General features: G+C 38.7%; 1 protein-coding gene across 1 annotated transcript; it reads left to right on the top strand.

The window, feature by feature from the left end:
- Nucleotides 1–39,471: 39,471 nt before the first annotated feature.
- On the top strand, nt 39,472–63,872 carry LOC124274472 (fucolectin-like). The gene is made up of 4 exons (XM_046709833.1): nt 39,472–39,705; nt 60,662–60,743; nt 62,865–63,086; nt 63,387–63,872. Exons 1-4 carry the CDS (start codon nt 39,472–39,474, stop codon nt 63,629–63,631), a joined length of 783 nt encoding a protein of 260 aa, XP_046565789.1. The 3' UTR covers nt 63,632–63,872.
- Nucleotides 63,873–72,089: the final 8,217 nt, after the last annotated feature.

Genomic DNA, 72,089 nt, shown 5'->3' with positions numbered 1-72,089 from the left:
AACTTGTGGCTAACCAATTATAAGGCGGAGAAGAAAGAAACGGGAAGGGAGCTATATGTTCTAGCTCAATGCCAGCAGCAGAAAGGAAAGGGTTTCACTCTTATACCAAGAGACGGAACAAGAGAAGGCTTCTTGTTATACATATCTTCATAGAGTGGATTAAAGACACAGGTAATGTGCAGGGTTTGACTCATTGGAATAAAGTTTGTAATATACTGTAAAGTTAATTTTATACGGCGTTGTGTAAGAGATGGCTCATCAGCCCTCGACGTAGAGACTGTCAACAGGAGAAGTTCAGAAAGGACCCAAGACAAAGTCTCAGACCTTGGTGGTGGATAGAATCTAATAGTTTTAAGTTGCTTTTACAGGCTCCACCATATACGATGGAGCCATAATCAAGCTTCGAGCGGACAAGTGATCTATACAGGTGTAGGAGGGTAGTTTGGTCCCCTCCCACTTTGAATTAGAAACGACTTTCAATAAATCGAGTGCCTTCAGGCATTTAGTTTTTAGGGATTTGATATGCGGAAGGAAAGTCAAATGGGAGTCGAAAAGTAGACCCAAGAACTTGGCCTCCTTGACAACTTTAATGGGAATACCATTTAAAATAATTCTGGGTCCTTATGGGGCTTATATTTCCTACAAAAGTGTATGCAATTAGTTTTTGATTTAGAAAATTTAAAGCCATTTTCAAGACACCATTTATTTATTTTATTTCAAAACACAACTGCAGTTGTCGTTCAATAGTGTGCATATTTTACCGCGACAAGAGATATTAAAATCATCCACAAATAATGATCCATCAATTGAATCATTTAAAACTTTTTGATAAACTATTTATCTTTATATACTAAAACAAGGTGACAGACAAAAAATACTGCCTTGCGGGACACCCTGATCCTGATTGCTTAATGGTCAGACAGGGTTGAACCCACTCGGACTTGAAATTGCCTGTCTTTTAAAACTGTGATATAAAAAGAGGCAAACGACCTCTCAAACCAAAAATCATGTAAATCCTTCCAAAATGCCATGCTTCCAGGTCGTATCATAAGCTTTCTCAAGATCAAAGAAAATTGATACAGCATGTTGTTTATTTACTACTATAGCATTTTTAACAAACGATTCTAGTCGTACCAGATGATCAATGGTACTACGGTTTTTCCTGAAACCACATTGAATATTGGTTATAAGGTTATTGGTTTCAAGATACCATGTTAATCTATTGTTTACCATTCGTTCCATGGTTTTACAGATACAACTCGTTAAAGAGATTGGTCTGTAATTTGAGGGATCAGTATGATCCCGGCCAGGAACTTTGGTAAAGGGACTACAATGGCATTACGCCACGAAGTTGGGAAATTCCCCTGAAGTCCATATCATATCAAATATATTTAGCAGCGTTTTCCAAACATGGTTCGAACCAAATGCTTCCAGGAGCTGATAGTGGATATCATCAGCCCCTGTTGCTGTATCATGATGAGCTTGCTGAAGGGCAGTATGGAGCTCATGTAACGAAAATAACTCGTTATAGTCTTCACCATTGTTTGAGTTAAAATTTAATCTTTTCTTCTCTCCTGTTGTTTCTGAGAAACTTTTTTGAAACTCAGGGACATAATTGATGAAGATAGATGCTTGGCGAGAGTTTCACCAAGTTTATTAGCAATGTCAGTTTTATTAGTTATTAAATTGTCACCATCCTTCAGATGGTGAACAGTAGATTTAGAACCTTTGCCCTTTATTCTTTGTATCATGTTCCACACCTTGACATAGGCGTGCGTGAATTTATTTTAGATACATAAGTTCGCCAAGACTGACGTTTATTTTGTTTAAAAGCACGTCTAGCTTTGGCATTTAAAATTTTTACTTTGTCGAGATTATTATGTGTACGGTAGGATGTCGGCGAAAATACTTTCCGCTTTTCCTACACTTTCTGGCCTGTTTACATTCATTTATTGAACCATGGCTTACGAATGTGTGGAATTGCAGAGGATTTGGGTATAGTGTGGCTCAGCAATGTCATTGAGTAAATCGGAAAACAGCTGTATAGGATCTTCGCTGTTTGCAAAAACATCATGTTTTAAGTGATCATCACATAGTGTCTTATATAATGACCAATCAGCCCTGGCAAAAGTTCCTCCTCGATAAAGGTGGATCATCACCAGGGTTGATTGTTTTAAGAAATGGTAGGGAAGTGATCACTTCCACACAAGTCATCATGAACCATCCAATCGAATTCATTATACAAGGTTGAATCGGTGAGTGACAGATCCAGGGAAGAATATGTTCCCGTAGCTGGATGTAAATATGTGGCTGAATCATCATTGAATATACAGAGATTGCCATCCGATATACGAATTCCTCGGAGATTTTACCTTTATTGTTGGTGCGGACACTTTCCCAAAGCGGATTGTGTCCATTCAGATCGCCCATGATGATACATGGCTTTGGAAGCTGATCATACAGATTCTGAAGAAGATCTGACAGACGGACATCAGCAGATGGAGAGGGATATATAAGCTGCACAGAGTCAATGCAATGTGCAGGGTCAGTCGAACAGCTACAGTCTGAAGATTGGTATGAAGCGGGGACAGGGCTGTGTATGATACCCTGCCGTACTAAGATAGGAAGCACCTCCAGTTGCTTTATCTCCGGAGGAAGAAATGATAATCGCTGAACTGTCTTAAAAGTAAAAGTTGTTTGTAGGTTTAAGATATGTCTCCTGGAGACATATAGCTGACGGATGAAAATCTTGTATCAGCAATTGTATCTCATGAAAGTTATTTTGTAAGCCTCCTGCAATTCCATTTGCATTAAAGTAAAACAAATGAGTCATGGCGGCTCAATTGGTGATCTTACTTTGTGATTGTGAAGAGGATAGGTTGCTCCGCCTGTCCTGTGACGACAGAGTAACTTCCATATCGAGAGAGGTCCAAATGAGTTCGCAAGGGGAGGTACCTCAGGAGGTGAAGGGACAACAGGTAGTATATCCCTATTAATCTTTTTCCCATTCTTCTTTTGGTTTAACCACGGCTGGTTGCAAAGCTGATGGTTGTGAAGATGCCTTGGAATCAATTTGATCTGTCTGAGAACCAGACGTAGTTTGCGTGACTGGGACAGTAGGTTCAATGGCTGAAGCGGAGCGAATAGGTTTGCTGACTTGACCCAAGTCAAAGTCAGTTTGACACGCAGTAGAGGACACTGCCACAGAGCGAGTAACTGCAGCAGCGTAGGTCAGGTTTGTTGGAGTAGAAGTTTGACTTGTCAACAGTTTTTAGCATCGAGGTATGAAATGTTGTTTTGACATTTCCAGTTTCATTATCTGTGATTCCCGTTGCCACACGGGACAGGACCTGGATGATGAAGCTGAATGAGCGCCACTACAATTAGCACACTTGTAATCTTTCTCACAGTCGGAACCCTCATGGCGATCCACCACAACGATGGCATACAGTAGAGTTTCGACAAGATTGTGATCCATGGCCGAAATGTTGACATTTATAACAACGGAGTGGATTTGGAACATATACATCCACTCCGATGTTACAATAACCTGCTTTAATAGATTGAGGAAGGGAGGAACGAGCAAACGTAAGGAGGTAGGTGCTGGTTTTCGTAATAATGCCCTCTTTTTTAGAAGCGTGAAACGTTTCACTGCAGAAACCCCTGATCTTCAAGTTCTGATGCAATGTCATCCTCTGACATATCAGAGAGACAACAGGCTCTATCACGGATAATACCACGACGAAAGAGTTCAAAGTTCTGTGCGCAGACACAGCAACCTCAATATTGGCAAATGTCTTGATTGACAACAGATTGAGAGATTGCTGTCTCCGTGCATAACTCTACAGAAGTGAGCCACTACGGAGACGAGTAACATTTTTAACTTCTCCGCAAATGCCGGAGATAGCTTTTGAAATCGCGAAGGGGTTCAACTTGATTGGAAGAAAGTCTGCAGCTTCAATTACTAAAAATCGAGCCCAGGAGTCACTGTTGGAAGACATATTTCTAGTAGACAGATCTAAATCCTCTAAACGCCTCTTCTTTTCGTTTCTAGATGAACCAGATAGTGGAAGTGCCATGATGATAGGAAAAGATTCAGCCACCCGTCTAGGGTGGAAGTAAGGGCCGAAGTGGTGTGGTTGGGCAAAGGAACACTGTTCCTGGATAGACCTGTTTTTAAACGATTGTTTTAGGTGGCCCTTCATGCCTCTGTGATCGTTTTAAACATCTCTCGACAACAGATCAACGAGACATTATGTAAAGTCAACAATTTACTGCTGTTTAAAATTCAGGGGTGATTTTGGTACACAGTTGAATGAACCGTTACGATCTGGTGAAAAAGTGATTTTTAACAAAGCATGGATCCAGTGATCACACGGGGATGCACGTGCATCTCGACGTGCGCCATTATGATCTGTCGTAGTCAGATCATTATTATTATATTATTATTTTGCCCAGTTTGGTTTGAGAATTCGTCTTGCATATCACATGATCATTGGTAATAGAGTGATGCGTTTCTATGGATTTCAGTAATATTGTCCTCCTGAGAAGGTGCGAAAATAAATTATATGGACTGTTGCACGATTAAATGTGAAGATTAAGTTGTTTAGTTGTCACAACTATCACACTGAAGAAAGTTTTCTAAACTATAAATTTGTAAACAAGACAAGTTTGTATGAACATGAAAATAGCAGGGCTTCCGTTTCAAGAACACAGCGATAGAAACCTAACTTGTACATAAGGCTATGGGTTTTCTTAGAGTTGCGGTTTGATCGCCATTTCGAATTTCCTCATCGTTCTATAATATCAATGGCAGGCATATCAAACAACTGAACCAATTGCAGTGATGAAGATACACTGTTTCAATGTGGACAGAAGAGAGTTCTATGAGTGTAAGTATTTCCTTAAGGATCTGTCTTTGGATTCTACCAGCGTGTGACGATCACCCTAATAGATCTATTCGATTTATGGATTCTGCTGCTGTTTTTTTTTTTACCCTTTAATTGGGTGATGGTTTGCAACAATGATATCCAAATTGACTAAAAGTACCGCAAATCGATTTAAGCAGTTAAGGTAATGCTACATCATGTATCGATGGCTGGAGAGACTACTTCGAGCAACTCACTCCAGTTTTGTCAACAACGTGTTGACATGAGAGCACTTTTACACCTTAATGACAATTAGAATGTAAATGTACAGGTCGAAACTATTCTACTCCGTTAAATTGATTTCTTTATTGTTCCAGCACTTAACGGGAAAGTGTTCGTTGTGGATGAGGAATGGTTGACAAACATACTATATACATTATTGACAACTACCATGATTCTCAACGTGTCTGTCACTGCACAGGCCATTTAATTTGTGTTATGAAGCCCATTTCTGGTGTTCGCTAATCTGATATTGCTCGAATATCTTTCAAGGAGTTGTTTCAAAACGATCAATTTAAAAACGAGCTGTAAGATAAATGGTACCCGACAGACACGAGTGCAGTTACACACCATAACATAACACCATTTAGGGTCGAATAGATTCAAATTTCATATTTTCTAATTGTAGTGGCACAATAATACACAACACGACGTTTATGAATGAATGACGTCACTTGGCTCCCTAGTCCCTCATCATCCACAAGGTGACCCTCCACCCAAACGTTGGTTAAAGAAAATGTATTAAACGTTCTAAAACGACGAAGGGGGAACCAGCTGCAAACTTTATGCAGATGAATTGCACGAGGATCATGCATCAAATTGCTGAAAGGCATGTGCAAATATCGTTCATGGGAACAGCTGCGTTGTGGTGTAAAGTTTTGTTAATAATTCTCCATTTTTCACTGATTTTCGTCATTTACTGAACTCATGACAATTATTTTTCAACGTTACGAAATTGTTTTACAATACATCCGTTCACGTGTAAACAGTACTTTTAAACAGTGTTTGATATTTTGCAAAATTTAGTTTAGAACAGTTGCCTGAAGTAAGTGGCTATATTTACACTATCGAGTCTAAACTTTTGATGAAGAGTATAGATGATTTTCCTTCTTCTTCTTTGCCACAGCCTACTTGTTTTCCCTGAGCCCACTTCATGGTGTTACGGGGTCGCGAGGATAAGTTTAATCCAGAATGTTGTCCGTCATATTCTGATCACGGGCTGGGAAATCGATCAGAGACATGTTTGATACCAGTTTTCTCACATGGGTTTCTCACCCACGGGTGTGTAAGAATATACAATTCAGTCCGATTCAATCTTATTTTTAGCAGAACATTTCAAATCCTACGGCTTAAAACACTTAGTTACCCTTAACGACTGCACAATACTGAAATGTGAATTTCAATAAGGAACATGCAGATTAGTGAAACCACCTTGGAGAACACAAGATGCAAGGGAATGACCAATAACAGTGGTAGCAAGGGAAAGAGATCTGACAGGCATCTAGTCGTGAATGACCTTCTTAATGTTAAGAAACACTCAGCACTTTTCATTGTTCTATTTCCATTCCATGCCGACTGGCAGACGGATAGACCAACAAGTGGGACGCAGACATTGTCATTTGAGACAACTGGTCCCTTCGTGAAAACACGATATACCAAGCCTGTCGGCGATCGCGATTTGTGTATGTGGGAATCAAATACATTTGCTGTCATATACTCCTGAGCATGGTGCAGTCAACAAATACATATATGCCTGACCTTCATTATGGAAAACACCTCGTTGGATCAACCTTTAAGATCATTGAGAAATCCAATTTATTTTCCTGTGCGGCTGAACGTGTTTCCTATGGAATATGCAAATCTGAATTTCATTTACAGTTCAATTGATAGTTGGAACAAGGTACTATTACGATTAAAATACTTTTCACTCATGACAGTATCAATATATAAACTCAACTGTTAAATGTTATGCAGTAACGAATCATTGGCAGTTTGTCGGCGTTTCCATTTATTACGTTTTGTCACTTAATAATGATCATATACTGCGGCGTACTTTTTCGGATCCACACAGAAAAGCAGCAATTGTGATCAGTATTAAGCACTTCATTACACAGACTAAGACAAACGGAACTGGATGATTTTAAATAAATTCAGTGATTGAGCAAATGGTTCACTCCACAATAGAACGATTCATAATTCCTTGTTCATATTTTTACGGCTTTGTCTGTGTTATAATATATTTTGATTTTGTTAAACGTTGCAGACAACTCTTGGTCCATGTCATGAGAGCCCATGCGGATACACACAGAGATGCAACATCGAGAGACATGGCATTGTGCATTGTGGTACGTACGGTATAAGAGCAACGGACTTATTCACATGAGTGAGTGAGTTAGTTAAAATTTGACGTCGCATTGTTTCAGCTATATAGCGACGAGACCAGGTTTACACGTATACACAAATCTATAATCACACAAAGTTACAATCAAAAACAAGTTTTCATGTACACAATTCAACATCACAATATTTCTATTTACAATTTAGTACACGGGCTGTAACAATATCATTTACAATTCAATAATGGGCTTTAACAATACGATTTACAATCTACAATACGGGCCGTAAGCCCAAATTTACAATTACTGTGCATACATACGTTCATTGTTTATGGTACAGATCAATTTGTTTCAAATAAGTAATTATAAGATGACGGCTTACACGAGTAAACAGATCTTTCAGGTTTACTGCTTGATAATGTGAGTCCCTTGCAATTGCAAAGACCACGCAGTCAAGCAAAACACACTTGACGGTGAGGCTTTCATCACAAGAGATACACACAGGAGGTTCGTCCATATATGTTTTAGCAGATATTCGTGGGTAAACCGACTGTGGCCAATACGACATCGTCGTAAAATGACTTAATGTATTTTCAAAGTAAAAATATAGTTACCTCAGAAAGTACATATATGGTGTTGTTGAAAAACGCATCGTAGATTTACAGACACGAAGTATACATTAGATAGCTACTTTTAGATTCAGAATTCAACTTTATCTTCCTTGAAAACTGTGATAGTTTTGGTACTTACGATGCACTAATATCAACTGACATCAAAATTAATACAGTGTAACTTCTTTTGATAAAATCTTCAGATTTATAACATTAACAACGAAGGGTCACTCGAACAATGACCTCTGTTTTTAATGCTGTGTTTATATGTTCAATTTCACTAACATTTATATCTAACTAAAAGAATTTATTAATTACAATAATCGGTCAAGTAGAGAATTAATTACTTTATAAACATGCATTTCAACAACTATGTGTATGTATACTAATATTATTAATAACGTATGAAAGAAAACACATTAGAATTATAACTTCAATAATAAACAACCAGTTCGAAATTTTCAATGACTATGTTTTCTTCATGTTAGGTTATAGAGCACCATTCGTATCTTCCTTGATTGTTTTGCGTTTCTTGAAGGCTGGTTTCCAAACTGGTTTCCAACTGTATGGTTGTCAAGAAGTGAAAGTTTGGTCCCTGCTATAGTCATTATTATGTAACCTTTGATGTGTCGAATCGGATTTTTCGAAGTTTGTTCCTGTCCAAAACATGTACTTCTTTGATCTAGGACGCCAAAGACCCATAAGACGCCAGTTACAATAAGTCACGTGTAATTCCACACATTTGGAAGATACCATGTTACTGCCACGTCTTTATCTGAAGATTGCAAACCAAGGAATGTACAAAGGATATCAATTTACGTTTGATAGTCTTTTGTGTTATTGTTTTTGTAGAATGATTGGTAAATTTTGGACTACATCAAAACAATAAATAACATCAGGGTTTCTAGATGTATACAATAGAAGTCACTCTGTAGTACCTACTTATCCTGTTTTAACCTTAAAATTTGTACGACCTAATGTATGGATTCTTTTAAAAACGGAGACAGTTGCTATACTTATAGAAGCAGTGTCGATGTGTATTTTCTGAAAAAAATATCTTCGACATGTTAAAAATTACAATAAATGAGAATCAAGAACATTATTCAGATACTTTTTGGGTGAAATATCGCCGACGTCACTTTTAAATGTCTCACTCGCTCATTCTTTTAAATTATTGCTTTTGAACTTGACTTGCAAATGTTTTAATATCTCCGACCTGAAAGGATAGGTTTATATACCTATACCAAGGACATCCGTAAAGAACTTGAATCGTCTGACAAACCAATTCTTATTGTTGGACACTTGAACAGTGATCCATGAAGTAGAACAATAACTATCGTTCACTAAATACAACTATAAGTACGTGACGTGGAAGAATTTGAGACTATTTTATAGTCAGTGATGTATTCCAGAAAGCATTCTGTTTCTGAAATCATGAAATATTCACAATTTTCGTCTGACACACTGAACTGACATTATTCGAATATTCAAGAAAACTGCCATCCCATCTTTAAATGTGAAAGGAACACCTCAATGACAACCTCTACAGATCAGATTCTGAGAATTATTCAGTGATCTGTTTGTCAGATATATGAGAAACACTCATCTGATACAGCATTCTTGTCATTTGTGACCCTCAAACCTAGCTACGTAGTTAGAAAGAATGCTCGAACAAGCACTCCTCGAAACGACAGGGGTAAAGATGTAACCAAATTTTTAATGGTGTCTTTTCTATGATAGTATAGTGCTTTGTAAGGAAACCAGCACAAACATTCAGATTCATTCAGACACTGATATACATCTCCAATAATTTATAGATGTTTTTCATTTGTCATCCAGGTCGGGGTTTCTTGTTCGTTAAGGTCGGGGTCAGGGTTTTTGTGCGCTCTGTTTACCTTTTGTCTTGTTTGTTAAAAAACATTTCGGAAATAAATTCGTTTTTAAGCATTAAAGAAGTAATTTCAAGACAAAAAAGAATTATGAGCAACAAGATTCAAAAATGTATTTTTTCACACAAGAGCATTATTAATCAAGAACCACCCACTTTTTATATGATAACTAAAACCCTTCATGTTGTTGCGTATGCTTTGCAAGCCAAATCCTGCGTATTGGAATAGTTACTGTAACATGTTCGCTGATTAAAATAAAAACGAAACCGAAACTGAAATTTGGTAACACTTTACATGCAATCTGAGTGGAATACACAAAAACGTGAATATGAACAAAGCCACGACTGAGCCACCGATCTGTTTGTCTCACAGTTCACATATGATGAATGTTGTGATTGTATGCTTTTCAAATAGCGACCACATCAGTACATGGTGTAGCCACCCTTCGCAGAGATACCATCTGCCAGGCTTTGCAAGCGTCGAATTGTCAGTATCAGTCCTAATTGCATGCGTCAAATTAATGCAAATTTTGAACAGAGGGGTGTTACGACGTAAATTGTAATTAAAACGCAAATTGTAGTAAAAATTGACGTAAATTGTAATACGCAAATTGTAATAAAAACTGACATAAATTGTAATAATTTCGTTGCAGTAAAATGTAATAAATATTTACGTAAATTGTAATAACAGTTTTAATCACTCGTAAATACGCGGGTGTTTGTTTTTCGTTGCATTTCATACATCAAATAAGCTTGTTAGGGCGATAACTCAAGAAAGAAATGATGGATTTTGTTCAAATTTGGTACCAAGGTATATTGGCGAGATTCACCGACACAAGTGAAATAGAGTGACCTTGAGATAATTTTCAATGTCACAGCAAAAATCTGAGGGTTTTGCCAATATAAAGATTGTTAGCGCGATAACCCAAGAAAGAATTGACAAATCTTAGCCAAATGACGAAAATGATATTCGTCCTGATATATAATCGATATAAACTGTCCTCTGTATCATGTCTTTTCGCAAATATCTTTTGAGGTTTCGATATGTATAAATATAAAGTGGGGGTGGGTTTCTAATGGGTATATCAAATCAAATCAAATCAAATTAGACATTTGTATAGCGCTACATATCCAGAGTCCTGCTCATGTGCGCTTAGTCGAATGCTCGTTTGAAGAGGATGGTTTTGAGACAAGATCGGAGACTGTTGATATTTTCCGATTTTCTGACATTTTCAGGTAATCAATTCCAGAGTACAGCACCCGTTCTGATAAATTATCTGTCTCCGTATGTTTTGGTTCGGACAAATAGAATAGCCTAGCTGACTAGCAATAAAATGCATCACAAATTAAACTTCAGGAAACAAAATAAGCAAAAACATTTTTTTGTATGTTTGAGATTGGTAGAGGTCGGCTAGAATCAAACTTAGATATTCAACTGCACAAAAAGGCAATTTGAAACTACAATCGCTTGTTCAAATGACTCCCCCTTCGGTTTACTGAAAGAACTCGAGAAAGAAATGATGGATTTTGTTCAAATTTGGTACCAAGGTTTATTGACGAGATTTACAGACACCACTTGAATTTAGTGACCTTGAGGTCATTTAAAGGTCACGGCGAAGGTGTAACAGTTTTGCACATGCCAAGCTTGGTAGCCGCGAACTCAGGAAAGAATTAATAGATTTTGATCCAATTTTATATCAAGGTGTATTGGCGGGAATCCCCCTACACCAATTGAAACAAAATATGCAAAAATCATGTTGTATGTTGGTAAAAGTCAAACTTAGATATTAAACTGCACAAAAAAAGCAATTTTAAACTATAATCGCTTGTTTAAGTGACTCCCCCGTCATGTTTACTGAAAGGGCTTGTTTTGGAGACACTACCGACCCCCTTTCAGTTGACGTCATCATAAGGATATAACTCATCCTAAAGTTTTCACTTATTCATACATGGTGTCAAGGGTTCAAACTAAATACTAAATGGTCACACAAGTGTCAGCTGTCAATATGTTGTATATTTGGACATAATGTTTTTGAAAATTTAAATGAGGGTGTCCTAAAAAAACAGTCCCCGTCTAAATGTAAATCAAGCAATCCAAATCTTTGAATGTTGATGATGACGGGAAGTCATCCCAATACTATGCTGAAAATATTTTATATGATGTTATCTGAGGGTATACCATTATCCAAGAGATAGCGCAATAGTGCAGTGGTAAGGCGTCTGCCTATCACGCTAAAGGCCCGGTTTCGAGGAAGCACCGAGGTTCGGTTCCCGAGATGGGCACATTTGCGTAGTATCCTTGGACAAGATACTTAGATCTACAATGTCTCAGTTCACCCAGCTGTAAAATGGGTACCCGTGAGTATGTGCTGGCAATGTGAGTGTTTAGTTCATTGCGCCTAACAGGCAGCATGGCTGTAAAGTCCCCAGGGAGTTGAAAAAGTATCGAAACTACGATAGTGTCCTATGATCGGGGAAAGTAACGTACGTAGCGCCGTGAGCAGGCAATGTGCCTGGATGTGAGCGCCATATAAGCGGACTATTACTATTACTAGATACCAAATGGGAGATCGTTTTCCATTTTCTGCAAATTTGCAAGAAACATAATACCCCAATGTTGTGATGACTAATATCTCGTTAACCACATTACCCACATGAAATTTTGGATATGACTTTGCTAATGATTCCTTCAAAATAAAATGGAAGCTTTTTTTCAAACATTGGACATCGAGAATATAGTTAGTTTGACTACTTTTTCAACGCCCCTCGTAACATACTTAAAAGAAAAGAGAACGTCTAAAGAAAAAAGCATTTCGATCTCTGAATACTTCTGAGCTATTTAAATACAAAAAGCAAAGGAATAAAGTAAATAATCTAAAAAGAATAGCCAAGGGAAACTTTTAATCTATTTTTGATAACTATTTATCACCTCAGTCTACCCATTCAGGTGGTTACTACTTCATCGGGACCCATTCCCCTTCTTGTCACTGATGATTCTGGGATACCTTCAGTTTTTACAGATGTGGATAACGCTGACACATTAAATGAATATTTTGTATCTGTTTCAAATGTTAATGATGGCGGCAAGACTTTGCCACCTGTTAGCCATTGCTGTGGTAACAGTATAACAAATGTCATTGTAACCGAAAAGGAGGTATCTGATAAGACCTTACCAGCAAACAAATCTAGTGGACCTGATGGCATTAACATGAGAGTGTTAAAACGAATTTGTACATCTATAGCTGAACCTCTTTGTTTGTTGTATAACATATCACTGAGTGACTGTATTTCCTACATTGTGGAAAACGAGTAATGTTACTCCTATTTTGGAAGAAGGAGATGCATCCCTCCCAACTAATTACAGACCTATTAGTTTATTACCTGTCCTTTGGAAAATCCTTGAAGGAATAATGGTAAAGCATGTGCACGACCATTTCCATGAACATAACATTTTAAGTAAATTCCAGTCAGGTTTTACTGCTAGTCATTCTACTAAATCTCAACATAGTCATTAATCATAATATATGCTCAGTCCTAGATAATCACCACCTTTACTGTATGCTGTTTTGTGATATTTCAAAAGCTTTTTACAGGGCATGGCATAAAGGTTTATTGCACAAATTAGAAAATGATGGTGTTCGTGGAAACGTACTTAGTTGGTTAACTAACTATCTATCTGGGCCCGGTTGTTCAATACTCGGTAATCTTAAACGCCGATTAACTCCTAACGGCCGGTTAAATCCTTAACTGGCCGATGGGTAACCGAACGTTAAATATGAGTTGTTCAAACCTTGTTTAGTCATGCCGTTAGCTAACGTCGCCGTCAAAGTTTAACAGTGTGGTTAACGTCACTGGTTAGCTTCCATATATCCCATAGTTCCGTTTTCTGTTTACTTTCGGTTTACCAAAAATGGAAACGCAAAATGTCGCCTGCACCCCAAGGAAAAAGAGAAGTCGAAATTTCTCTGCTGACGAAGAGAATGTAATCCAGTCGATGGTTGAGGCCAACTCTATAGTTATCATAGGCATGCGAATGTCGTAGCGTTACGAACTTTTGTATTGGAACACAAGGTTCCAGCCGTTTGCATAATTTATATTTCAAAGACATATGATCCCAGCTCTGTTTAGGACTTACTTCAATTCCAGCAACAGAAAAGACATTTTAAAGAAAAACTATAGCACAGCTATAGATAAAATATGATGAATCCATGAAAATAATATTAATATTAGAAGCATGTTGTCCGTGGATAGAAAATGTATAAAAGTACACACAGTTACGCTTAGACGGCTACAGTCTTAATGAATCTTTGAATTCCCACAAGACCTATCGCTCACTTTTCACTCCTTAAATTGTCACGACTGTATGGCCAAGTCGTTAAGATGCTATCAATATCATTTATTAATTATTTGCCAAGTCTGTCAAAAATTGTAGAATACACATTGCCAAATCTTTTAACATCAAACAATATAGATGTTGTGTAATTGATACCATAGCTTTTATCTGAAATATGCATTCAATACCAATAGAAACTTAATATGTTACTAGCACCACGTGCAAGTAATCAAACTGTAATCGTACTATAGGCCCCAGGGCCAACACTGCTGAATAAAATCGATCTATTATCCAACCTTACTTTTGAAAGGAATCTCATGAATAATACTGTGCAATATCGTCATTATCTGAACGCCTTCACAGACGCATATTCTGGAAAGATGTCTTAAAAACCTGAAGCTGCGTCTAATTTATAGATGAATATAATTTCCTCGATACTCGTTAATCAGATGAACCTTCATTTAGTTCAATTCACAAGTGACTGCAGAAAATGCATAATTCTTGTTAATGACTTCACGGTCGGAAAACATATTATATTTCATAAGTGCATTATAGAACTCTGTAGCAGATAAACATAATTTCCTCGAGACTCATTAATCAGGTGAACCTCCATTTAATGCATAGATATTTCTTTTCAATGTCTTCAAGGACGGAAAACATGTATTATATTTCATAAGTGTATTATATATAGAACGCTGCAACGATTCGGCAGAGAAATACTATTGTGCCATAGTATTCCTTATATGAACCTATCAGTGTATAACATTAGCATTCAGATATTGTTATAAAATAAGTTAAAAATTCCAAATATTATCGTGTAATATGACAAGAGATAGTGTTGTGTTCGCTGTGACAAGAAGGTTTCGATATTCAAATATAACATTTAATCAAAGTGACTACGAAGTAGGCCTGCATATCACTCACAACAGAAATATACTAGGCACATAAAGAAACTGTGCATACAAAAATTTAAAATCTAATTTTATCAAACCTGTGTAGACACATAAGGATTTAAACTCAGAGATTAGTGACATGTATCCAACATGCATTCACGTGCCACGTTCCGTGACGTCAGTGGGTTCGTCCTTGAGACGTGCAATACGTTGTTGCACGTGCATTCCGGGAAAGTGAAACAGAGCAAATGAATGCCACACAATACTGTCACTTTGGAAAGCTCGACCCCTGCCATTGCCATCGTTCAAAAAATTAAACGGCTATTGAAACGCATAGCATGCCAAGGCTCACGTCTGTACAACGTCATGAGGCCATTAGGATGGTCCGTGGGGGAATGTCTCAACGACAAGTGGCTGCACATTTCCACTGCCACCGGAACACCATTTCTGCACTGGTGAGACCCTACCAGAACACAAATGACGTCATCGATCGGCCACGTTCTGGACGTCCACGTGTAACAACGCCAAGACAGGACAGATGGATAAGGGTGACCCATCTTCGCCACAGGTTTCAGACTGCAGTGATGACTGCCCGAACCATCCCAGGACTTCGCCGTATCCACCCAAACACAGTTCGACAACGTTTACGTGATCACGGGATCAGACCACGACGTCCCGCCATACGGCCTATCCTGACACAACGTCATCGACAAGCTCGCCGAATGTGGTGCCGAAATCTTGTCCGCAGACCTTTGTTTTGGTGGAGAAATGTTGTTTTTACAGATGAGTCCAGGTTTAACATTTCCCATAGTGATGGACGTCAACGTGCCTATAGACGCGTGGGAGAACGTTAAGCACAGGCCTGTGTCTTGGAGAGGAATCGCTTTGGTGGTGGTTCCGTGATGATTTGGGGTGGAATTACAGCACGCCAAAGAACTCCTTTGGTGATTGTTCAGGGCAACGTAACTGGTGTGGGCTACAGGGATCAGATTCTTCGACCTGTGGCAATTCCCTTTCTGCAACGTCATGGCCCTGGGTTAACATTCCAACAGGACAATGCCCGCCCTCATACGGCAAGGGTTGCTATGGATTTCTTGCAACACCACAACGTTGACTTACTGCCTTGGCCTGCAAATTCACCGGATCTCTCCCCGATAGATCATGTTTGGGACGAGATGGATCGACGTCTACGCCGTCTTCCTCATCAGCCTGCAGATAACGTCCTTGAACTTGCAGCAGAAATTGAGAGAATCTGGCGTGACATCCCACAAGCCTTCCTTGCACGTTTGATAGGTTCTATGCGTCGTCGATGCACTGCTGTTCTCAATGCCGATGGTGGACATACCCGTTATTGAGCTTGTGACATGGTCGTTTCACCCCTGTCCCGCTTGTGGACTCGTGACGTCATTGTGATTGACTTTTCAATTGAAATTCTCCCAACTTGTTATGGTCTCATGAACCCTCCATTAAAGTTTATATGTACCTTTGACATTGTTATCGTACTTATCAACTGGGATAATATTTTGACAATGCACAGTTTCTTTATGTGGCTAGTATAGATACATAATAATGTTATGTTTATTTTCCTACACATCACATGCGAGAGCAATGTTTATGCTAACTAAGTTTTCATCAATTAATACAGCATTTTTAAAAAATGATTTGCTTCAATTAAAACATTCGAAGAATGAAAAAGAAATTACGCCTATTGCTGAAATGATTAGTAAAAATATAATTAAAATCCATCTATGGGAAGGGATGCCAGACGGACATATCAAAACAAAATCGGATAATTACTTGGAGTATAGACTTTCCAAAATAGCATATTAATTAACAATGATATCAGTTTTTAATAAAATCACTAATTATTCTGAAACGTTGCCGAGAAGCCTGGAATCGTGTTCAGATGTTTTCATAAATACACTCACACGAACGCCCTAGTGCACTTTGCGCCCTTTTGGATGGTGTTTACAAAATCACGTTTATAAAAAAAAGTAGTGAGGTTGTGCTTTTTGTTATAGATTTCTAAAATATATGGACACTATTGGGACGTTGGTAACTGTCATCAGACATTATTTGACGACATTTCTCATGGTTTGAATATAGCCGACTTTATAGAAGATAAATATCAGTTTACAACACAACTGCCTAAATCTTGGTATTTTCGGAACCAGAGAAGGGATATGCCGATATTTAGGTCGTTAACCTAGCATATTATGGTCACGAATATAATTTTCTATTTATTACCAAAGTCTTTAATTGCGGAAATTACGCGATAATCTACTTTCCAACAAAGGCAGGCTCCCCGTCATCGTTGTATTTAGAAGGCGGCTTCTTAGAAGCAATGTGACGTCATAACATTGTTCATTATGTCATGTCACCATGACAAAGTGATATTTTACCCGGTGCATATCGCATGAAAACAAATTATCCCCGATATGTTTGCCCTCGTAGCTATAGGTTATAAGCATTGCTATGATCATTCTTTGAGGTTAAAGCCACCCGTTGAATTCTTTGTTGTATTTTGAGCGGTGAAACTAAATAAATGATTTTTTAGTCTGCCCATAACAATTAAGCTGTCCTTACAGAAAGAAGTTTTGACTTTGCTTTGATAACGAGCACATCTGATCAATTCCTTGAAGCAAATGATGCAATTCAATATCATTTCTACATTTTATTTTAAATGCATCAATCAAATACAACAAATGAGTAGACAGATTGACTGCTGTGTGGCAAGGAATAACCAGCGATTTATGATATCCTTAGCAAATGTAACTGAAAATTTCCTCTCATAAAAATACAATAATGTGTAGTAATATGATGAAGGAAATAATACGAACAAGGTTAAACTATGACAACGGAATATATGAATGTATGATCGAAACAAATCATAATAAATCACATATGAATAAAACATTAAATTAACTTCAAATATGTCATTGCGTCAACATTGAAAATAATTCGAAAATGAAGAAAAAGAAACGTACTTTTCAAAGCGTAAACAAAAAATATCCTGTTATTTTGGGATATGCTATGAAGAACTTCAAAATGTAATAGAAATAACATTAAATTATTGAAAGCTATTGCTCGTAAAATATGTCCTTGCGTAAACATCGAAAATAACTCCATAATGAAAAACAATTAACTTTAATTTTCGAAACATACACAAATAATCTCTGGCTTTTTTAAGACCTGTCACGAATAATTTCACAGCTGGTAGAATTAACATGAAATTATAGATACCATTTGCTAGCAAAAATTATTAATGAAAAAGCGTTTGTCACAAACATAGTTATTACCCCCGCCACATGTCAATATCTGAATGTCGCAATTATCCTCTGTCTGACCCTGAAAATTATGTAAACGTTACCGAAACTGTCATCTGATGCCTTGATACAAAATGCGAACAAATTCCATCCATTAGGTTTGGAGATATCGCAAGAATACTCGCTGTGACCTTGAAAATATTCCGAAGGTCCCTGAATTCGACTGGCGTTAGACGATACTCCCAACGCATGTTGGTACTACCTTTAAGCAAAACATATTAACTCTGTCTTGTATTTTCGTACTAAAAATTTAGACATGTGCAAAACACTTTTCACTGTGAACTTAAAATGAGCACAAGTTTGGTGTTGGGGAATCCCGCCAATACACCTTGATATAAAATTGGATCAAAATCTATTCATACTTTCCTGAGTTCGCGGCTACCAAGCTTGGCATGTGCAAAACTGTTACACCCTCGCTGTGACCTTTAAAATGACCTCAAGGTCACTAAATTCAAGTGGTGTCGGTAAATCTCCAATCTCCAGTCAATAAACCTTGGTACCAAATTTGAACAAAATCCATCATTTCTTTCTCGAGTTCTTTCAGTAAACAGAATGGGGAGTCATTTGAACAAGCGATTGTAGTTTTGAAACAACTAACATTTGAATACACTCTCTCAACTATACTTAGAGACGAAGGTGTCCTCCTGAGAGGGTACGTAAGTCCCAACTTACCAACTTTTTTAAAAAACGTAGTATTTTTGTGATTGTAATTTTGGCTAAGTTATCCTACAATTGCCAGCGGCTGAAGGGATGATGTAAATCCAGCTAGGGTCCATGCAGGTAGCAAAGGTATTGTGAGTCCCCATGGTCCCTAGTATGGTGATCAGCCTTCAGTTGCTGGTGATCTATAGCCTGTTTTTATATTGTATTGTCCAAATAGTGCTCTTAGTTTTAACTTTCCACGCTAGTTTTAATTCTCATTGTGATATTCTAGTTGTTTTACTGTCCTTCGTCGACAGGTTTTTGTAAGATTCATATATTCCATTTCAATGTCAAATATGTTCTCGTCACGATATGGCTGCTATATTGCCGATGTGACGTTAAATAATAACTCACTCACTCAGAGACGAAGGTTGTTGTGACGTGGATATCTTTCAAATTGAAGAAGAATTTATTTCAAGTTTCAGTCCACAGGCCCATAGAACATACATATTACACAAAAAATACAATGAATAATGTATAACACAAAGAAATATAATCAAACATGTTTTAGCAACTCTCGTAGTTTAAAAGCATGAAAAAGATATTTTGACAGTTGGGTAATCGTATGTTAACATTTAGAAGACATTAGATGTACAAACTTTTTCTTTGGTGGATTAGTGTAAAAATATTTATCGATAAAATTAAGTCTTAAAGCTGAATAAGAATTACAGATAAGAAGAAAATGATATTCGTTTTCAATAACATTAAATCCTGCTGTTTGACACTGGGCATAATCTTTTGTCTTCTGTGTTCTGATGACGTCCAGTTTCGATTATTAGTTTATAACAGCTGCAGCGAAAACGTGTTAGTGTTTCTCTATATACCTTGGTATCTATCAGTTGTAGGTATGGTTCGGTGTCTAGTACAGATTTGAAAGTGGCATAGTTTGCTTTCTGGGATATATTTTCATTCCATTCTTGTTGACCACAGTCCATGATACGATTTTTAAATTGAGAAATGAATATTTGCGGATTTTCAGCATCCTGAAATATCCAGGCGTAGCCAAATCCATATCTAAAGAGAATATTCTTTACATAGTTTGCCCAAGATATACGACCAGCTTCATCTAATCCATACAACATTAAATATGTTTGCTTAGGTAAGCGCTCATTGTTCATCGAAATTAATTTTGTCCAATATTTAATACATTTAGTCATATAATAAATAAACAATCGTGGTCTTCCAGTTTCCCCAAGAACAGCGTCGTTACTTGCATTTATAGGTAGGTTAAGGATCCGTTTGTAATATTTAGTCTGTATCTTCTCGATTGTTTCATTATATTGGAAACCCCAGACTTCAGAGCCATATGTCAATATAGGTAAAGCCATGGATTCAAACATCTTGATAGCAGTATTAATTTGTAGACATCCATATAAGTAGTGTATCTTATATATGTTGAGGCATACCTTTTCCGCTTGTTAGTGCCAACGTTGATGTTGCTTTTGTCCACGACAATTTAGGAGTGAACAATAGTCCCAGATATTATAGCATGAAACTGTGTGTATTTTCTCTTCTCTGTAAATCCAAAGTTCATAATGTCGTAAACGTCCACCATTCCTGAAAACGTTTTTTTTATTTGTTCATGTTTATACTTATTACTAACTTCACTGATACAGTTAATTTGTTCTTGAAGTCTTCCAGTTCTATCAGGCACCCATGAAGGGCCACCACCTCGTGGTGGGTGCTGGGTCACGCTAAGCGCCCTTCAACCCCCCGTTGTGGACCCGGGGGGATATTTGGTCCACCAACCCGTTTGCCGTGGGTTGCGCCCCTGTGTCGGTGGAGGACGGGAGGCTGGTGGTTGAGGGCACTGGTTCCAGGAACAGTGTCCCTTTGCCCAACACACCACTTTGCCCCTTACTTCACCTAGACGGGTGGTAGAACTGGCCCGGTTCTATCAATCGGCTGGTCACGCCAAGCCCTGTGCAATAATTATATGTAATTGCACAAAATCTGATTTGGAATTTTTGAAATTTTGGTCTAGGCACCCTTCGTTTATTTACACTAATCGACTTTGTATTATGTTTATCATGAACTTTGCCTAGAGTCTTAATGCCCAGAAGGCGGTGGCTCATGGGTCAATCTGGTGGGATTTATCTTTTCTAGATATTTACTGCTTGAGTATACCCTCCTAGTATCCTTGGTGCCGTCTGCTGGATATCCACAGACATGAGGCATCGTCCTTGTTGACACTCCATGGTGGGTGGGGAGCTAGGAGGGTGAATCATATATATTTCTATCATGGCACCCCCACTCAAAAAACGTTCCCACGAGTCTGATGATTCGTTCTCGTCGGAAGATGAGGCTCCCGTAGCTCTCATCAACAATGAATATTGGCCACGTTTTGTTGTCATGACAGCACCTGATGGTGGTCCTCTAAGGCTAAACCCCTTTGCTGTAGCTAAGGGTATTGAAGGTTTGGCCGGTGAGGTAAAAGACATCAAGAAACTGCTATCTGGTTCTCTGCTCATTGAGTGTAGGAAACAGATCCAATCACAAATCCTGCTCTCAGCCAAATCTCTAGCCAATATTCCCGTTGAGGTTTCTCCTCACCGATCTTTAAATAGTTCTAAAGGCATCGTCCGTGACATTGGACGTTGCCTTTCTGATGTGACTGAAACTGACATTGTTACAGAATTGGGTTCTCAAGGTGTGACAAGTGTAAAACGTTTCACTTTCAAAAAGAATGATCAAATCACAAACACCAATACATATCTGTTTACTTTTTGCCTCCCCATACATCCCAAATCACTAAAAGCTGGGTACTGCAACTTGAGGGTTGATACATTTATCCCTAATCCCTTGAGATGCTACAGATGTCAAAAATATGGCCACGGTTCTAAATCGTGCTATAATCCAGCAGCTTGTCATCGGTGTGCAGGATCCTGCGACAATTCTAACGTTTGTGACAAACCTCCCGTATGTGTCAATTGTTCTGGTTGTCATCCCTCCTCCTCTAAGGAATGCCCTACCTGGAAGCTTCAATCTAATATATCACAGATGAAGCATGAACGCAACATTACCTTCGCTGAAGCAAAACAGATTGTTCTTGCACAAGAACAATCAGGCCCGTCATACTCTGCTGCTGTTTCAGCTTCTCTTCCGGTTTCCAAACTTCACACTGTTTCATGCAATTCAGTAGGATGTCAGACTGATTACACGTGGGCAAAGACGTCTGCACCTACATTGCTATCTGTCGAAATCCAGGCAAAGCCACTTCAAAAGACCGCCAGTGCACAAACCACATCTCACTCAAATACAGTCGTTCAACCCAAAGTATCGTGTGAGAAGGATCCATCTAAATCACAGAAACCATCATCTCAATTATCTCAATCAGAAACAAATGTGAAACAACCAGCAAAGAACAAACCCAAAACGAGCAGTGAAACGTGTAAAAAGTATCAGAGTAATAGAACCCCCAAAGCGACAAACAACCAGATCCAGATGTTTAACAAGTTTGGGTCTCTTGAAGACATGGATGTGTCCGACCATAGCCATGGTAGGACACATAGCTTGTCGCCCTCACGGAAGGTGAGGGGTAGAACTCCCGTTCACCCTCCGAAGGAATGATATCTTCACCTATAATACAGTGGAATTGTAGAGGAATTAGGACTAATTTAAACGATTTACAGTTATTAGTCCAAGATCTTAAACCGTCAGCATTTTGCCTGCAAGAAACTTATCTGAAACAGGCAGATAATTTTGAACTACGTCAGTTTAATGCATATCATAATTCTCCTCCGGGCGATAGAGCCACTGGTGGATCATCTATCCTGGTGAGGAACAATGTTATCCATAGCCCAGTTCGACTTAACACCAATCTCCAAGTCATCGCCGTTCGGCTTACATTACAGGTCGCTTTTACTTTGTGCTCTTTGTACATCCCACCTTCATCAGCCGTTCAACTTACAGATCTCCAAGCTCTCTATGATCAACTCCCTAAACCTTGTTTAATCATGGGGGGATTTAAATGGCCACAGTCCACTATTGGGTGGTACTAATACAAACACCAAAGGTAAAATACTGGAGGATTTCATTTCAAATAATGACATGCATTTATAATGATGGTACATGCACTTATTTACATCCGGGCACAGGAACTTATTCAGCTCTTGATTTGTCTATTACTGATTCCAACTTACTGAGTGAATTCGAATGGTCAGTCCATGACGACCTCTGTGGAAGTGACCATTTCCCAACACTACTAAAACCCGTGAATCCATCTGATGTTACTCCATCATCAAGATGGAATTTTAAAAAGGCTAACTTGCCTTTATATGCAACTCTCTGTGCTGACAAACTGAAACCTTAACTTTTTAATGACATTCCTGATGCCATAAAATGTTTTTCAGATGAACTAAATAATATAGCTGACGAGTGTATCCCAAAGTCCTCTGCAATTCCTCATGTACGAAAACCATGGTTCACCAATGACTGCAAACAGGCTAGGAAGGCACGGAAGAAAGCCGAGCACTATTTCCGTCGCCATCCTATGGTCCACAATTTGGACAAATATAAAATTTTAAACGCCAAAGCACGATGTACTTTCAAGCAAAGTAAACGCCTATCTTGGCGAAATTATATATCAAAAATTAATTCTCGCACACCTATATCCAAGGTGTGGAATATGATCCAGAAGATCAAGGGTAAGGGCTCTAAGTCTAGAATTCACCATCTCAAAGATGGGGACGAATTACTTACTAATAAATCTGATATTGCTAATAAACTTGGTGAGACGTTGGCTAAGCATTCTTCCTCATCTAATTATGTACCTGAATTCCAAAAATATCAAAAACAGCAGGAAAAGAAATCTCTTAATTTCAATTCAGATAATTGGGAAGACTACAATGAAACCTTTTCGATACATGAGCTACATACTGCTCTTGATCAGGCTCATGATACTGCTTCAGGGGCTGATAACATACATTATCAACTCCTGAAGCACTTACCTGAACCATGTTTAGAGACGCTCTTACACATTTTTGATGACATTTGGACATCTGGAAATTTTCCTTCCTCGTGGCGTGATGCTATTATTGTTCCCATACCTAAACCTGGACGGGATCATACAGATCCCTCTAATTATAAACCAATCTCACTCACTAGCTGCGTTTGCAAAACCATGGAACGCATAATCAACAATCGACTTGTTTGGTACTTGGAAACCAATAACCTTATAACTAATATACAATGTGGTTTCCGTAAAAACCGTAGTACCATCGATCATTTAGTGCGATTAGAATCTTTTGTAAAAAATGCCATAATTAATAAACAACATGCAGTGTCGATGTTTTTTTATTTAGAAAAAGCATATGACACTACATGGAAACATGGTATTTTAAGAGATTTACACGATTTTGGATTACGAGGCCGTTTGCCTCAATTTATATCCAAGTTTTTTGCTGACAGGCAATTTCAAGTCCGAGTGGGTTCTACCCTGTCTGACCATTACAATCAGGATCAGGGTGTCCCACAAGGCAGTATTGTGTCCGTCACACTTTTTAGCATCAAGATCAACAGTTTATCCAAGGTTTTAAAAGATTCAATTGATGGTTCACTTTTTGTGGATGATTTTAATATTTCTTGTCGTGGTAAGAGTGAGTGAGTGAGTGAGTTAAGATTTAACGTCACATTGGCAATATTGCAGCCATATCGTGACGAAAACAAGCCATACAATGAAAAGTAGAAACATTTTAAAGATTAAAACCTGTCGACGATGGACAGTAAAAAGACTAGAGAATCACAGTTATAAATATAAAACTAGCGCAAAGTTAAAATATTCCAATTAAAGAAGACAATACAATATAAAATACGGGCTATAGAGCGCCAACAACTGAAGGTAGAGCACCATACTAAGGCCCATGGGGACTTACATTACTTTTGCTACCTGCATGGACCCTAGCTGGATTTACACCATCCCTTCAGCCATTGGCGTTGATGCTGAGATTTAGCCATACATTAAAAACACAAATATACTACGATTAAAAACCTGGTACACTTAAACTGACTTGAAATGTTTTGGGACTTACGTACCCTCTCAGGAGGACAATAATTTTACGCTACTTCAACCTCCTTTGAGGGTACAGCCACTAACAATCTCAGTTACTAATTTAATTACCAATAATAAAATATTTATCTATTTACAAATCGCTTAACAAATCTAATTCTTTTAAAAATGCAATAATTAAATGAGTACTAACATTATAAAAGAGATCCTTCAATGTTGTGACATTAAAATACTTATCCCTTGTGATGGAATATTCAACACAGTCAAGCAGGACATGCTTGACCGTGATTCTTTCATCACAAGGGATGGAAAACGGAGGATCTTCGCCTTTCAGTAAATATTCATGAGTATATCTTGTGTGGCCAATGCGACATCGTCGCATAATGACCTCCTCAAATCTGGACTGACAACCCAAGTAGGTGTAACCAATGTAGGGTTTTATTGCATGTAATTTATTAATACCTACTTGGGTGTCCCACTTCTTCTGCATTAGATCACGGATGTATGTTCTAATGCTGGCTTTATAATCAGAATATGGAATAAGAAGTGGTGTCACAGATTTGTTGAGTGCTGCCTTGGCAGCAAGATCGTTTCATTGTGTTCCCCAGAAATGCCAACGTGGCTGGGTAACCAACAAAAGACGATGTCGCATTGACCAGTAGCAAGATCATTATATAATCGATTATTTCAATTAAAAGTGGATGTTTGCAAGAGAGATTTTTAATCGCCTGAAGGCAAGAAAGAGAGTCAGAAAATATTATATATTGTTTATGTTTGGGATGTCTTTCAATATATTTAAGAGCTGTTAAGATGGCGTTTGCTTCTGCTGTAAATATAGAGCTGTTATCTGGTATTCTAGAAGATATTGTTTTGGATCCAATGACAGTGGCACATGCCTCTGCGCCACCATCCTTGGACCCATCTGTAAATAAGGATTTGTATGTATTATAGTTATTCTTTAATTGATTATATTCTTGTTTATACTGTAATTCGTTAGTTTCGGATTTTTTAAACTTTGTCAGTGTTAGGTCAACTTGTGGCCTCACTAATTGCCAAGGAGGAGAAGAAAGAAGACGGGAAGGAGATATATTCAATGCCAGCAGCAGAAATATATTGTTGGATTCTTATCCCAAGAGGTGGAACAAGTGAAGGTTTTTTATTATACAAGTCCTCATAAAGAGGATTAAAAACGCAAGTGTGAGCAGGATTGGATTCATTAGAATATAACTTTGTGATATATTGTAGGGACAATTTGATACGGCGAAGTTTTAAAGATGTCTCATCCGCCTCAACGTAGAGACTGTCAATGGGAGAGGTTCTGAAAGACCCAAGACAAAGTCTTAGACCCTGGTGATGGATAAAATCAAGTAGTTTGAGGTTGCTTTTACAGGCCCCACCATATACGATAGAGCCGTAATCAAGTTTCGATCGGACCAGTGATCTATACAAAATGAAGGAAGGTGGTTTGGTCCCTCCCACTTTGAACTGGAAACGACTTTCAACAAGTCGAAAGTGCCTTCAGGCATTTGGCTTTTAGATTTTTATATGTGGCAGAAAGGTTAAATGCGAATAAAGATGAGACCAAGGAATTTAGCCTTGACAACTTTGATGGGTGTGCCATTTAATGATAATTCTGGATCTTTATGGGGTTTGTATTTCCTACAAAAATGTAGACAGTTGGTTTTGGATTTCGAAAATTTAAACCCGTTTTCAAGACACCATTTATGAATTTTGTTGAGACAAATTTGTAATTGTCTCTCAATAGTTCGCATGTTTTACCACGGCAGAAATATTAAAATCATCCACGAAAAGAGATCCATCTGATTGAATCACTTAAAACCTTTGACAGACTATTTATTTTAATAATGCAAAGAGTGTGACAGATAAAATACTGCTTGTGGGACACCCTGATCCTGATTGTAATGATCAGACAGAGGTAGAACCCCACGCGAACTTGAAATTCGCTCTGTCCGTTAAAAACTCAAGATATAAAAAGAGGCAAACGGCTCTCCTCAATCCAAAATCGTGTAAATCTCTTAAAATGCATGTTTCCATGTGTGTCATATGCTTTTTCTAAATCGAAAAGATCGACACTGCATGTTGTTTTTAATAATGGCATTTTTACAAAGGATTCTAAACGCACTAAATGATCGATAGTACTTCTGTTTTTTACGGGAAACCACATTGAATGTCTGTTATAAGGTTATTAGTTTCCCAAATTACCACACAAGTCGATTATTTATCATGCGCTCCATGGTCTTGCAAACGCAGCTAGTTAAGGAGATTGGTCGATAATTCGAAGGATCAAGTATGATCACGTCCAGGTTTAGGGATGGGTACAATAATAGCATCGTGCCATGAAGAAGGAAATTGTCCAGAAGTCCAAATATCATCAAAATATTTAAAAGGGTTTCTAAGCATGAATCCGGTAAGTGTTTCAGGAGCTGATAATGTATGTTATCAGCACCTGTAGCCGTATCATGAGCTTGATCAAGAGCAGTATGAAGCTCATGAATAGAAAATAGTTCATTGTAATCTTCCCATTATCTGAAATGAAATTAATAGTTTTCTTTTCCTGTTGTTTTTATAATTTTGGAATTGAGGTAAATAATTCGATGAGGAAGAGTGTTTCCAAAAGTTTCTCCAAGTTTATTTGCAATATCAGATTGTCTAGTTAATAATTCGTCTTCATCTTTCAGATGCTTAATGCTAGATTTAGTACCTTTTATTTTCTGGATCATATTCCATACTTTGATATCGGCGTTCGTGAATTTATTTTTGAGACATAAGTTTGCCAGGATTGACGTTTACTTTGCTTGAAGGTACGCCGTGCCTTAGCATTTAAAATTTTAAATTTATTCAAATTATGGACTATAGGATGGCGACGGAAATAATTCTCAGCTTTCTTCCGTGCCTTCCTAGCCTGTTTGCAGTCATTGGTGAACCATGGTTTTCGTATGTGTGGAATTGCAGAGGATTTGGGGATACACTCATCAGCAATATTAATTAGTTCATCAGAGAAATCTTTTATAGGATCATTACATTCTATAAAGAGTTCGGGTTTAAGTCTGCTACAACACAGAGCTTGGTACAGAGGCCAGTTAGCTTTTATAAAGTTCCATCTCGAATATGGAGTAATATCATGTTGTGGTAAGAATATGCATACTATTGAACGGCAACTGCAGCTGTGTTTAAATAAAATACATAAATGGTGTCTTGAAAACGGTTTTAAATTTTCCAAGTCTAAAACTAATTGTATACACTTTTGCAGAAAATACAAGCCACATACAGACCCCGAACTATCTTAAAATGGCACTCCCATCAAAGTTGTAAAGGAGGCCAAATTCTTGGGCCTAATTTTCGATTCCCATTTAACATTCCTGCCACATATTAAATCCCTTAAAGCTAAATGCCTGAAGGCACTCGATTTGTTAAAGGTTGTCTCCAATTCAAAGTGGGGAGGGGATCAAACTACGCTCCTTCAGTTATACCAATCATTGGTACGATCTAAACTTGATTATGGTTCGATCGTATATGGCGGAGCCTGCAAAAGCAACCTTAAACTACTTGATTCTGTTCACCACCAAGGTCTAAGATCATTTAGAACCTCTCCAGTTGATAGTCTCTATGTTGAGGCAGATGAGCCTTCTCTTTCCCAACGCCGTATTAAATTATCTTTACAATATATTACCAAACTACATTCAAACGAACCTAATCCTGCATTTAACTGTGTCTTCAATCCTCTTTATGAGGTTTTGTATAACTGACTGACTGACTGACTGAGTTTAGTTTCACGCCGCTTTTAGCAATATTCCAGCAATATCACGGCGGGGGACACCAGAAATGGGCTTAACACATTGTGCCCATGTGGGGAATCGAACCCGGGTCTTCGGCGTGACGAGCCAACGCTTGAACCACTAGGCTACCCCACCGCCCCGGTTTTGTATAACAAAAAGCCTTCTCTTGTTCCGCCTCTTGGGCACAGAATTAAACCATTCCTTTCTGCTGCTGGCATTGAGCTGGAGAATATATCTCCTTCTCGTCTTCTTTCTTCTCCTCCTTGGCAATTGGTGAGGCCAGAAGTTGACTTAACATTAACCACATTTAGAAAATCAGAAACTAATGATCTACAGTATAAACAAGAATTTAGTCAATTAAGAAATAAATATAATACATATAAATCCTTATATACAGATGGATCCAAGGATGGTGGCGCGGTTGCTTGTGCCACTGTCATTGGGTCCAAAACAATATCTTCCAGATTACCCAATGACAGTTCAATTTTCACAGCAGAAACAAACGCAATACTAACAGCTCTTAAATATATTAATAAACACCGTAAATATAAACAATATATCATCTTTTCAGATTCTCTTTCGTGTCTTCAGGCTATTAAAAATCTTTCTTGCAAACATCCACTTTTAATAGAAATTATAGAATTATATAATGATCTTGCAACTGGCCAATGCGACATCGTCCTCTGTTGGTTACCCAGTCACGTTGGTATTTCTGGGAATACAATGGCCGATCTTGCTGCAAAGGCAGCACTCAACAAATCTGTGACACCACTTCTTATTCCTTACTCTGATTACAAAGCAAGCATTAGAACCTACATCCGTGATCTGATGCAGAAGAAGTGGGACACCCAAGTAGGTATAAATAAATTACATGAAATAAAACCCTATATTGGTTACACCTACTTGTGTTGTCAGTCCAGATTTGAAGAGGTCATCATACGACGATGTCGTATTGGCCACACTAGATATACTCATGAGTACCTATTAAAAGGTGAGGATCCTCCGTTTTGTATCCCTTGTGATGAAAGAATCACGGTCAAGCATGTCCTGCTTGACTGTGTTGAATATTCCATCACAAGGGATATATATTTCAAAGTAAAAACTATGAAGGATCTTTTTAGTCATATAAGTTCTCATTTAATTATTGCCTTTTTAACAAAATTAGACTTGCTAATTGATTTGTAAATAGATATATATTTTATTATTGGTAGTTTAAATTAGTAACTGAGATTGTTAGTGGCTGTACCCTCAAAGGGGGTTGAAGTAGCGTAAAATTATTGTCCTCCTGAGAGGGTACGTAAGTCCCAAAACATTTAGTCAATTTAAGTGTACCAGGTTTTTAACCGTAGAATATGTGTACTTTTAATTAATGGTTAGGTTTCTCTTCTGTCGCCAATGGCTGAAGGGATGGTGTAAATCCAGCTAGGGTCCATGCAGGAAGCAAATGTACTGTAAGTCCCCATGGTCCCTAGTATGGTGATCTTCCTTCAGTTGTTGGCGATCATTAGCCTGTTTTTTATATTGTATCGTCTTGTATAGTTGAAACGTTTTAGATTTTGTTACTAGTTTTATATCTATATCTGTGATACTCTAGTTATTTTGCTGTCCTTCGTTGGCAGAATTTTATAATTTCACTTCAATTGTTGATATATTTAGAACTTGCTTTAGTCACGATATGGCTGAAATATTGCCGATGTGACTTAAAATCTGAACTCACTCACTCACTCCAGTTCTATCAGCAGCGTTGATAACGTCATCGGTGTATAATAAGGAACACACATTTGGTTCTTCCGCTGAAATAAATATCCCACGACAGTTAGCTTGGTTTAGTTCGTTGTTCAGGTCATTTATGAACAAAACAAAACAATGTTGGGCTGACCATGTATCCTTGTCGCGTTCCACTACAACAGTTAAAGTATTCAGTTACGCCAGTATCAATTCTCACACAAGATTTCAGTTTGGAATACATATCGCGCAGAATTCTTAGTATATTTCCATGTATACCGTATTTCATAAGACGACGCCAGAGCAAGTTATGGTCAACACAATCGAACGCCTTGCTAAAGTCAATAAAGAGACAGTACAATCTTCCACCTGTGATTTAGACAAATATTTCTGTATCATTCCATACAACGTGAAAATGCTGTCAACTGTTGAGCGTCCTTTTCTGAAACCAAACTGGTTTTCATATATGATGTTATTGTCATCAGACCACCTTTGAAGTCGTACGTTGATAATTTTGGTAAATACTTTCCCCAAAACGGCTGATAAAGAAATACCTCGGTAATTATTCACACTGTTCTTATCACCATCTTTATACAGCAAAGATATAATAGCTCTGCACCATGATTCCGGATAGACGCCAGACTTCACTATCTCGTGAAATAGTTGCACGCATATAGCAACAATGACCTTGAGACAATTCTGAAATAGTTCTGAAGGGATTCCATCACATCCTGGTGCTTTATTTGTTTTCATATTAAGTATGGTTGTCTTCACTTCATCACCTGATGACCGCCTCCGTGGTGTAGTGGTTAGAGCGTCCGCCCGGAGAGCGGAAGATCGCGGGTTCGATCCCAGACCGCGTCATACCAAAAGCCGTTAAAATAAGGTACTTGTTGGTCCCTGCCTGGCGCTCGGCATTAATGGGTACAACAAGGACTGGTCGGCTCGGAGTCAGTATAATGTGTCTGAGTGGGGTATTCATGCTTCACTGCGGTATGGTATCTCAGGGGGCTAGCACTATAAAACCAGCTTCAGTCTGGGCTAGTACAAGCAGCCGCACATACACATACACACGCATGCACGTCGTCATATGAGCGAAATATTCTCAAGCACGACGTAAACCCAATTTTCACCTCACCTCACCTCATCACCTGATATCTCTCTGTTAACCTCTTCAGGCGATCCACGTTCACAAGCTTCACATATATCACTTTCATGCTCAATTATTTCCGATTTAACAAAATCTTCAATCGACGATCTTGAACTGGGTGAATTTAAAAGATTTTGAAAATACGAGAACCATTCCCCAGAGGTAATACTCTTTGTTTTCTTAGGACATTTTAGTTTCTTAATTTCCTTCCACAGTTGGTTGTTATCACTTTTTATCTCAGTAAATCTATTTCTCAATAAACGCTGAAATTCATCTTGTTTCTGACTTCATATATACTCATGCCAATAATGGTTGTCACCCCCTCCCCACCCCAACCCTACACCCCCTCTACAATAAAAAAAAATTGAAGGGGGTGACAACCATTATTGGCATGAGTATATTTTTAAAAGACTCTTCTGTAATGCTTAAATGTTTGATAGTCTGCATCTCTATCCTTGTCTCTGAATCTGTCAAGCGCCAGATACTTGTCTGTCTTCGCTCTATCACAGTCCGCGTCCCGGGGTCTCCTCACTGTGCAGTGCACTGAAGCACTCAGGCGTATTAAACAACTATGGATAATTGAGTTGATATCACTCTGACAATCTATCAGCTTGGAATCTGTCCCTTGGCCAGAGTTAAGTTCATCAAGATCATGGGACGACCCCTTTCCTCAGATCAACATCACTAATCCTAATCCTCTGCAGGCTGCCTGCACAGTGAGGATAAACCCGCGTCCCACCACGGTGGCTGAGTCCCGCCGTGCTGTGGGTCACGTGACCCGTGTCGTCTGCTCATCGCAGCGGCTGCTCTCGTATTCAGACCACATATCAAATCAACTGCGTTGTCAACGTTCACAGCGACTGCTTCTTTTATGTCATTTACAATATTCATAGAAGTATCATCATGAAGGAAAGTAATAAAACTGGTTGCGTGATCATTGTTCCAAACAAACGTATAATGGACAGATTCATCAACATGATTACTTGAGACTTGAGTGTTGTTGGATTTAAGTTCACAAATGAGAGGAAAGTGATCAGACTTATCCCAATCCATTATCTTGATTGACGATGTAATGACGTAGTCCACAACACTTAGACCATTATTTGAAGTACATGTATATTCTCCTTTTTGATCCTCTGAACTTCTTCCGTTTATAATGTGAACAGAATAGGTCTTGCATATGTTGAGTAGTTGTCTTGCAAACTTATTAACTTGTTTGTCTTTATTCGAACGAGGTAAAGAGAAGTTGTCAGTATCATACCAGTCACTATTACTGTCAGGTTATCAGCACTATCATCTGATATGAAATCCTCTTCCTCTCCTGTTCTACTGTTAAAATCACCTGTTATCATGATTTCTGCATCATATTTGCAAGTTATTTCACACAGTGCATCTTCAAGATGGTTCAAACTGTTGCATTCCATATCCATGCTGAGTTTTCTGGTGAAATATACACAAGCCCAATAATAATGTCATGATCTAAACCAAAATACATTATATCTAGGAAAAGAAACACAGCATCCTTATAATGTGGTAGAATTCTTTTAACACATTTGCTAAAGAATATATGCACAAATATACACACCCCTCCATGTTTACCTTTACCCCTACACGTAGGGAATACATCATGTGAAGGGAGAAAAACATTATAATCAGAATGGAAATATAACCAAGTCTCAGTTAGACAAACTGAAGGGAACTTAGAAAGTTCATGTTTCAGAGTGTTGTCTTTAAAGTGTCTCTTGAGTGAGTGACAATTCCAAGAAAATATGCTGGGTAGCTGTTGAACTGAAAATTGTGTAGATTTGTTACTCTGTTGTGACTGGACCTGGCCCCTGGCTATTTACATTTACTCAGTTCACCTGTTTTCACATTCACTTCATAAGAGATGTTACTTATCATAAGTTTGTCAAAACGAATGAAAGCTTCTTTTCCCTCCTCTCTTGCCTTGACTAAGTGTGGTATAAGTTTTCTCCTCTTCTCCCTAACAGGTAAGCTGACATCTTCCCTAATCTTTACTTGAGACAGTTTCAGTTTGCTTCTGGCTTGTTTAAGAATCTCAGATTTAGTTTTGTTTCTTGTTAACTTGACAACCGTAGGCCTGGGTTTCCCATCCTTCTTCCTCCTCCAACTCTATGTGCTGTCGATCCCCAACTTCTCATCACTGTGAGCATCTTCCATCTTCAGCTTATCATTGCGCACATCCCTCACCACCTCCTCACAGTCACCCCACGACTCTCTCTCCCCACCCTGCTTCTCGGGGATAGCGTACACTACGATATTGTCCCGGCGGGACTTATTTTCTAAATCATCTGTTTTCATTGTCAAGTCAGTGGTTTTCAACATCAATGTCTCACCGAGAGTTTCTACTTGCTGCTTAAGCGATTTAACTTCTTTCTGCAACTTCATGATTTGATCTGACTTAGATCTTCACTAACGGAAGGCTTAGGTCCTGGGTTTGTTTCCACATCCTCACACCTAGTTATAGTCAACATGGCGAGCACGAAAACTGTGGCCACACATAGTGACACACATAAACAGTCCACACGAAACTTACAGCGCGATATTCGTGGGCAAAATGTATCTATCTTGACTCTCCAGGTATTTACGTCGACACCCATATCGCTTTTGATCTTCGTTTGATCTTCTCTATATACTTTTTGCAAGATAAATATTCAGAGCTGGTCTTCTCGCATGTTACTCAGGGGAGGTCACTCATCATCATCATCATCATCATCATCATCATCATCATCATCATCATCATGTAGCATTGTGAATGAGTTTTTGTTCTATTTGAACCAGAAAAAAAGGCGTGTGTTAGCGCGGCGAAGCAGTTGTGTAAATTGTGCAACATTTGCAAGAAGAATTGGCCAACAGTATTCACTTAAAAAGGCCACACAACCACACACATATCATTTCCGCTCAATTCATTCTTTAGAAGTACAGAAGTCAGAAAAAGACCTCGTTTCATCATGCTGCCACGCCTCGAGGAAAATAGCCAGCTATAGGTTTGGCGTTGCTTGTCGATTCAACATCCATAGAAAAACCATTGGTACTTACTTCAGCAAAACAATCAAATTATAGACCGTCCTCGTAGTGGCTGCCCACCATCACGCCAAAATCGATCGAAAGTTTGCACCTCCGACACAAGTTCCACCCACCAACCCTTACAGCTCATACCTGCTACCAGAGGTGTATCTGCATGCAAGACGAACATTCTCGAAGGCTGATTCTGACACCAGAGCTACGACGTCGACGTCTCCTGTAGAGCAGACCACACATCGCCCTAGTTGTACAGCAATATCCTCTTCAGAACAATGTTAATGTGTTATCCTTGCCTTTAAGATATCCTGACTTGACACCCATTGAGCATGTATGAGATGAGTTGGAGAGATGTTTACGACGTCATCCGAATCTTCAATCAGCGCGGCGCTAACTCTGACATATCCTACCTCGGATATGGAATGATCTTCCCCAGGCCTTTTATAGACGTTACCTGGTCTCAATGAGGCGAATGTGCCAGATCTGCATCGATGCACAAGTTTGGCATATGCGCTCCTAAACATGCTTGTGAACCCCTCTTGTGTTGTGGTTTATTTGTATATTCCAGGTCCGCTGTTTTCATGGGCTAGTGATCGGTGTAACACTGATTCTGTTTGTGTGTCCCAAAAGCGTTTTCCTCTGAGTATAGACTAGGATAAGTGTGTGAATAGAATTCTTCTGTAATGTAGATGATAGTGCACCCGCTTTTCCCCTGTACAATATTCTCTATGGGTCAGCAATAATGATAACCTCTCAATATTCGAGGTATTTGTATCACTCATTTCTGTTCAATAGCGTATCTGTGGAACCAATTGCATCACTACTTTATTTATTTGTATTTCTGTAATTCTCTGTAAGAAACCACATTTGTGTTTACCGTCACGTTTATCAATAGTGCTCCATTCATGGCTCTGTAACAAGATTTGCTTCAATTTGTGATATGTATGTCCATGTCTTATATGTTTCTGTTATAAAAAAAAATTCTCTTAAACTACCCGTGCTGCATTTACATTATCCAAGATGTATGCTTTTGAAACGCATAGATTTGTTTAATAAAATGTTTCAATACAAACACTATTCCTCATCTATTGACTCCCAGTGGTTCACCTGCTGAATGGAACAATCAGCATTACGTTCTCCACGTCGACGCCGGACTCTGATTCTTCCATCCGCATGTCTGAGATGAAACACCTCCCCACCGTCTAAGGATCCAACGCCGAAATGTCTTGCACGATGTTACACATTATTGTCGGTGTCTCTGGGGCAGTATAATATGGAGTCGACGTGTACGCAGCTCTAGTTGATGTAATAAACTTTGTGCCGAAATGTGCGCATGCACAAGTTTGTATGGACATGAAAATAGCAGGACTTCCGTTTCAAGAACACAGCGATAGAAACCTAACGTGTACATACGGGTATGGTTTGTCTTAGTGTTGCGGTTTGATCGCCATTTTGATTTTTTCATCGTTCTATAATATCAATGGCAAGCATATCAAACCACTGAACCAAATGCCGTAATGGAGATACACTGTTTCAATGTGGACAGAAGAGAGTTCTATGAGTGTAAATATTTTCTTATGGATTTGTCTCTTGGATTCTACCAGCGTGTGACGATCACCATTATGGGTTTTTTCGATTTATGGATTCTGTTTCGTTTTTTTTGCTGAATCAATCGACAATGGAATTACAATATATACGGATTCTGTTTCTTTTTTTTTGCTTACCCATTAACGGTATAATGGTTTACAACAATGATATCCGAATTGACATAAATTACCGGAATCGATTTAAGAAGTAAGGCGACATCATGTGTCGATGGTTGAAGATACTACTTCGAGCAACTCACACTAGTTTTGACGTCAACGTGTTGACATCTGAAGATGTTTACACCTTAATGACAATAACAATGTAAACGCACAGGTCGAAACTATTCTACTCAGTTATATTGATTTCAACATTGTTCCAGCACTTAACAGGAAAGTATTTGTTTCGGATGAGGAATTGAATGCTGACAAACATACTATTTACATTATTGACAACTACAATGATTCTCCACGTGTCCAATCACTGTAAAGGGCACCGTTTCAGTGTTCAGCCTCCGTCACTGCACAGGCCATTAAATTTGTGTATAATATATACTTAAAATTTCTATAAGCCCATTTCTGGTGTACCCTAATGTGATATTGCTCGAATATTGCTCAAAGCCACTTAAAGCCATAGTCACAAACACATTTACCAAGCACTTAATGCCACCCATATCACAATATATTAGCAATATAAATTTACAATGCCTGATTCGTTAGAAAGGAGTTGTAAGATAAATATAACATCGCACTATTTAGGGTCGAATAGATTCAAATTTCATATTTTCTCATTGTAGTGGCGCCATAATACACAACACGGCATTTTAAAGAGAATTATATTTGTTAACTGATCTGTATATAGATAAATATTTTATGATTGGAAGTTTGAATTAGTAACTCAGATTGTGAGTGGCTGTATCCCCCAGGGGGGGTTGGGGGTAAAGTACTGTAAAATTATTGTCCTCCTGCTAGGGTACGTAAGTCCAAAAACAGTAAATCTAAACTCTCCACTTTTTAATCGTAGTATATGTGTCTTTTTAATGTCTTGCTAGATTTGTCTAAATTGCTAAAGGCTGAAGGATGGTGTAAATCCAGCTAGGGCCCCATGCAGGAAGCAAATGTACTGTAAGTCCCCATGGTCCCTAGTACGGTGATCTACCTTCAGTTGTTGGCAATCTATAGCCTGTTTATATTGTATTGTCCACATAGGTCCTCCTGAGAGGGTACATAAGTCCCAAAACTTTCAAAGTTAAATGTAAATTTACCATATTTTAAACGTAGTATCTTTGTTCTTTTAACTGCCGGCTACATTTTCCTTCAATCACCAGCGGCTGAAGGGATGGTGTAAATCCAGCTAGGGTCCATGCAGGTAGCAAAAGTAATGTAAGTCCCCATGGTTCCTAGTATGGTGATCTACCTTCAGTTGTTGGCGATCTATAGCCCGTTTTTATATTGTATTGTCTTCGTAAATAAAATAGTTTTACATGTTCATGCTAGTTTGAGACTCCATCTGTGATACTCTAGTTATTTTACAGTCCTTCGATGACTGATTATTTAGCAACTTTAATTTATTGTTTATGTAAAACATTTCTCGTCACTATATGGCTAAAATATTGCCGAGGTGACGTTAAATTCTAACTCACTCACTCACTCACTCACTAGTATGGTGATCTACCTTCAGTTGTTGGCGATCTATAGCCCGTGTTTTATACTGTATTGTCCTCTTTAATTGAAATGTTTTAGCTTACCTCGCTAGTTTTATTCATATCTGTGATTCTCTAGTATTTTTACTGTCCATCGTCGACATGTTTTAATCTTCAAACTACATTGTATTTCACTTTAAATTGTTTTCGTCACGATATGGCTGAGATATTGCCGATGTGACGTTAAATATTAACTCACTCACTCACTATTGTCCACATAGTGCTATTACTTTTAACTTTCCACACTAGTTTTAACTGTAATTGTGATATACTAGTTGTTTTACTGTCCTTTGACGACAGGTTTTTATAATATACACATATTTCCATTTCAATGTCAAACGTTCACGTCACGATATGGCTCAAATATTGCCGATGTGACGTTAAATATTAACTCACTCACTCACTCACAACACGACGTTTATGAATGAGTGACGTCCCTCGGGTCCCTAGTCACTCCTCAAGGTGACCCTCCACCAAAACGTTTCTGCCACATGTGTGACTCATGAAGTTGATAACGATGATGCAAACTAGACAAGATTAAAGAGTATTCATTACACGTTCTACAACGAGGATGTTGCAACATAGATATAGATCTTCTTCGCTACAGCCTTTTTGTTTTCCTTGAGGAAAAGTTTATTCAAGAAACACATGGGTACAATGTGTGAAGCCCATTTCTGGTGTCCCCCGCCGTGATGTTGCTGGAATATTGCTAAAAGCGGCGTAAAACCAAACTCAGTCAGTCAGTCAGTTATTCAAGAAAGCTGTCCGTCATTTTCTGATCACGGGCTGGGAAACTGATCTGTCACATATGTTTGATGCCAGTTTTCTCACCCACGGGTGTGTAAGAATATACCATATCCGATTCAAAGCAGAACATTTCAAATCCTATGACTTAAAACACTGAGTTACCCTCAACGACTGCACAATACTGAAATATGAATTTCAATAAGGAACATGCAAGTGAATGACCAATAACAGTGGTAGCAAGGGAAAGAGATCTGACAATCATCTTGTCGTGTATGACCTTCTTAATGTAAAGAAACACTCATCACATCAGTGAATATAATCAATTTTTCATTGTTCTATTTCCATTCCATGCCGACTGGCAGACGGATACGCCAACAAGTGGGACGCAGACATTTTTTAGTCTTTTAAATACTTGTGATAGCCTATGTCAGAATTTTAGTAATCTTACTGATATACAAAAAACTGCTTTTATCCTGTCCAATAGCAATATCTGTTTTATAGCTGCCAAAACCTGCCATGTTGTTTTAAAAAGGAGAAAATCCGTATTATATAACTTTTAATTATTGTTATTCATAATACATGTACCCTTCGTGAAAACACGATGTACCAAGCCTGTCGGCGATCGCGATTTGTGTATGTGGGAATCAAATACATTTGCTGTCATATACTCCTGAGCATGGTGAAGTTAACAAATACATGTATGCCTGATCTTCATTATGGAAAACACCTCGTTGGATCAACCTTTAAGATCATTGAGAAATCCAATCTATTTTCCTGTGCGGCTGAATGTGTTTCCTATGGAATATGCAAATCTTTCAATTTGGAATTAGACCGGAGGGTGTGTCATCTGAATGGTTTAGATGACGTCCAATATTTGGAAGGAGGAGGAAACGATCTGAATTTCATTTACAGTTCAATTGAAAGTTGGAACAAGGTACTATTACGATTAAAATACTTTTCACTCATGACAGTATCCATATATAAACTCAACTGTTAAATGCTATGCAGTAACGAATCATTGGCAGTTTGTCGGCGTTTCCCTTATCACGTTTTGTCACTAAATAATGATCATATATTGTGGCGTACTTTTTCGTGTTCACACAGAAAAGCAGCAATTGTGATCAGTTATAATAACACAGACTAAGACAAATTGATCTGAATGATTTAAATAAATTCAGTGATTGAGCAAATGGTTCACTCCAAAATAGAACGATTCATAATTTCGTGTTCATATTTTTACGGCTGTGTCTGTGTCATAATTTATGAGGTGAAATTGGGTTTAACGTCGTGCTTGAGAATATTTCGCTCATATGACGACGTGCATGCATGTGTATGTCTACGTGTGGCTGCTTGTACTAGCCCAGACTTAAGCTGGTTTTATAGTGCTATCCACTGAGATACCATGCCGCAGTGAAGCATGAATACCCCACTCAGACACATTATACTGACTCCGAGCCAACCAGTTCTTGTTGTACCCATTAATGCCGAGCGTCAGGCAGGGACCAACAAGTACCATATTTTAACTTTTGGTATCATGCTGGGAGGGGGGGGGAGGTCGACCACTACACCACGGAGGTTCTAGAGGTTCTAACCACTACACCACGGAGGCTGTCTGTTATAATTTATTTTGATTTTGTTAAACGTTACAGACAGCTCTTGGTCCTTGTGATGAGAACGCATGCAGATACACACAGAGATGCAATATCAAGAGAAATGGCATCGTGCTTTGTGGTACGTACAGTGTAAGAGCAATGAACTTATTCACATGAGTGAATGAGTGAGTTAAAATTTGACGTCGCATTGTTTCAGCCATATAGCGACGAGACCAGGTTTACACGTATACCCAAATTTAAATCACATATAGTTACAATAAAAAACAAGTTTTCATGTACACAATTCAACATCACAATATTTCTATTTACAATTTAGTACACGGGCTGTAACAATATTATTTACAATTTAATATTGGGCTTTAACAATACGACTTATACAATACGGGCCGTAAGGTCAAAATTTATAAACAAGTAATATTAATGCACAAACATACATTCATAGTTTATGGTATAGATCAATTTTTTTTCAAGTAATTAATTATAAGATGACAGCTTTCACGAGTAAACAGATATTTCAGGCTTACTGCTTGATAATGTGAATCCCTTGATAATGTGAATCCCTTGAAATTGCAAAGTCCACACAGTCAAGCAAAATATGCAGGACGGTGAGCCTTTCATCACAAGGGATACACACAGGTTCATGTACATGTATGGTGTTGTTGAAACAGATAGCTACTTTTAGATTCAGAATTCAAATTTATCTTCCTTAAAAACTGTGATAGTTTTGTTCTCACGAGGCAGTAATATCATTGATATCAAAATTAATACAGTGTAACTCCTTTTGACAAGTTCTTCAGGTTTATGACCTTAACAAAGAAGGGTCACTCGAACAATGACCTCTGTTTTTAATGTTGTGCTTATATGTTCAATTTTACTAACATTTATATCTAACTAAAAGAAGTTATTATTTTCTTGAAGGCAAGAAATCTTCACAGTAAAACTGGTTCCAACTTTATGGTTGTCAAGGAGTAAAAGTTTGGTACCTGCTTTAGTCATTATCATGACACGTCTCATGTGTCGAATCAGATTTACAGTTATTTCGAAGTCCTTTGCCTGTCCAAAACATGTACTTCTATAGTATAAGGCGTCAAAGGCCTATAAGACGCCAGTTACAATGAGTCTCATGTAATTCCTCACATTTGGAAGAAATCATGTTACTGACACGTCTTTATCTGAAGATTGCAAACTAAGAAATGAACAAAGGATATCGATTTACGTTTTATAGCCTTTTGTGTTATTGTTTTTTCTAGAATGATGGATAAATTTTGGACTACATCAAAACAACAAGTAACACTAGATGTATAGAATAGAAGTCACTCTGTAGCACCTACTTATCCTGTTTTAAACTTAGATATCTTTACTCAAACATTTGTACGACCTGCATGTATAACCTCAAACTACTTCATGGATTCTTATAAAACACTCGGGGACAGTTGCTATACTAATAGAAGAAGTTCTGTATAAAGTTTGATTTTTTATACGTCTATTTTCTGAAAAGAATATCTTTTACATAGAATATATTTTTTCTAACTTCAACATTTATGCGACCTACAACTTGAAAACTATATCTTGGATCCACAGTTTGTATACCGAGTTTGATTTCGATACTTAAATTTTCTTTTAGAATGGTGGCCTACTTTGGTTGCTGGCGATCTATAGACCATTTTTATGATGTACTGTTATTAGTAGTGGTATTTAAAGGTTAGATGCTAGTTTTAAGTTTTATGTCTGTGATACTCTGGTTATTATTTTGTCCTTTGACGCCAGATTTTATATACTATAATGTATATTTTCTTAATGTAAACTAATGTTACAGTCACAATATGGCTGAAATATTGCCGACGTCACTTTTAAATGACTCACTCACTCATTCTTTAAATTATTGCTTTTGAACTTGCAAATGTTTTAATATCTACCGGAAAGGGCAGGTTTATATTCATATACCAAGGATAGCCGTAAAGAACTTGAATCGTCTGGCAAATCAATTCTTATTAGTGGACAGTTCAACAGTGATCCATGAACTAGAACGGTTACCATCTTTCACTAAATACAACTACAAGTAAGTGTCATGGAAGAATTCGAGACCATTTTTAGGGCACTTCAGTGATGTATTGCAGAATACATTCTGTTTCTCATGAGATATTCACAATTTTCGTCTGATACACTGAAATGACACCATTCAATTATTCAAGAAAACTGCCATCCCATCCTTAAATGTGACTGGAACACCTCAATGACAACCTTCTCTACAGTTTCTGAGAATTATTCAGTGAATTATGTCAGATTTATGAGAAACACTCATCTGATACAGCATTCTTATCATTGGTAACCCTCAACCATAGCTACGTAGCATAAGCACTCTTCGGAATGACAGGGATGAAAAATATTAATCAACATCTACATTGTTTAATGGCGTCTTAACTATGGTATATTATTGCCCTTTGTTAGAGAAACCAGCTCAAACGTTCAGACATCAGTAATACATCCCCAATATATTATAAATGTTTTCAGTTGTCATCCAGGTCGGCGTTTCTTGTTCGTTTTGTTCGGGGTCGGAGTTTCTTGTTTGTTTTGTTGACCTTTTGTCTTGTTTGTTAAAACATTTCGGAAGTATATTCGATTTTAAGCTTTAAAGAAAGCAATTTCAAGACAAAAACGAATCACAAACCAGAGCATTAATCTAGCACCATCCACTTATTAAATGATAACGAAAACACAACACGTTGTCGTATATGCTTTGCAAGTCTAATCACGAGTATTAAAATAGTTGCTGTAACATTTACGCTGATTAAAACAAAAGCAAATCTGAAACTGAAATGTGGTAACAATTTACATGCAATCTGAGTGGAATACACAAAAACGTGTATATGAACAAAGCCACGACTGAGCCACCAATCTGTTTGTCACACAGTTCACATATGATGAATGTTGTGATTGTATGCTCTACAAATGGCGACCACTTCAGTACATGGTGTAGCCACTTTACGTATAGATAAGATCTGCCAGTCTCCTGCTCATACTGGCAAGCTTCGAATTGTCAGTTTCATTGAGTGAGTGCCTCAGTTAATGCAGAGTTTGAACAGAGGGATCTCTGGATCAAATTTCCCAGATAGTCCAATGATTTCGATGGGGTCATACCGGGGACATACCGGGGCTATTCCGGGCCATGGTGATATTTTGTTGGGTTGTTCTGCAAATGGAAGATGGCAAGTCTAGAGTTGTCATCCATGAATATCAGACGACTGGTTATTAAATTGTGGCATGATGGTGTGAAAATTAATGAATGGATCACCGATAATTAGTGATGAAGCGAGGTGTTCGCGAAAAGGAGCCCAGTTTCTGTCTTACCGGTAGCACGTCCACACATAAAACAACAAAAAAGTACAAGTACAAGACGTTTATTCTGTATCAGAGGCCAATAGCACAATACCCAAGAACATACTTATCCACAAAGACAGGAGAGACATACATTTTGCATGAAGAATCAGTCTCTCCTTGTTCAGTTGTAACATTATAATGTCCAGTAATATTGTCCATAACAGAAGTTTGTTGATTACAGCTGAATTTCTGCCTAATATTGCCAAGAGTAAGCCAACAAAAGCAAGTTCTGTTGCATTCCACCAGCCAAGTGTAACGGTGGACGGGGATATGTCAGCCAAGTGGTCTTCTAAATCCTGTTTTCATGTCGACTACAATGATTCATCTCCATGGTGGCAGGTGAACCTGCTGGACACATATGTCATCGTAGAAGTTCGCGTCACTAGCAGAGCAGACTGTTGTAGTAAGTATTTCCTTCTCGTTTTACGATAGTTTTCACATCAGATCCCCAGTATCTCTTAACATTGATGATACTTCGAAGCGTAATTTTCGGTGAGGCCTTTACAACTATATTGTTCACAATTAGTTTAATTTCACAAAGGCGTTTACCCAAAAATATTTTCCGATTTTGTTCTGAATGTCTTGTCTGATCTTCTGTTTTTCACTGTTACTAAATACATCATTTATAATATTCACTCTTAGCCGAATAAACTATTAAAAAAACTGTATGAAAATATATTTGCACTGGTCTATCAACAGCACGATTTGCACAAACATTTACAATCACCTTTTTGTTTAGTAAACTATCCGTACATATTCTATCACTCTGGATTTTCAGCTCAGCGTCTTCACGACTTTGCTCTGGACGTGTACCAAAGGCGACCCTGTGTTTAACCTTAATGTCAGTTCACGGTTGTGTTACATGTACAACGGAGCCGTCACGCAGCCTGGCAAAACTGTTGTCATGCAGTGCAAGTCGTTCGTAACTGGCCGCTATCTGAGAATTCGTGGAACGAAAACCAAAAAACAGCGACGATGTTCTGCAATTTTGTGAGGTCCAGGTGTTTGGCTACAAGGTAATACAGTGGTAAGTCTGGAGACATGATATAAACATGACGATTATTTGACCAACAAGTGGTGGCACATTTGTTTTCCCTTCCAGTTGTTTCACTTATAAATGCATATACTTAATGACACCAACTTGTGTGTGATGGATGACCTATGAATGAATAAATGCTGAACTATTTATTGGATTTGTTTTGAATTACAGAACACTCCATTATTCCCGTTAATGTAGGGAGGGATGAAGATATGGAAAATACAGGACATGTCCAGGTGGGGATGCTGTTCTGCTTAAACAGTGTTGCACTGATAGGACACTGTGTGTCTCTACTGCTTATATCAGTTACAATGTCGTATAAATGAAGGTATGCCACATTCTTTGCGAAAATTGATGCCGTTAATTGGGGCTTGTGCTTCAAATGCCAGATTGTAAAGAATACGGGTGTGAATATAATAATTGTTGTCAAATCCATATATTTAGATCCAGTGCCATTTAGGCTGAAGATGTAGAACATCACCATGGTTCTAATGCAGACCTCTATTTGTATACTTGCATATATGTATGTACGTCCACGGTTATTCTAGAATTCACAACCGAACGATATTAAACTAACATTTGCATTCAGTTTCTCAACTATACTGAGAGGCAAAGGTTATTGTGATATGGATATTCAAATGTAATATACTCTCCCCAAAAAGAAACGCATCATGAAAATAGCAATTTCATGTAGCAGTGAATTAAAACGTGATTCATTTTACAAAAGGTTTTGCTCTGTTTATGTGTCCTATGGTGTTTATGTTTTGAAACATCACAACCAAACGCACCATCCGTAAAATACCCGTATTTAACAGCATGATTTTCAATTTCGGTGTGTAGTGTCACAGAATACACAATTCACATGCGATGCACGTGGAAGTTGGGGATCAGATAGTCTCAATGATAGGTATATAAGGTTGATCGCTGTCTGTCGATTATTCACTGTATTTGGAATATTGTTGACGAACGCAAAATGCCACGTCTAAGTGAAGCAAACCGTCATATCGCCATTGGTTTGCTTGAAGCTGGCCAGTCGCAACGTGCAGTTGCCCGACGCATGAATGTTCACCAAAGCACCATTTCACGGCTCTGGGAGAGATATCGCCGGCAGAATGCGGTAGCAGATGCTCCTCGTAGTGGGCGACCTCGAGCGACCACTGCGGCGCAGGATCGCTACATCCAGGTACATCACCTGCGTCATCGAACAGCTACGGCAACCAGTACCGCTCGACAAATACCCGGATTGAGGAGGCTTTCTGCGCACACCCTCAGGAACAGGTTGAGAGAAGCTGGTTTACGTGCCAGAAGACCTTATTTTGGCCCTGTGCTTCGACAACAACATCGTCGACATCGAGTTCAATGGTGCACCAACGTTCAGGCCTGGAACCTACCGAATTGGCGTAGAATCTGGTTCAGTGATGAATCACGATTTCTACTGGAATGATGCGAGGGAAGAATGCGGGTGTACAGACGTCGACGTGAACGTTTCGCCGACGCTTGCGTTCCCCAGGTGGACAGATTCGGCAGGGGCAGTGTTATGATGTGTGTGTGTGTGTGTGTGTGTGTGTGTGTGTGTGTGTGTGTGTGTGTGTGTGTGTGTGTGTGTGTGTGTGATCGTGTGTGTGTGTGATCACCTGCCATAGGAGAAGTGATTTGGTGATGATCCAGGGCAACCTGACAGCTCAACGGTACTGTGACGAAATCCTACGCCCACACCTCCTTCCAATCATTGATCGCCAGAGGGAGTTGTTCCTACAGGACAATGCCAGGCCCCACACAGCACGTCAAACTAGAGTCTTCCTCCAGAACCACAACATCAATGTGCTCCCCTGGCCCTCAAGATCACCGGACTTACTCCCGATCGAGCATCTGTGGGATGCCCTGGACAGACGGGTGCGACGCCATAACCTCAGCCCCAGACACTTCAGCAACTCGCACAGGCACTACAGGCAGAGTGGGCTGCGATTGTGCAACACGAGATTCTGAGACTTATTCGTTTGATGCCGCGGCGATGCCGTGCAGTTCTGGATGCCCACGGTGGTCACACGAGGTATTGACTTCAGCGCCACCACACGTCTCCATGTGACACTCAAACTGACTTTCCTCGAGTTGGTGCCAAAGACGGATAAGTCTGCATTCCCAGTGTGCAATTTCGCTATATTTCATTGACTCATAAAGCCTACAAGATGTTTCAAAATAAACATTAAAATACAGTTGAAATTCCTTTTTTGGGAGAGTATATTTCTATATTTGAACCAGCGTAAGAGAAGTGTGTTAGCGCGACTAAACAGTTGTTTGAATTGTGCAACATTTGCAAGAAGAATTGGCTAACAATGTTCACTTAAAAAGACCCCAGGCATATCTTTTCCGCTCAATCCAAGAGTTTCGAAGTCAGAAAAAGACCCAGTATCATCATGCTGCCACGTCTCGAGGAAAATAACCAACTGATAGCTATAGGTTTGCTTCAGCCTGGTACCTCGCACCGTGTCGTTGATCGTCAATTCAACATCCACAGAAACACCATTTGGCACTAACTTCAGCAAAACCTAGACCGCCCCCGTGGTGGCTGCCAACCAGTAAGGACCCCCAGTCAAATATATGGATCCAAAGTATGCATCTTAGTCACAGGTTCCAGCCACAAGCCCTTTCATCCCGTATCATACCTGGCAACAGAGGTGTATCTGCTTGCAAGACGCACATCCCCATGGCCGATTCAGACACAAGAACAACGACATCGACCTTTCCTGTAGAGCAGACCATACGTTGCTCAAGCTGTACAGTAGTATCCGCATCAGATCAATGTTAATGTGTTACCCTTGCACCTCCGACACAAGTTCCAGCCACCAGCCACCAGCCCTTACAGCTCGTACCTGCCAACAGAGGTGTATCTGCTTGCAAGAGGAACATCACGATGGCTGACTCATACACCAGAACAACGACGTCGACGCCTCCTTTGGAGCAGACCACACGTTGCTCTGTTTGTACTGCAGTATCTTCTTCAGAACAATATTAATGCCTTTAAGATCCCCTGAATTGTCACCCATTGAACACGTTTGAGATGAATCCCCCAACAACGCTGCAGGAACTCTGCCACATCCTTCCTCGTGTATGGATTGATCTTCCCCAGGCCTTTTATCAACGTTAACTGGCTTCAATGGGGCGAATGTGCCATGCCAGCATTAATGGACAAGATGTACGCACGCGCTACAGACAATGTGAGCATTGCTTGTGAACCCCGCTTGTGTTGTGGTTCATATGAATAGGCCAGGTGCCCTGTTCTTATGGACTGTTGATCGTAAACATATCTTGGAATATTTGTCTTTTTGTGTAATAACTATTCACATGTGATAGTAGAAATTAAACACTGATTCTGTTTGTGTGTCACAAAAACCTTCGCCTCTGAGTATGGAATTTGGTGCAAATAGATTTCTGTGTATGATATTGTACCAACGTTTCAGCTGAAACACCACTTTTCCACAGCATAATATTCTCCATGATAACCTTAGATATTCGAGGTATGTGTGTCACTCACTAAATTATAACTATATTTCTGTTTAAGATAGTATCTGTGGAACCATCACCGCCATCTGCATTTACTGCGTTTTTCGAATTGCTTAGTGATAATTGGTGTGTAATTAAATTCTTGGAATAGAACACATGTCGCAGGAACTACAAAGTTCATTCTGGCTGATGCTATTTATTGATAATATAAATGTTAATCAATTATGAAATACTCAAAATATATTCTATGGAATTAATTGTATTTTAAACAATTAATTTTATCACTGAGAAATAAATACCTTTTGCATAATTAAAGCTTTTATCACTGGCAATTTCCCCATAACATTGTTTAATATCACGTTGAATATACTTCATACCTGAGAAATAAATACCGTTTGCATTATTAATTAAAACAATCATTCCAAATTCACAACATACCTGTGGGTCACAACAACATGTTAAAGTTGCTGACTGACATGGTGTGTGCTGGGCCTCTGACACATGTAGTTTTATCGAGACCAGTCATGTGACCTGCCTCTGCAACATTTGCAGGGACTGCATGTGCCAAAGCCCAGGATGTTCCAGTCAGACCGCAAGTAAGGTGGGCTGTTTACACCAACATCAGTGAGAGTGCTGGAAAGTATGGTGCAGTGTTAGTGACAGATATTAGCCTGTGACACACACATTTGTAAATACAATCATGTTTATCAGCAGTACTTCTGTAACAAGATTTGCTTCAATTTGTAATATGAATGCACATGTCTTGTATGTTACTTCAATGAAAACAATTGATCGCTGAAGCTATCTTTGCTGAACTTACATTTTAGTTCTGTGTAAAAACGTAGATTATTCTAATAAAAAATGATAAATAACTCTTCAAATGTTTTTCCTGAAACTACAGATACGGTGATGTCAAAGAGTTTGGAGAACTCACTACTTAAAGTTGTGAAACAGCTGTGCCGCTAGTAGTATTGCATACATTGATCATTCATGAGATACCTGTGGAAGTTTCAACACCTCGCAACAAACAGTATTAATGTTGTGATAACTAGAAGGGCGATACCCTACTGATACGGGGGTATCTTCTACTACTTCAGGGAATCATAATGTTCGATGAAAGATTAACAAGGTTTCACAATACACATTGAAGCATCTTTGAAACGATATCCATATACACATATTATATATATATATGTGTGTGTGTGTGTGTGTGTGTGTGTGTGTGTGTGTGTGTGTGTGTGCGTGCGTGCGTGTGTGTGTTCTACCGACAAAACATAGGGGACCTAATTGTTTAAAAGTAGCTATTAGGTGTCCCTTTACATGCATGGGCACAAAATGAGGGAACTCACAATCACCAATTCAACTAAGATAAGCCAAGGCTTAAAAGTACCTCCCAGAGAGTACCATACTGAACAGACCATAGAGACAATATGGGTCCGACAGAGAATTTGAGGGAGATGGGACTGGGAAAGGAGGTTAAAATCCCAAATGTTTGTCACATCTATCTAGTATGGTGGCTGATTAGGGCAATCGCTTTCTCGCCTTAAAATTCGGAGGCGAGAAAGCGATATCACGAGACGAGAAAGCGATAACACGAGACGAGAAAGCAATAGAGCGAGAAAGCGATATACCAAGGCGAGAAAGCGATAGAGCGAGAAAGCGAGAACATGAGAAAGCGATAGAGCGACAAAGCGATATTTCACATAATTCTGCTCTGTCTGCACATGACGTCTAACCTGCGTATGATTTAATCCAACAGGAGGCTTTATTGTCATTTGGTTTAGTCGTATAGAAACAAAATGAACATGCTTTCAAATTATGTGGCATTTTTGTAATCAATCCTTTAACTTGTTCAAACAATAATCCAACAATAACTCCAGAAACCGAGTGTGTTTTCGTTGAAACAAATGAGTGCTCTTAAAAAGTCTGTAAAAAGGATAACAATCATTTAATTTATTGTTACATCACAAATTAGGCTTGGATTAATTCCTGGCGTTCATTTCTTTATTGCCATTTCCCTTGTTAAATGCCACCATTGTTATCTCATTATTCATGCCGGGATGAACAATCTCTGGCTTCCATTTGTCTATCCACCCTACCAATTAAGCGCTAATTAAGTACTGGCTTCCCTTGTTATCTTATCACTGTTGTTTCAAATGTACGTCTTTAGCTTTCTGTTTCCTAGTTTCTAGTCTCTTCATTCACCCGATGAAGGATAAGAATATACTCCGTAACATCGTGTTCCAGTTCCACAAATACAGAAGTTGACATCCATAAATTCTCTTAAATACCTTTAGGTATTTTATGAGTTCTGTTTTATGAGACCTGTTTTTCACTGGGCTAAGCTACACATTTGCCTACTCCCCATGTTACCCGTGAAGATCCGGGTTAGATTGGTCATGCTTGTCGTAAAAGGTGACTAAAGGGGATCGGATGGTCAGGCTCGCTGATTTGGTTGACAATGTCATCGTAACCCAACTGCGTAGATCGATGCTCATGATGTTGATCACTGTATTGTCTGGTCCGCCTCGATTATTTACAGACCGCCGCCATATAGCTGTAATATTGCCTAGTGCGGTGTTAAACAACAGACCAACCAAACCAACTCCCCGGTGGAAATCACCATGAAAAGATACTCGTCACAGTGCCTTATTTGTCATTGGTCCCTCCCTTTCATCTGGCACGTCCGACACATTTGTCACACAATATCATTATTCAAAGAAAACCATAGAAAAGAACCAGTCAGACTACAAAATTTGTAAACTTTTGGAAGCAGTACACATCAAGAAGATAGGATCCGCCCTCAACAGAGATGACGGATACTACATTCCCAATGCCTACCATCACTTGATAAAGTAATCAATAATATTTCTTGTGTACATTATCTGTTTCAATTCTACTATGTACATCAACCCCATCCATTATATATACGTTCTAATTCAGTCCTTGTATGTCGTCCTTCTGGCTTCCAATCAACTTACTTAATCTCTTATATAAGCATTGTACATTAACCTCATTTATTGTATAAACAACTCATTCCCTATCTACTGTAATAACAACTCATGTATATATTCTCTCAATTTGTTACTCATGTATCACTTGCTTGACAACGACATTAGAATCTATGTCGAAACGTCGCCTCCACAGAACAAAAGAAGTTGTATATCCATAATAATTGATATTATTCTTCATCAACTCAACTTCAAAAATGCCCATCAAAGAAATAATTCAATTGGTTGTTGTGATTAAGTTGGGTAAGACAATTCGAATCCAGTCATGTCATAAAATATGTAATTCCAATAGTCACATCACAAAATGAACGTTTCCGTTATTTCACGATATGACTATTGCATACGTGCAAATTGCATGCCAAAGGGAAGTCTACATCTGTATTAGATATTCTTTAAACGTCAAGTCATACAACGCCGTTCATGGGCAAGAACATTACTGAAAACCATTTAATACTATTCAGAAATTACGAATGGCGACTGAGCTCCCGTTTGTAGTCGATCATGCGCAGACAGCACTGAAGTGTGGGTAAATCGCTTTCTCGCTCTATCGCTTTCTCGCGCAACGATATCGTTTTCTCGCTCTATCGCTTTCTCGCGCAATGATATCGCTTTCTCGTCTCGTGCTATCGCTTTCTCGTCTCGCGTTATCGCTTTCTCGTCTCGTGTTATCGCTTTCTCGTCTCGTGATATCGCTTTCTCGCCTCCGAATTTTAAGACGAGAAAGCGATGGCCCTAATCAGCCATCATAATCCAGTCTGTCTGAAAGCAAAGTGTCCTGTTAAAGGTGTGACGCCCCACACTGTCGGCGACAAAGATTATGGTGGCAACGCCAAGGACGAGCTGTGCGCCATTGACACCAAATCACAGATAACAGGAAATGTCATTTTTTACCATGGTCGGTACAAGGTCGATACCATCACGCTGTTGGGCGGTATTGCACACGACCGATATGGTTTTTGTGGTTGATAGTTTTACTGGCTTGAAATTTGTTGGCCAAAATTGGTGAGCTGTCGTCGTTCCATTTGCAAGAGAGATCGGCGTGCGAAGAGCTGCAATATGATAACTGCACCGCGTCGTGCACTTGTCGTCACCGTGAATATGGACATTAGAATGACCCTTCCATCTTCCCAATATGGCACCTACGAGAAGTTCACGGGCGGACCAGCACATAATTCTGTTACTTCCTGACTGGAATGAGAGAGAGCGTACAGCATCATGAAAACTTCACAACTATACATTTGTGGGTACATAGCCAGAAAGAAATTTATTTCGTTTCTTCATTGCCAAAAAATAGGTATTTGGAAGACAATTTATAATATATTAAGTATTCTTTGATGTAAACAGTTGAGCTAATTTCACTTCAGAAAGATATGTGTGATAATATTTAGGGTGAATATCATTTCTTAATTTCTCATAAAAAGTCCATTCCAGACAAAGTTATATTAATTAATTTTCTATATTAGGTATAATACAAAGCGGGAAAAGGCGATCCTCCCTTTTAAGACCAAATGCCTACCGTATGCTATGATCAAAATGTGATTTGAGCAACGACATCTATTTAAGAAAATGCGAAACTATTGTACTCTGATACTGTTGATATAAAATCAAAAGCTACACCATCTTTGAGCCTACGAAAGAAATCGAATTTTGAAACAAGTATACTACCAGATGACCACAACTTGTTGTCTTTATCAAGGCATCTTTGCTTAAATAATGATATGAAAGTACAGATATTTCCAACACTTTGATAAGCCCACCTTAAGATTTCACCTTAAAAGCCATTCAAGCAGCTTTTCTGTACCTTTTCAAGCAGGACAATTCTGATAATCAAATACCTTATTTAAGAGTACATTCTCAACTTGAGACAGGGTGCGAGCCCCATATTTAACGCTACAATATTTGGCGTGTTTCTGGAAAAAACCCAAATCTGTTTACAGAACTTACATCCAATATAGATGTGGCGACAGATGGAAAACCCAGACTTCACTTCCGTATGGTAACAATGGCAAAACGTTGACATCAAATATATGAAACAGAACATTAATTGTTAGATTGTACAAATTCTTAACCGATGATTTGAGAATATTCAACACCTTCCATACTTGGTCAGCCAAGGTATTTTCTGTGTATTATACCATAATCGATTGGAAAAAAGTGAACACCCAAGTATTGATGTGATGCAACATTTTGAAGCAACTGTCTATTCAAAGGATTTTTTCGTAATGTCTTTGTCGACCAGCCTTCCTGAAAATAATAACTTTACTTTTAATAATATTTAATTTCAATTTCCATGTGTTACAATACGAAACTAGCTTATCTAGCCTCTTTTGCAGATCTATAAATTAAAAAAGCGCTATATCATCAGCAAACAATAGGAGTCTAAATTCATACCCCTCTGACCATCATCTGATAAACAATCAACAATATCGTTGACAAAGAAGGATAAGAGGAAAGAAGACAACTGACAACCATGACGAACTCCTGATAAACAATGAAAGAATGGGGTGTAACCATCTCTCATCGACACACAAGCATTTTGATACATGTTTTTCAATAGCCTACACGTATTACCTTTAACATTGCCAAGCCAAAGTGTACAAAGGAGACCACACATATCGACTGAGCCAAAAGCGGCCTTCAAATCAATAAATGCATACTAGAGACGACCTTTGTAAAGTGAAAGATATTTACCAATTATAGCATAAAGAATGAAAATATTATCATGAGCCTGGAAACCAAACCTGAACCCATCTTGCTCGTCAACGAAGAATTCTTCCCTTTCGGTCCAAGAGTTTAACCTGTTGTTGATAATATTACAAAATATTTTACCAGTTACTTCAAACAGTGTAATAGGTCTATTATTTCCAGGGCAATCCATTTTATCTTACTTCTACAAAATAATTATAACTCAATACGTCCACTCAGATGGATCAATACCTGTAGACAAAGAGCTATTAAATAGATATTTCAACAAATCAATACAATGGTGAGGTGCATTTTTAAACAATTAAATTGGAATGCCACTGAATCCTGGTACTTTTCCATTGTGCATTTTTTTAATTATAGTACTATTTGTTTCTTGGTAGGGTATTTCTCTATCCCGAAACTCATTGTCAACAGATGAATCAATTAATCTATCACTAATTGAATCAACAAAATATTTGACAAAAATGTACAAGTGTTCATCATTGGCTGAAAAATAAGACGACTGAAAGCATTTTTGAAGTTTGTGCGTGAAATTTGAGAATGATGAAAACAGTTTCGCAGCACCAGGCTGTTTATAGTGAGTCACAGCTGAGCAGTAAATAGAAACATTTGCAGCTGGAGCCTGTTCACAATTATCTCTATGAATACAGGTGACGTGAGAAGATCCGGGTTAGAATTTGTTTTCAGCTCACTGACTTGGTTGACACGTCCCAATTGCGTAGTTCCATGCTCATGCTGTTGATCACTGGATTGTCTGGTCCAGATTCGATTAATTACATATAGCTGGAATATTGCAGCGTTAAACAATAAACCAATTAACCAACCAAATCAATATAGGTAAAACGTTTGTCTTAGAGAGTCCCAGTGATTTTACAGCCGCTTCGTCGTATTGCCAGATTCATTCGCTTGGTGGCGCTTTGGTCGTCTGCAAAGGGACGTTTTGCAAATCATTTATATAATGTATATAATATTTTCGTTTAACAGACCTTCCATTGTTTTTGTAATGTTTTTTCGGTTTAAATACATATCACGTGCTTTATCATTATATGTTCTATTGATCTGTTAGAATATTCAGTGTCATACCCGTACACTTTGTTATCTATCGATTACTTGTCCTGTCCTGTGTTTTTTTGCAATTAAACGATAGGAGTGCAAATATTGCTGCAGGTAACAAACTACTTACGTATGATGCAAACTGTGGTGGCGGATGCTTACTACAGGCAGGACATGTTTAACACAGATTTTATAGATTTGTCATAATAATTCTTTCGCAATTTGCGTCCATATTGATTGTTCGGTGGGTACTATCTGGCACTGACATTGTATGCTTATTTCAATCAAGAGTTTGAGTTTAAACTGCCTTTTACGCAGGCATGGCAGAGTGTAAACCTAACTGTCGATACACATGCAGTATTTTACTGACGCACATCAAAACAAATTAAAATTGTACTGTTTCAATACTTGGAGATTCAGGGTCAAAAGACAAAATGAACCTCGGTACAGAAAAAGTATTGATAAATGGAAACTACATATTGTCAGTAGAGACAACCAACTCGACAGAAATACTCGTCAATGGCTAACTGCAATCTACTACACCTGATGTGTGGTTCTACCGTGAAAATGTACCGTGAAGACTCGGGTTAGAATTGGAATTGGCGACTAACGCGATCGGGTGATCAGGCTCGCTGACTTGGTTGACAATGTCATTGTATCCCAATTGCGTAGATCGATGTTCATGCTGTTGATCTCTGGGTTATCTGGTCCAGACTCGATTAATTTACAGACCGCCACCATATAGCTGGAATATTTCTGAGTTATACAACAAACAAACAAAACTGAATAAAGACGTCGTCATCCATGAGGAATGATTCACCACCCAACTTTTAACATGCTAATTGAACATCCACAAATCGTTCAAAGCTCTACGACATTCGTAAGCTTATGGTAAACCATAGAGTTACGACCGATCGTAACTTTACGAACGCTTTGTGAATCGGGACCCTGATCGTAATCTGGCTTAAATGAGATTTTTCAGCTGAAGAACGCCGCGGCTTTGCAGTGCATATGCACCAATGTGTTGTATATACAACGCAGTTACAGGGCATGGCTAGACATAAGTCATAAACAGTACATCAACAATCAGCTATCTGAGACTTATGGAAACAAGACCCATGCATGTCAGGTCCAGGTTTTTCGCTTTCAGCTGACAGATACATTGGCTCATCTGCATGACTATTCGATAAGAAAAATACAATTTGATCAATAGTTTGCTTCTCTTTTAAGCCACTCTAAAGACTTTGTAACTGTAAAAAATATTGTGCTTTGAAATTGGACGACCCCGCTGTTTAGTCAGCCAATCTAACTTACTGAAAAACTGTGGCGGTTTAAAGGTATAAGTATATTTGTTTGAGGCATGTAGCGGAATTGCTGTTAATGCGTACCGTCTGTGTATGATGTGACACGTGAAGATCCGGGTTAGAATTGGTCTTCAGTAACCCTTGCTTGTCGTAAGAGGCGACTAACGAGATTGGGTGGTCAGGCTCGCTGGCTGGTTGACACATGTCATCGTAATCCCAATTGCGTAGATCGATGCTCATGCTGTTGGTCACTGGATTGTCTGTTCAATTAGGTCAAACTAGGTCGTTAGCAGAACACATTACACTGAACGAAACGATTATTATGTCGGTTTTTTAAAAATAATTTTCTCGTTTTAAAAATTATTCAATTTCTTACCAAGATAAAACATGAGACCTTGACATCTCGTCAAAACATCGTCTATGAAAGACGTTTGAATTTCCCTCTCATTTTCGCATGTGCATTTGCTGTTTTATTATTAGCCAATCAGATCGCTGAAGGAAGTTAAGACCGGCGCTGACGATCTAGTTGTGTATACTTCCGGCACAGCAACTCAGTCTTTGGCGATTTAAAAAAACAACTCCCTATGGATAGCATGTGTATACGCCTACTACACACATCGGAAATATGGACAAAAGCTATTTATACCGATGATACGAATACAATATACGATATATTCCTTGATGTGTGCGTATTGTCCGGTTTACGATCAGGTCACCGTATTTCTGTGATGAATCTTTACATACTATATAGTAGGGGGCTGTATAGTAAACCGGGGCTTAGTTTATCGATTTTCAGACCCGCAGTGTGGGTCTTTGGTAATGGTATAAAAGGTATCTGTGCTGATTGTAAAATGAAGGAAACACTGAAACAAAGTCAATACTTCCACTTGAAATTGTTAGTTTCATAAAACTATTGTCTATTTCGATCACGATGTATTCACCATATCCATACATATAGGAAAAGACCAGAATCGAGGCGGATAATAACGACTTTAAACTCCTCAACAACTCTGAGTAACCCTTGCCAACAAGTTTATACAGAAATACAGAATGATGAACATTCCGATTATTGACTCCAACATGTGTGATCGAGTTCGATGTGAATCCCGGTAATGACATACACTGGCAGTAGACAGATATAGATTTAACAAACATCCAGTCGTGTGTTCATCACATTTAACTGCTCAGTAACTGATCAATACTATTGATTTGCTTGTTCCTGAAACATTTTCTGAAGAGACGGTTTACTTTCCAAATATATAATTAACTTATTCGCACGACGCGACTTCTTCCCGATGCCTGCCCATTAGGCGTTGAGAAAACGAACAATTTCGAATTCAGAAATTCTTTTTGAAGACAACTGTTTCCATCTTGTCCATAGTCATACGCTATGTACAGGTCCTTTCAGCGAGTTGTGTATGTGGGAATCATATACATTTGTTGTCAAATACTCCTGAGCATGGTGCAGTTAACCAATACCTGTATGCCGAATCTTCATTATGGACAACACCTCGTTGGATCAACCTTTAAGATCACTGAGAAGGCCTCTCTGTTTTCCTGTGCGGCTGAATGTGTTTCCTATGGAATATGCAAATCCTTCAATTTGGAATTAGACCGGAGAGTGTGTCATCTAAATTTTTTGGATGACGTCCAATATTTGGAAGGAGGGAACGATCAGAATTATGTTTACAGTTCAATTATGAGTTGGAACAAGGTAGGATTTAAATGGAAGTACCTTGTGGAGAGAGTGAATGAGTGTATTTGGGTTTTACGCCGTCTTTAACAGTACACCGGTCATATCGTGTCTGCTTGATGTGGGATGAAAGCCCGAAGTAATGCAGTTCTGGTGTGAAACAACTAGCAGGCCTGGCGTATGGTGCTAACAAAACTAGAAACAGGGATTCGAACTGACAATCATAGGTTTCTGACGGACAAATTGATGATAGCTTATGGGGTAAAACATGAAGTAGCTTGAAGAGTTTATGGGCGGCGTCTGTGGTCATTTTACTTGGTTGCTGGATATCACTGACTGAGTGAGTTCGGTTTTACGCCGCTTTTAGCAATATTCCAGCAACATCACGGTGGGGGACACCAGAAAAGGGCTTCACACATTGTACCCATGTGGGGATTCGAACCCGGGTCTTCGGCGTGACGTGCTGGATATTAATATCGAATAATACTATAACATTTTAATGAATTTTATGTATAGATACCACGGCAGACCAGTAATATTTTGCAGTAGAGCTGTGACGATATATCGTAGTATCGATAATAGTGATACTTTTTTCTGACAATAAGTATATCGTTACTTTTCTTCGTATCGTGATATGTATCGTTGACCTTAAAATTGTGAATTTTCACTAGACATTTACGGTTATGTCAAAATTTACACTGTTACTTGTTATCAAACTACACTTTTGAAAAGAAAATAACTAAAGATAGCATATCGTGATACGCATCGTATCGTTCCAAGATATTGCGATACTATCGTATCGTGAAATTTCTGTATCGTCACCCCTCTATTTTGCAACAAAGAGTTTTGGTCAGTATCAAGGAATTCACAGCACATATGACAGATCGCTGATTGGACCCCGTTCCTCAAAGCGATCGTAGCGCTACGACAGTCGTAAGTCTATGTTAAAGTATGGGAGTTACGATCATCTTAGCGCTACGATCGCTTTCAGGAACAGGGCCCTGGGATTGTATATCACACGATGTGTGTGTGCGTATGTCCGTGTGTGCGTGCGTGCGTGCGTGCGCGCGCTCGTCTATGTTTATATACCTATAGTATTACCAGAAATTATTGAGAATTTTAGGAATATGTTTAATTGGATTTCTAGTATAAACAACCTTGACCAGCTATCAAATGCTTGGTTTCATTCAAGAGAAACAACTCCGTTAATCCTTTTCATTAGTTTGTGAAGAGTTATCCCCCCTTTGTTTACTTGCTAGCAGACGACATTTTCAGTGATCCTCAGTATGGATGATTTAGAGAAGAGGAAGTTGATTTTAGAGTATTATAACAAGGACATCAGATCAGCTAAAGTGATTTCAAGTAGAACAGGCATCCCTTTGTCCACTGTTTATCGTGTTTTGAAAAATATTGCAAATGGATATGGCATTGAGCACTAGGGAGGCGCAGGTAGGCCAAGAAACTTGACTGTCGGTGACAGGAGGCGGCTTGGTATTCTTGTTTCTAAAAACAAACGAAGGAGTTTAGAAAACTTAAGGCTGGATATGATTGATAGAGGAACTGTGGCTGTCTGTAAGGAGACAATTAGAACTGAGCTGCATGCAATGGGTTGGCAGAAAAGTCGAGGAATTCCATCACCGATCATGAAACCTGAACAAAAGGAGCGAAGGTTGAACTGGTGCTTACAGCATAGAAGTTTTAACTGGGACAATGTGATTTTCTCAGATGAAAGTTCTGTGTGGCTGTTTCCTAATACACTGAAATTCTGGACCAAACAGACTGAAAAACCTTTGTATCAGCACCCAAAGTACAGTCCGAAATTTAACGTGTAGGGGGGCATATCTGTGTTAGGGGCAACGCCCCTCTGTGTATTTGAAGGGAATATGAACAGTGATCAGTACACAGATATTATCGAGGGACATTACTTCCATCTGCTCACTTGTTCTATGGAATTTTTTTATTTTCCAGCAGGACAATGACCAAAACATCGTTCAAAGCATTCACAGGCCTGGTTTCGGACCCAAAATATGACATTATTAGATTGGCCAAGCTATAGCCCTGACCTAAATCCATTAGAAAATGTTTGGGGACTTATGAAGGAAAGTGTCAATAAGAAAAATCTGACAAATATTGCCTCTTGAAAGAACAGGTGGTCCGATATTGGGAGAGCATGGACCACGACTTTCTAACTTCTTTGATCAGTAGTATGCCCCGCCGCATTGAAGCCTGCATTGCTGCCCATGGTGACTTGACAAAATACTAACTGTTCACCTGTGTATGAATCTGAAGTTATGTTCTGCTAATATTCACATTTAATACGTGAGTAATGAGTGAAAAAAATATAAAAAATTACAATCTTAAATTCTCAATAATTTCGGGTTGTACTGTATATGTATATATAGTTTATAGTTTTTCAATTCTCAGACTTGGTCTATGTCATATCAGCCGTTTGACAGTTCTGATTTTCGGGCTTACATTTCCGTGTTGTAATTTATTTTGCCCGCCCTGATATTGCTTGAATATAAGCGGCGTAAAAAACTAAACTCACTCACTCACTCACTGTAATTTATTTTTATTTTGTTTAATTTACAGACAGCACTTGGTCCATGTCATGAGAACCCATGCGGATACACACAGAGATGTAATTTCAAGAGAAATGGCATCGTGCATTGTGGTATGTTATGTTAACAATGGATTTCATCCTACATATAAACAGCAATCCAATTTGTCACTTCATTGTGTCATGTACCCGTTAAAATCCGGGTTAGAATGTATCTTCAGTAACCCATGCTCGTCGTAAGAGGCGACTAACGGGATCGGGTAGTCAGGCTCGTGACTTGGTTGACACGTCATCGTGTCCAAATAGCGTAGATTGATGTTCTTGCTGTTGATCACTGGATTGGCTTGTCCAGACCCGATAGCTGGAATACTGCTGAGTGCGCCGCAAAACTAAACTCACTCACTCGCTCATTGTGTTATGTCACTACACACGTAACATATAACTACCCAGTCTTGTGTTAATAAGGTTATAATATAATATAAACAATCAGAAGATGACAAATCCCCCCGGTCCCCACATATTTGAAAGAACAAATCATCTCAACTTTCTTTTTAAACTAAATAAAAACCGTTTCCATGGAAATGATGAAAATATAAATGCTAAAAATCTGTAAATAGCAAAAGACACAACTTTAGGTTCTGTTGGATATATCTGATAAGTTTTGTTGAAAGATATTGAATGGTTTTCGAGTTGTGCTCCGGAAACAAAGCCCATCCCTCCCTTTTGAGATTAAGTCCGATTCGTTTCCATGGAAACCGGGAAAAGTAAAAATGCCAAAACTCTGCAAATAGCAAAAGGCACCACTTTGGGATCTGTCTCATATATCTGTCATGTTTTGCTGAAAGATGTTAAAAGGTTTTCGAGTTGTGCTCTGGAAACGAAGCCCATCCCTCCCTTTTGAGACAAAGTACGAATCGTTTCCATAGAAACTGAGAAAGTGAGTGAGTGAGTTTAGATTTACGCCGCGCTCAGCAATATTCCAGCTATATGGCGGCGGTATGTAAATAATCGAGTCTGCACCAGACAATCCTGTGATCAACAGCATGAACATCGATCTACGCAACTGGGAACCTATGACCAAGTCAGCGGGCCTAACCACCCGATCCCGTTAGTCTACTCTTACAACAAGCATGGGTTACTGAAGATCAATTCTAACCCGGACCTTCACGGGTGGAAACCGAGATAAATAAAATGAAAATATTTGTAAATAGCAAAAGGCACCACTTCAGGTTATGTCTGACATATACACCAATTTGTGTTAAACAATATTGAACGGTTTTGAGTTATGCTCCGGAAACAAAATGATTACGGACGGACAGACGGACGAGGCGTCGACTATATCCCCCCTCATTAATTAGTATGAAGTTGTCAATGAGATAAGAAGTGCATATCCGTGGCTTTTTTGCAGTTTCAAGAAAAGTTCTGGCCATACTATAATTGAATGAAATGGCATCTGTTGGGGAAACAAAGGCAGCAGTTTATGCGTCTTCCTGATTATAACTCCACCCGAAAGAATGCAAACATATAATTGGGAATAAGAATTCTTGAAGATATGTACGAAGACAAGTCATATATATTTCTCAGGAGAGACCAGACTGATGTCAGATCATCCTAGTCAGTGTGCAGACACTAATTCCCACGCGAAATGGGCGGTGGCCCTGGGGTAGCCTAGTGGGTAAAGCGTTGGCTCGTCACGCCGAAGACCCGGGTTCGATTCCCCACTTGGGTACAATGTGTGAAGCCCCGCCGTGATGTTGCTGGAATATTGCTAAAAGCGGCGTAAAACCATACTCACTCACTATCACTCACTCCCACGCGAAATCTTAACTTCAACATATGTTGTTTGAAAAGAATAGTTAAACTGAGGTCACATACCTCTCTGATTTGTCTTCAATAGATTATGTACGGTCAAAACAAATCTAAACAATATGTGTACATTTGTATAGTTTCAGGAATATAATTCGATGAAACTGTTTTCCATTCAAAGCTATACATAATTTGTCAAGTGAAGGACGTACGTTCAGCAGTTTAAATAGGCACGAACGGAAAGGTGTTCATTAAACCGGTTAACCTCATGTCTGTTACCACCTATTGATTTGTTAATTCCACACCCCTCCAATATTTAATGAATTTTAAGTTTCATTTCTTACTGGTACGAAAGACCTAATGCTTCCAAACCACATCAAATGACCATGATGGTTTTGTGAAAAAGGGTGTGTCTTTTGTTTTTTTAAGAGGACCATTTACCTACTGTTGCGAAAGGTAAAACAACAAATGCAAGTTCTGTTTGGGGGCACCAACCTAGTGTTGCAGTGGACGGGAGTAACTCATCAGCGTGGTCATCTGGCTCCTGTTTTGCTGTTGCTCATGGTGATTTCTCACCTTGGTGGCAGGTGGACCTGGGTCACTTGTATCTCTTTGTGGAAGTTCGTGTCACCAGTAGAGGAGACTGTTGTCGTAAGAAAAAATAAATGCTTTTTTACTCTGTTAACATAATATTTCGGTAGCGATTTATCGTGTGTTTTTGTTTGTTTGTTTTCTATTTTTTAGGTAGCCAAACACTAAAATCTCTCATAGTCCATTGGAAACAAATAATATAACATATGATATAACGGATAAAAGAAAGTTTAGTGTTTGTTCATGTGTCCAAATATCACATTCCTACATGTCAATGCCTTGTATACCGATAAACTATCATACAATCAGAATTTTCCAGTTAAGCCTAAATTGTACGTTAGACCTGTATTTATGTTTCAGCTGAACGCCTTCACGACTTTGCTCTGGACGTGTACCAGGTCAACCCTCTTGTTGACCCCAATGCTAGTCCACAACTGTGTTACATGTACAACGGTGCCGTCACACAGCATGGCAAGACAGTTGCCCTACAGTGTACTTCAACCGTGACTGGACGCTACCTGAGAATTAGTGGAACGAAAACCAATAACAATCACGACATTTTGCAGTTTTGCGAAGTCCAAGTCTTTGGCTTCATACATTGGTAAGTTTCCAGGTCGACACCATTCGAACATGAAGCTACGTTGATGAATAGGTAGTATGGATATGTTGAGGTGTTTTACAAACTGAATCACAACCGTGATGGAATTACTTCGGTTACTTCTTTCTAAATTACAACAAGTGTATATTACTTGATACCAGATTGCACAAGAGAGAACTAAACAACATGATTCTTTTATATGCAATGGAGAGGACCCATAGCTTGATGTTGATTTTAAATATTACACTGCATTTTACACAGGCGACAAAATGATTGGAATCCATGTTGATTTTATGATGATAATTGCACCATTGTTTAAAAAACACTGATTTTCATACCAAACCCTATGTGTACAAGAATGGCCCTCGAATGTTTAATTATGAATTTTGTGTAACCTCCATGTGACTGTATGACAGCGAGCACTCTCCTCTTTATACCCCCTGTCAGCCTCCTGATCCCCTGAAGGGGAAGTCTATGCCATATCTCGTGTAAAGCAGCTTCCGATTGGGCTATGTTCTGTATAGGAGGATGAACGTGTTGCACACGACGACCAATCATGTCAAAGATATGCTCCAAAGGGTTAATATCGGGGCTTATTTAATCGTGAGATATATCACGGGGTCCTTAACTAAGTTCTTCGTGTATATGTTTTCATACGTATATGGAAATACTATGCCTTACCAGGTTAGCTGCATTTCACTTAGTGAAAGTGTGCCTGCAAAGTGTCTGTAGCGTATGTTTTGGTTTAACTGTGATCTCTGTTTGTGTCTTAACTCATATAAAAGAAATAGCATTATTGGATACATTCTAAAAAAATATGTTTTGTAAATAGATAATTGTGATCTTATCAATGGTAGTATAAATTAACATCTACGATTATTAGTGGCTGTATCCTCAAAGGGGGTTAAAGTATTCTAAAATTCCCCCTGAGAGGGTACGGAAGTCCGAAAACTTTCAAAGTGAAATTTAAACTTACCAATTTTTTAAAACGTAGTATTTTGTTATTTGAAATTTCGGCTAAAGTTTCTTTCAATCGCCATCGGCTGAAGGGATGGTGTACATCTAACTAGGGTCCATGCAGGTAGCAAAAGTAATGTAAGTCCGCATGGTCCCTAGTATGGCGATCTACCGTCAGTTGTTGGCGATCTATAGCCTATTTTTATATCATGTATTGTACAAATAGTGCTATTAGTTTTAACTTCACATGCTAGTTTTAAATTCAAACTGTGATAGTCTGGTTGTTTTTCTGTCCTGTGACGACTTGTTTTATAATATATACATATTCTTTGTTCTCCTCACGATATGGCTGACATATTGCCGCTGTGACGTTAAATATTAACTCACTCACTTAACTCATACACCTCTAAGGGTTACTGCTCCTCAGCATCAATGTTCGAAAAGGTGGATGGTTTGGACAGCCTCATTACAACAAGATCCAGAGTGGACAAATGAGTTTGTTTTTGACAGTATGCTAGTTATATCACGTCAATTTGAAGCTTGTGCGCTAATGCTCCAGAGAACGGATTTCCTTTTGGCTAATGTCGACTTTCTGTTAGTCCTTTCATTGGTCGGTCAAAGTTCGAAAGTGACCGTGATGCAGGTTTGTAAAATTCATATTCTATTAAAGAAGTGGTGATGAAAAATTTCCAAGTTGCTGTCGGATGTCGAATTTTAAAGGTGTTGATCCATCTGTTATCTATAGTGTTTATCCATCTTTTTATCTTCACTTCCCCTCACCAAGATTCATTATTATTATATTCCATTCTTGCTTTATATACTGAGGGGGAAAAATAAGGGACCACATGAAAGCACAAGTGTTCATTTATTTTTTTTCCAGGTTTCTTCACAAGTGTTGTATCGCATAGCTTGATACAAGTCCGAATATTTACGCACGTGTGTGTGCGTGTTTTTCTCTCTGGTGTAGTGGTTAGAGCGTCCGCCCGGAGAACGGAAGGTCGCGGGTTCGATGTCCGTCCGCGTCATACCAAAAGACGTTAAAATATGGTACTTGTTGGTCCCTGCCTGGCGCTCGGCATTAATGGGTACAACAAGGAGTCAGTATAATGTGTGTGAGTCGGGTATTCATGCTTAACTGCAGCATGGTATCTCAGTGAGCTAGCATATAAAACCAGCTTAAGTCTGGGTTAGTACAAGCAGCCACACATACACACGCATGCACGTCGTCATATGAGCGAAATATTCTTCTAAAGTGCGACGCTAAACCCCACTTCATCTCTCTCTCTCTCTCTCTCTCTCTCTCTCTCTCTCTCTCTCTCTCTCTCTCTCTCTCTCTCTCTCTAAAATCAGCGTTAAAAAAGGTCGTTCTTTCACCCAGTCGAAAAAAAGAGATGATGGAAATAGGAAGCCCAGTCACCCTAAGACAGCAGTAATAATATATGTGTATTGAAAATGCACCAAATGTATGGAGGCTTGTGCACTGCAAATGTATTTTATTGATTTATTGAGCATAAATTAATAACTTGACTCTAACGATGGTGTGAGTAGGTATTTTGTATGATCTGTTCTCTCTAACAGCTTAGATCAGCTCAGATCTGTTCTTTGGGCAGTCTCACATGAAGATTTGTCTGACGCATTGAAAAACGGCTAGCGGAAGATTATCGCTTTTACTTATGGCCTCAAGTTATACTGACGGGATGTAGCGATTCCAATACGCTTTATCGTCTATTTACAGAATTTATGTGTCATGTATCTCCTGCAAAACGGTTACAAAACTATGGTCGTTACTCTGGGGGTGTGGCTGTTTATATTCGAAAAGTGTTTGCGAAGGTTTGCCAAAGAATATATCTTAACTGGGAGAATAGCGTCTTTTTCCACTTTAAGAGTAATTTCATTGTTGGATTCCTTTATATACTACCAGAAGGATCCCTACTTTATGTTGACCTAGATTCTAACGGCATTGATGAGCTTGATTCTAAAATAGCTACTATTAGAGCTAATTACGTGATGATATTCCTGTAATACTTCTAGGTGATTTCAATTCTAGTGTGGCTCAAACGAGGATTATTTGCTGGAAAATGACAGTGATTTGAACTTCTTGCCATTATCAGATGTGTATCTTCCCGACAGTTTCAATGAAACTAGAGCAACACAAGACACTACAGTTAACATGTATGGCCTGGCTCTGCTAGAAGTGTGCAAGGTATGGGGTATACATAAAGTTTATGGTAGGAAAAAAGGCGACGAAACTGGGTCTATTACATGTATTACACACAATGGTTCAAGCCTTGTTGATTTTGGCGTCGACTAGTTGTTTTTACTTGATTAAGGATATATTTGTCCACTCGCGGTCAGACTCTGACCACCTCCCTCTATCGTGTATTGTACAGGTGTGTGTCGGTGATTGTGGGGGATAACTCTCAAGTGGTCAGTGATGGACATGTAGAGTGTGAAAAACTCGTAAAGTTCAGGTAGAATAATGGTGAATTAGACCAGTTCAATGAGTCTTTAGCGTCTAGTACAGCGAGTTGCATATAAGATGAGTTTCTTGATCTAGTCTATTCTGATGTCAATGGTGCCAGCGAGAAACTTGTTGGGTTTCTCCACTATGTGGGAAATCACTTTCAATGTCGTGATGTTCAGTTCACGAAAACAAAGAATATTTATTCTAAACGGTTTGATGAAGAATGCGAAAGTTCTAAAAGATATAAGTTTTACTGGCTGAAACCAATGTTGATTTCATTTTGACGCATTTTTGGCACAGCATGATTACTGCGCGGATTATAACAATACAGACTTTCTATCTGAACCAATTACCAGAACAGAAATAGAAAATGTAATCAAAGTGTTAAAAGCTGGTAAATCCCCAGGTATTGAATGTTGGTTTGATCATTCCACTTCATCAAAAAGGTAGCGCTCATGAGCCAAATAGCTATCGTGGATATCTTGGTTGAATGTAATGGGTAAAATATTCACTTCTATCCTCGAAGCCAGAATACGTATCTGGTTAGATCTAAACGAAATATTACATGAATGTCAGGCAGGGTTGAGGCCCGATTACTCAACAGCTGATAATATGTTCGTTCTACAGGCACTATGACAGAAGTATTTAAGAAAGCCTAAACATCGGTTTTACGCAGCTTTCATTGACTTTCGGAAGGCCTTTGATTATATAGGCAGAAACAAGCTTTTGTATGCTCTTATCTCCAAATGTATACATGGGAAAATAATACGAATCCTCAAAAAAACATGTACGATAAAGTATCTGCTTGTGTGAAAATAAGTAGTGTACGCACAGAAGTATTTTCGACAACATTTGGACTGCGACAAGGATGCATTCTCAGTCCTGTTTTTTTCATTTTCTTTATTAACGAATTAGATGAAATGAATGCATGTGGCCTACGAGGAATATTCGTGAAAAATGGTAAGAATGATATGCCTTTATTGTTATTCGCAGATGACGTCACTCTGATTGATGACACAGTAATAGGCTAAAATCATTCTGTATCAAATGGGGCCTAGAAATTAACTTAGATAAATCCTGCATTATTGTTTCCAGGAATGGTGGCTATCTTCGAAATAACGAAAAATGGCTTTTTGATGGTACAAACATGAATGTTTTATCTTATTATAAATATCTTGGTATTGTTTTCACATAAAAATTGTACTGGTCTAAAGCATGTGAAACATTAGCTTTACAAGCCAGGAAGGCCTCAATTCCTATATTTTCTCTTTTTAAAACTTATCAAAATATATCTTTGAATGTGGCATCTACCGTATTTGATAGTAAAATTGCACCGATTCTGCTCTAAGGTGCAGAAATATGGGGTTTTACCTATCGTGTAAATATTGAAAAAATGCAAAGTTATTATTTCAAAAGATATCTTCGTGTTAGCAAAATTGTATCTTCAAATATTGTACTCGGTGAAACGGGTAGAAGTCATCTTTGTGTACAGTATTTCACCCGTTGTATAAAGTACTGGTGTAGACTCCTATATATGGAAAGTTATCGTATTCCAAAGGCATACTATGAACTGTTAAAAACATACGACGACAATGGTGGTCGCAATTGGGTATCCCATGTACGTTTACTTTTATTTCACTCTGGGTTTCTTTTGTGTGGTTATCGCAAGAATGTTGCGATGTAACAAGTTTTATAAGTGTTTTTAAACAGAGATGTAAAGATATAGACACCCAGAATTGGTATTCAAAAATCACTTCATCGCCATTCTTAAATCATTACTCGTCATATAAATCTCTCCTTGAACCTGAAAAATATATCTCTTACGTGTTTTATTCAAATTCAGATGCATGAGTCATAAACTTAAAATTCAACATAGCCGGTATAATAAGGTAAATGCTGATGCCATTAAATGTGATAAATGAAATTTTATTTTGATACAAGATGAGTATCATTTTTTGCTCGTATGTCCATATTATTCACAACAGCTCTCTTTGTAGATTCATGATTTTATACTATACTGAGTCAAAAAAGAAACTTCACATTCTTTCTTCAGGGCACTATAAAAGAACAAGAGATGGTAAGATGGTTAAATTGTTTAATGTCATTGCTGAGATCTGTGTGATGTACTCGATACACTGACAGTGCCATAATCAGTTCCATTAGGCTACACCGCCGTTCCAAAACATGGGTATACAGAATGTCAAGTCACAAGAATAAAAATGCGAACTTTCTCAGTTCAATATCGTGTATGGCCGCCCCGTGCATTCACCACTGACAAACACCGTCTCCTCATCGACTGCCTGATGCTTGTGAACACGTGGTTGGGGATTCTGCGCCATTGCTCTTGCAAGGCAGCGCCAAGTTCCTGCAAATTCTGAGGTTGGTTCCTAAGACCACGAAGCCTTATCCCAAGTGCATCCCAAACGTGCTCTATTGGATTAAGGTCAGGGGACCTCGATGGCCAGTCCATGACGTTGATTCCAGCGTTTTGAAGGAAATTTCGTGTCAACATCGCGGTATGCGGCCGAGCATTATCATGCTGGAACTGTAGACCTGGGCCATGAGCCGCCATGAAAGGAACGAGTTCAGGGGTGAGCACCTACTCGCGGTAAGCAGCAGCTGTGAGGTTTCCACGGATGACCAGAAGTCGGGAACGGTTGTTCCCACAGAAAGCACCCCACACCATGCAACCTCCGCCCCCGAATCTGTCGACTTCCTGTACACAACATTGGGCATACCGTTCACGACGTCGTCTCCAGACTCTATGCCTGCCGTCCGCGAATCTGAGGGTAAACCTGGATTCATCGCTAAAGACGACTCGATTCCAGTCTCTCTGGGTACATCGGAGGTGACTTTGGGCCACAGCAGACGTTGACGTTGATGAAACGGCGTCAATATTGGCCCACGATATGGACGTCGAGAATGGAGATTGGCAGCCCGCAACCGATTTCGAATGGTCTGTGAGGACAGTCGACCTCTAAACATCTCAGCCCTGGTTCGTGCAGCCGGCAGAAATCTGTCACGTAGGTGACGTAGGACGATTTGACGGTCTTCTGCTCGTGACGTCACACGTGGACGACCCGACCTTGGGCGATCAGAAGTGGTGCCAGTTTGTTGTAGACGACCTCGCAAGTCATACACAGTACGACGGCTGCATCCCATTGCTCTTGCGACGTCAATAACTGATCTTCCCGCTTGCAACATGCCAACGGCACGTTCACGTTGCACATTTGACAGTCGTGGCATTTCAAGTACCGTTAGAACTGTGGTTTAAAAGTGTTTTTTTTAATTCGTAAGGCCAATGCAAACACGTGCATATGAAGAAATTTCGATGCGAAGATCACGTGATCGACTGCACGTGCAAAACCTGATTTGGCACTAACGTCATTTGCACGACGAATGGATGGATTTGAGTGGGTTTTGCTAACGTTTTTCTAGAGTCGAAAGATAGGGATCCCATTTCGGATACATAGATGTATCATCAGAGAAAAATTATTCATTATTTTTCAAATTACATTTGTGAAGTTTCTTTTTTGACTCTGTATATATATCCAACCAGATCTAAGTTTAATCAGTTGCTTGCAACACAAAATGTAAAACTTCTAAAAAAATATTTTAATTCATCTTAAACTATATTTACTTGTAGAGATTGTAAATTTTTCACCTGTTCATGTGCTATATTTTGTTTATTGTATTGTACTCTTGGTCATGTGGCCGTAATACTGAATAAAGGTCTTCTTCTTCTTCTTCTTCTTCTTCTTCTTCAAGTTATACTGACCAGGCCAGTGACAAATACATTCGACCAAAAATATACCTTGCAGTCTGCAAATGGCCCCTCGTTGTGAGAAAATGTGATGCATGAAATATGTATGTCATACCCGAATCAAGTATCCACAATCAAATGATAACCTTTCATATCTGTTTCATTTTCACCCTGCACCACACAAACTTGCCCTAGTGTATACTTTACCATGTCCGGTAGTGTATTTTCGAGAATGCGGGATCAGGTCGTCAGGCTCGCTGACTTGGTTGACACATGTCATCGTCTCCAAATTCCGTATGTCGATGCTCATGCTGTTGATCACTGGATTGTCTGGTCCAGACTCGATTATTTACAGATTGCCGTCATATAGCTGAAATATTCCTGAGTGCGGCGTTAAACAACAACCAAACCAAACCATGATACAACGTCGAGTTGGGCAAAGAACATAAACAATGTGGCAATTACTGTGAACTGGTTAATCAGCTTTAAGCAAGAGTAATAACACTCAGTGAGAATTACTGATAAAAGTTTGTGACATCATTGATTTTGTTTTGTGCAATGTGACTATACAACAACCGTTTGAAAAATATCTTCTCTTGGATGAAACAGCACTACGTTATTGATCTATTTACGACATCAGGATGTTTTGCAGTAAAACGACCTACAAAGGATAGTCTTTCCTGAGTCAGTGAGTACAACTTGATACGATTTCATTCTGATATGCGATACTCTGATGCAACGATGTTGAATGTTTGCATTTTCAAGTAGGAAAACAATACAGTCATACCTTTGTTAAAATACTAAGGCATGTTTTGTTTACTGTGCAACTCGAACTGTTGTGTGTCAGAAGTCCTTTTACGACATATTTAAGTAAAAATATCTTTGAAGCCAAGTGTAATATGAAGTGAATTTGGTTTCCATGAAAAGTGAATGAGCGTGGCTCTGAAACAAAATGTATTAACGATATCATTGTATCATTCCATGACGTAATAGGCCTCGTGACAAAACATCTGAAATTACTAGAAATGCGTAAATGTGAACTTCTTCAAACACAAGTACTCGAGTAACGAATTTATAGTTGATCAGTATTAATTATACTAGCCACATAAAGGAACTGTGCATTGCCAAAATAACAAGCGGGACAGGGGTCAAACGACCACAAGCTCAATAACGGGTATGTCCACCATCGGCATTGAGAACAGCAGTGCATCGACGACGCATAAAGCCTATCAAACGTGCAAGGAAGGCTTGTGGGATGTCACGCCAGATTCTCTCTGTTGA

The sequence above is a fragment of the Haliotis rubra genome, unplaced genomic scaffold (assembly GCF_003918875.1).
Source record: "Haliotis rubra isolate DU_JTF1 unplaced genomic scaffold, ASM391887v1 Scf191, whole genome shotgun sequence".
In the NCBI taxonomy this organism is placed as follows: domain Eukaryota; kingdom Metazoa; phylum Mollusca; class Gastropoda; order Lepetellida; family Haliotidae; genus Haliotis; species Haliotis rubra.
Note: the sequence above shows the minus strand (reverse complement) of the source record. Positions and strands in the feature narration are given on the sequence as shown.

Bases quoted from the DNA above. Each gene is read 5' to 3' on its own strand.
- LOC124274472 (XM_046709833.1), top strand. From the start codon at position 39,472: ATGCCTGATCTTCATTATGGAAAACACCTCGTTGGATCAACCTTTAAG. The intron at 39,706-60,661 runs GTACTATTACGA...TTTAATTTACAG, and splicing joins CAATTGAAAGTTGGAACAAG to ACAGCACTTGGTCCATGTCA. The intron at 63,087-63,386 runs GTAAGAAAAAAT...TTTATGTTTCAG, and splicing joins CAGTAGAGGAGACTGTTGTC to CTGAACGCCTTCACGACTTT.